A 71,567-nucleotide genomic window follows, 5' to 3' on the forward strand; every position below is an offset into this window, starting at 1 on the left:
TTACTTGGAGTGGGAGAACGTGAGTCTCCTTTGCATTTAGGATCTCCATCCAAATGTCTCAGTCCTGTTCTTAGCCCAGGGATCACTGGCGATTTTTCTAGGGTTGCTCAGGGAATATGAGTAGACCTGGGGCTGGCCTCCAGCCCCTGACTCCCAATCCAGTGCTCTGCGCTGCAGCGGCCTGTTGCGTAATACTTAATAACTGGATCGTCTTCCCAGTTTATGAAATTTCCATTTGGTCCTTTGCTACCGGCCAGTTGATGGGAGTGATGCCGGTCTTTTGGGACATCAAGTGGACAGATTTTCTCCAGGTTTCTGGATGCGGCTCCAACCAGCAAAGGCGCTACATTCCTATATAACACAGGGGTCACATAAATGCTAAAACAGGACGGGCAATAACTGTTGGCTTTCGGACTTAACTGGGGCCCTGGCTTCCCCTCCCCCATTCTTCACCCCGGTGGCGGGACCCAGGGCTCCGCCCCTTCTCCAGACCGGGGGAGGGGTCCTCCTAGGCAAAGAAGCAGCGGATGCTTGGCTGCTAGAAATTTTGGCAGAAGGAGGCGGGATGGAGGGGGTGCTGGCGGCTTGGTGTGGCCGGGATGGAGTGGGTGCTGGCGGCCTGGTCTAGCCACCTGGGTCAGCCACTCGCCCCCGCCCTCGGCTGGCCGGGCTTCGCAGCCCAGGTCCTGCCACGCGGTGAAGTTTGCGGAAAGTTTTGCAGTTGCTTCCCCGCCCGCGCCAGTTGGGGAGTTGTGACGCAGCGTCTGGGGCTCCAGGCCGGGACAGAAAAGAGAGGGAAGGCGCGGCGGGGAGAGATTAGGAAACCGGGAGAAAAAGAACGCACGCCTAGGGTCCTCCTTGACCGCGCGGATCCTCCTCCCCCTTCTCTGCCTCCTGACGCTTTCTCTGCAGCCTGGTCCCCAGCCCCAACGCCTCCTCCCCTTCCCCTCCCACGCTGCCCGCTTCCCTTCCCCTCTGCCCCTCCAACCCTCCTCCCGAGTTCTGCGCTCCTCCCTCCGCCCTCCCTCCGCCCGGCCTGCCTCTTCCCTCCTCCTCCCGGGGAGGCATCACTTCGTCCCAACCCGGAGGAGGACGCGAGCCCCTCAGCCACCTCAGCCATCGCCAGGGCTGCCACCGCGCACCGCCCCCTGCGCCCTCGGTCCCGCGTCCACTGAGCGCCGCGGGGATGGGGCCCATCGTTCAGCCCCCCGCACGCTGGCCTCGTCACCTGCTGCGATGCGTCCTGCTCCTGGGGGGCCTGCACCTCAACCCTCCCGGGGCCGCCGCCGTCGCCGCCGCCGCCCTCCCGGGTAAGGCGCTGCCAACTTGGCCAACTTTGGGGGCCGGGCGCGGGAAACGGGCCTCTCCAGACTTTTCCCTCCTTTCCCCCCTCTTTTCCCCAGAAGCGTGTGTGCGTGTGCCTGTGTGTGTGACTGGGTTTTTAAAAATCGTCTCGGCTCTTCTGCGAGCGGGGGAGGAGAGGGGAGGAGGAGCGCGCTTGGAGGTGGGGGAGGACCTGAGTGGAACCAGATGTGGCGGGCGGCGGGGGAGGGGAGCCGGGGCCGCCGCCTGGGAGAAGGCGGGCTGCGGGACCCCCGCCCGGCCTCCCGGACCACCCGGCCGGCCCTGCGCGCCCGGGGAACCAGGGGCTCGGCCCAGCGGTCCCCAGCGAGTCCCTCGCTCTGTCCCAGGACTGGTGCGCTACTGGGGTCCCGCACCATCCGGGCTCAAGGGTTCTTTTGCTCGTCTCGCGTCTCGGGCGGGGAGGGGGCTGTTTATATTTTCTTGTCCACACTTGGTCTTCAAGGACGGCTTGTGGCATGCGGCATCCCCACGCTCCGGTCGAGCTCTGTGGGGACAGTTTTATGCCATGAAGTTGAAACGACAGACTGGGTGCCTGTGTGTGAGTGTGTGTGTGTGTGTGTGTGTGAGAGAGAGAGAGAGAGAGGGAGGGAGAGGGAGAGAGAGAGAGAGAGAGAGATGCTGTTTGGGCGGCCCTGGCCAAGCGGGCGCCTCTCCAGAGTGGACAGATCTTGAACGGCAAAAGAGCTGCTAAAGATGCCAAAACTCGACCAACAGAAAGCCAACCAAACAAACCCTCAAATGGTACCCTTGCCTTCCTGCTGCTTTTTCAAGGGTGATAGCAGAATATGGGGATAGACAGATCCATTGCCAAGAATCTGGGAGTTAAAGGAAAAGATCCACATCTTGGGGGCTGACTGGAGTGAAAGGCGCTGGGTGCTGGGACCAACTCCTGCTTCCCATTTAATTCGGGGTTGGGTGAGTGAAAGGGGACAGTCAGAGCAGTGAATGCAGTTCTGTGCAAGGACCAGACAGCCCCTGGAAAGCCTGAAGCCTCTGGCCTGGCCTGGCGTGCCATGGGCATCCAAGACTCACATCTGCCCAGGAGAAGGAAAGGCGGGCCAGGGCGACCCACATTCTCACCAGGAAGAGTCCCTCCTGAATTCCAGACCAACCTGGAGTTGCAGGCTGGACAAACACAAAGCACACAGAGCACAGGCCTCCCTGCACTCCTTCCTGAGCCTCACTCCTCTGTGAAGGAGCAGTGGGAGGGAGGAAGAAGAGGATGGCCATTCCCAGAGCCCCAGTCCTTGGGTAAAGCCAAGCCCTGGGAGAGTGGTGGCCAGAGTGCTGACTCAGCCTTTTTCCCCAGGGAGCTTTGGGCAGAGGGAGCTGGAGGTGCCCGCTGAGGGGCCCAGTCAGGGAGAACAAGGAGGCCAGGAGTGGGTCCTCTTGCCTCCTGACTGGTTTCTGGTCCTCCATGCTGTCCCCACAACTGTGCCCCTGGACCACAGTACCCACAGCCTCAGAGGTTGGGCTGCATGGATCACTCCACCAGAGGAAGCCCAGGTCTGAGAGGACATGGGTGGGAGGGAGGGGATTCCCACTGGAGCAGTTGAGCAGGAAGTGAATGAAGTTGCGGCCTACCTTTCTTGTTGCCTCTGTACACATCTCCCCCCTCTGCCTGGGGTGCTTCTGACCCCACCCTGCCAACTGCCATTTGTCCCTCCTCTGGGAAGCCTGTGCAGAGCTTCCTGGCTGAATTCCTTCCCGAAGAGCTCTCATCTCTCTCACCTGATGAATCAGGTGAGCCCTGGGAGAAATCCACCAGCATTGGGAGCCCCAGGAAATGCTGTGGGAGGTGGTTTGCTTGGCAGTCCAGCGTGGTGGTGAAAACGCCCCAGGGAGGGGCTATGTGGGCGGTTTCCTGACCACCAACAGGGAGCCTTTTGGGGCCAAGGGGTTGCAGGGCCTTCTTGGTGTGCAATGACAGGGGCCATCTTTTCCACCCCTGTGAGTGCCCCACAGAGCTTGTTTCTGGAAGTGTCCTCTTAGTTAATTGATGTATTACTGCACTTTTGGAGCATTCAGTTTGCTCAGCACTGAGTCAGGGACTTCCGGAGGGAGGGAGAGAAGAGTGTAAGATGCATCCCTTGTGGGAGAATGAAACGGAAAACATTTAACAGGATGGGGAGGTGGGATTCCACTGGTGGGTGCCTGCTCATGGCTCACAGCCATGCTAAAAGGCTCAGGGTGCCATTTCTCATTTAATTCTGAAAACACCCAAGGAGATAGGTATTGTTAGACCCTTTTTGCAGAGGAGGAAATGGAGGCTAAGAGGGATCTGATAGTTTATTTGAGTCATGCAACTAGGAAGTGAAAGGCTGGGGCAAGAGTGCTTAATGGCTAGAGCCAGAGAGAGAAAGAGCTGTCTTCAAGGAGTGAGGATCTCTAGAGAGAAGTCGGGTGGGCCAGGCTTTGCAGAGCAGGGAGAGGAGCAGAGGGGAGACCAGAAAGGTGGCCCCGGCTGTCTTGGGGATAATGTGGAAGCTTGCTGGGCTCCTGAAAGAAACTGGCCAGGTTCCTGGGAGGCCAAAATGGGGAAGCAACTTGCAGGCTGGCTGTGGGAACTCTGGGGAAGCGCTGGCAGTTTTGGAGCAGAAGAACGAGGTAGGGATTGGAAAGGGGGATCTGCTCTCCTAGTTGTGAAATGAAAAGACCTTGAGGAATCCTCCCATGAGGAAGGACATTGGTCCAAAGGACAGTGAGGGCAAGTTACTTCTAAGAGTAATCGGGTAGCAAGCCTCTGGTACTTGCAGCTGCCGCCAGAGCCAGCCAGAAAAGCTCCCCGCACCTCCAGCTGGCTCCCCCCAGGAATCAGAGTTCAGAGCCTTCTTCTTTCCCCGAAAAACTCACTTTTACTTGCTGCAGCTGCTGTCCCTCGGTGAGCTGCCAGGGCCTGGGGTGCCCCATCCCACTGTGCTTGCAATGGATCCCTGCTCTCCCCTGGATACAGGTGTGGGAGGAGGAAGCCTGGGTTTGGGTGTCCATTTGCTCAGACCAGAGAAGTCTTGGCTCTCTGATCCCACATGATCCCGTGACTTGGTCAGATGAGATGAGAATGCTGTGAACTTCCCAGGAGAGTCTTCATTTGAATCCACCATTGATTTATGCATTAAAAAGGAGAGATGAGGCCGGGCACCATAGCACATGCCTGTAGTCCCAGTGACTCGGGAGGCAGAGGCAGGAGGATCACAAGTTCAAAGCCAGACTCAGCAACTTAGGCCCTAAGCAACTCAGTGAGACCCTCTCTTTAAATGAAATACAAAAAAGGGCTGGGGTTGGGCACAGTGGCGCACGCCTGTAATCCCAGCAGCTCAGGAGGCTGAGACAGGAGGATCTCAAGTTCAAAGCCAGCCTCAGCAATGGCAAGACACTAAGCAACTCAGTAAGACCCTGTCTCTAAATAAAATACACAATAGGGCTGGGATATGACTCAGTGGTCTAGTACCCCTGAGTTCAATCCCCAATACCAAAAAAAAAAAAAAAAAAAAAAAATGGAGGTATGACCACAGCAGTGGAGGCCCAGATGGGCCTAGTGCTTTCCAGCAGCTGCTCCTCACCTCTCACAGCCCCATGAGCGTCTCTTGCCCTTTATGCCCTGAGAGTCAAGAGTTGAGCAGTGACTTTGCTCATGACCACACCATTAGAAAGTGGGAAAAATGGGATTCCAATGCAGGTGAGGCCAGAGAGGCTGAACCCTTTAATACCAGGTCAGATGAAGCCCCGGGGCATATGTTAAGGAAGGCTGGAAATTTTCTCTGTAGCTCCAAGTCCTCTAGGACACCCTCTCCTGTGTCCTTCTGAGAGGGATCCTGAGGAGGAGGGTGGAGTGAGGAGCCCTGAGTTACAGGGCAACTGTTTGGGCATTTTGCTCCCCCATGTCTCAGTGGGCCAAGGACTCAGGGATCTTGCCCCCCTCAGTATGCTCAGGGTCACTGTAGTGCCCCTTCCAAGGAGATGTCAATAAACAAGTACAGAGTGAGGGACTCAAGGTTCCCTAGCCTGGCACCCCAGCTTCCCTGAAGTCAGAGGGTCACAAGCTCATTCATTCGTTCAGTGTGTTTACTGAGACTGCGCAGTGCTGACAGATGGTCAAGGCCTATGGGTGCCTCCTTTGAGCCTACCAACCCCTGCAGCTCCAGTGGGGGTCCCTGGACTTGGAGGGCCAGGCATTGCTGACAGGAAATGTGTCTTCCTGTTTAGTCCTGCATGGGATGGGAGGACCCCTTTCCCAGGATTAGGTCCTATAAGTCTGGTTGGGGTGGGCCACTGGAGTGGTGACACAGCTCTTGGAACCCAACCTGGGCACTGCAAATCCTAGGTGCTCATCAGCTAGGGGATGGGTCAGTAAACAGCAGGCCAGTAGAAGGCTGTAAGGTGGCATCTGCTGCCCAGGCCAATCCCGGGGTCAGCCTGCCACAGCCTCTTAGGAAACAGATGGAGTTGGTCCAGCTCTGGTTCATTCCTGCCCTTCCTCCTCTCCTGGGAACTCTGTCCCTTCTCCCAGGCCCTTGGCGCTGCACGCTTCTAGCACAGACCCTCCCACTCGTTCTGCTGGGTCCACACTTTCTGCCCACCCCAGCCCTGCCCCTTCCCCCCTGTAGCCCTCTGAGTGCGCATTCTGTTCTCCTGCATTGTTGCAGAAGAAGCTGAAACCTCAGCCCCTGTGCCTTTGCTCCCTTCGGCACCCTCTGCCCTGTCCTGCCTGGCCCTCCTCCCGCACCACCAGGCCTTTGCCCTCAGGCCTGCAGGCCCTCCTCTCCCTTCTCCCTGGCTACCACTGACCTTTCCTTCAGGATTCTAGGATCCTGAGGACACTCAGGGGTCCTGGTCATTACCTCTTGTGTTCCCCTGAATTGAAGGAAGACAAACACACAGACATCACCCACAGTGACAAATCCCAGAATGGGACTGAGGGCTCTTTTCTCGGGGCTCATCTCAAAAAGAAGTGGTGAAATGCATCTATGGGGGGCTGGGTCCTTCTACAGGGAAATGAAGGAAACAGAGTTCCCCAGGCTTCCCTGTTGTCCCCAAGGTGTTGGGAGGATAGTGTGAAGTGGCTATCACTGATGGGTCCTCTTTCCTGTAGATTGAGGCAGGAGTGGGGGTGTGGCTGGCGTGTTCCCCTCCATAAATGGGGGCAGGATTCAAGGGACCAAGATTAATGCCACTCATCAGCTGTGGGACCTCAGGTAGAGGCTCAAGTGTCTTCATTTAGGACACTTATGGGAATAATAATGTTCCCCTTATAGGGTTCCTGTGAGAATTACATACAAATGAGATAAGTATGTCTGAAAGATGTAGCCAGTACAATACTAGGCACAGAATCATTTCTTAGGAAATAATATTAAATTATTGCCATTTTTATTATTATGAAGAAGAGAGACTATAAATATAGAGGGACTCAAATACGACCAAACACAGTACTCAATGTACAAACTCCTAAGTAACTAATTTGGGGGGCAGTACTGGGTGTTGGACCCAGGGGTGCTCTTCCACTGATCTACATCCCCAGTCCTTTTTATTTTTATTTATTTTTATTTTTTGGTAGTGGGGAATGAATTCAGGGGTGCTTAACCACTGAGCCACATCCCCAGCCCTATTTTGTATTTTATTTAGAGACAGGGTCTCACTGAGTTACTTAGGGCCTCACTAAGTTGTGAAGGCTGGTCTCAAACTTGAGATCCTCCTGCCTCAGCCTCCCAAGTAGCTGGATAACAGGTGTGTGCCCCTGCACCCAGCTGATGGTTTTCTGTCCTCTAGTTCTTGTGATGCCGTTTGCATCCATGGTTTCTCCCTCCAGCTTCCTCTCCATCTTCAGTCCAGAGCTGCCATTGCTGCCTAGTTCATGATCCTAAAAGGCAGCTTTATAAGTTTTAAACTTGTTGAATGAATTCAAAGCCTTTCTCAGCCAGGCTTCTGCCCCCCAAACCCACTTTTTTTTTTTTTTTGTACCAAGTGCTTAACCACTGTGCCATATCCACAGCCCTTTTTTTCCTTTTTTTTGGGGGGGGGGGTTGTCATGGATTGAATTCAGGGGCACTTGACCACCAAGCCTCACCCCCAGCCCTATTTTGTATTTTATTTAGAGACAGGGTCTCACTGAGTTGCTTTGTGCCTCACCTTTGCTGAGGCTGGCTTTGAACTCACGATCCTCCTGCATCAGCCTCCTGAGCTGCTGGGATGACAGGTGTGCACCACCACGCCCGGCAGATCCTTCCTTTCTTTTCAACCCCTTGCATGAGTCTTAACTGAGCTACTTGCTGTTAGTTACCCACAGTGCCCCATGTGCTGTCCAGTGAAGCCTCTGTGCCTATTTTTTCCCCTTCCAGAAACACCAGCTTCCCACAGGTCTGTCTCTGCACCCTGGCCTTCCCTTACAGAGGCCTCACCTGGCTCACACCTGAGCAGTCACACTGGAGGATGCCCAGTTGCCCTCAGCTGGAAGGAGCCTTTCTCTCCTGAGCTCCTCAAGCTCCTCCCTGGTGAGGCCACTTCCTCCCTTTCTGAATTAAAAACACTGCCTGAGCAGGGGCTTTGGTTTGGGTTCTTTTTTTTTTTTTTTTTTTTTGGTGGGGAGTGCCTGGGATCAAACCCAGGGCCTCTGGCATACTATGCTCCACCCCTGAGCTACATCCCCAGACCCTGGGCAGGACAGGACCTTTTAATCCCTACACCACAGGTTCAGTACCCTTGGCATGAAATAAATAAATAAAGCAGACAAGAGTTCCAAATAAGTTTTTTTGTTTTGTTTTGTTTTTTTAGTTTTTTTTGTTGTTGTTGTTTTTAAATAGAAAGGCAATGAGGAGAGTTGACCTTTCAAGTTTTAGATGGTGTCCCAATCATGGAAAACATATGGCATTGAGTTAAAATAAACAGTAGAAAGTCCAATGGACTAGAAGAAATTCCAGAAGTAGATTTAAACTGATATAAAAACTCAATGTGCTATATACTAAAACAACAGTCTAATGGAAAAAGAAATATATTTTTTTTCTTTTTTTAAATTAATTTTTTATCTTTATATGACAGCAGAATGCATTACAATTCATATTACACATATAGGGAAAGAGAAATCTTTACTTTTAAATATTATTGAGACAACTGGTCTACAATTAGAAAACTTGAGGAGTGGTGTGGTTCAGTTTTGCAACTTGAACTTAATGTTTGTGTGAGGCTCTCGGTTCATCCCCAGCACCGAAAAAAGAAAATTTAATTTCAAGTTACAGCTGATCACACTTGAGGAAATTCAGCTGTCAAATTGTTGCATAGAAGGTGCAAAGATCCCAAGAAATTAAATACTTAAATACTTAAACTAGTAAGAACAGATGGGTGCGGTGGCGAATGCCTGTAATCCCAGCGGCTCGGGAGGCTGGGGCAGAGGATTGTGAGTTTAAAGCCAGCCTCAGCAAAAGCAAGGCTCTAAGCAACTCAGTAAGACTTTGTCTCTAAATAAAATACAAAATAGGGCTGAGGATGTGGCTCAGTGGTTGAGTACCCAAGTTCAATTCCCAGTAACCACCCCCGCCCCCCCCCCCCCCAAAAAAATAGTAAAAACAGAAAAACTAATCTTAGCAGAACTGTTTGGAAATCAGTAGATATAACTAGGGCACTGTAAATTAGTTCAGTTTTCAAGATTCAATCTCTTGGGCAATATATAACCGATTTGCGAGATTTTATATCCTTTGAATTCATAATTCCACTTTAGAGAATTTATAAGGCATTAATCTGAAAGAGGAAAAATATGTTCATAAAAGTGCTATTCATAGCAGCAAAACAAACTGGAAACTACACGATGGAGAATTTAAGTGATAGCCTAAGTGGCAAATAGATGACTAATGTCAGAGCATGAAATAAGTCCAAGAAAGGTCCCATGACGACAGGGCGATCTTATAAAATGAAATGCACACAGTTCAACCAAGGCACATGCCCAGCCCTGGCGCCACTGTGCTCGTCCGTTAGTGGACTCTTTTCCTTGGTCCTGTTTTCTCCCTGACCACTGACAACCTGCCAGGCATGGTGTTTGGTGCTGAGGGTGCCACGTGAATTAGCCAGGCCCGGTTCCTGCCCTCCTGCTGCACCTTGTCTTGTGAGAGCCAATCCTCCAAAATCTACAAGAAATGAGTCAAATGTTCACCGATTTCATTTTTAGGTGCGATTTTAAGTTCCCTCAAAGAGAAGCCATAGGTGGGCTCTAAATCTCAGAGCTGGAAACAGGAATCTGTCAGACAGCAAAGAGAACAAGTCAGACCAGCCTGGCCGGGAGGAACCGCCTGACAGGAAACGGCTCTGCTGTCACTCTGGTCCCTGAGTACCGAGTGTTGGTATGACCCGAGGTGCTCAACCTCATTTCTGAAGGACTCGAGGAGCATTGGTGGTTTGGGAATAGCTTTGAAGCCCTGTTTGTAATAGCAGAACAAAGCCAAAATGAAGAATGTACATCAAAAGAAATTCGGACACATAAATTATAGACACCTGATGAAATGCAATGCAGGAGTCGAAGAGTGAACCTCAGCTGCATGCACCAACTTGAGCGACTCTTAAAGATATGACATCAGGCCAGGAAAACAATCCCAGAGGATTATATATGAGACAATACTCTTTCGTTGAAAAAGGTTAAAAAAAAAAAATCCAAGCAACAGGATAGTCTTCACCCAGAAGCACAACTGTTAACATTTTGCCATATTACCCAATCCAGGGACGGAATGGTGCCCCGGGGAGTGGGCGACTTCGTCATCTTCCTCAGACCAACCCCTTTCTATCTGGGAGCTCCCAAGGGGAACGCCGGGAAGTGCAGAATTGGACCTCAGTTCCACCTCCCGAGCAGTACTGACTCCGCAGATGGGTCCCCAGACCCTGCCGACTGGGTCAACATTTTAAAAATGAAAAACCAATAAACCAATATTAATTTTCTACCAACTTTTAAAGGGTGGAGAATCCCCTACGAAGACAGGGTATATGTTTGCACATGATTTGAAGGCTTGGGAAGAAAAGCACAGCTTGGCCCCACAGTGCAGCAAGTTCAATGATTCAAATATTCTGGCAACCCCAATACCTGATGAGAGGGGCCAGAAGGTGGAAGATCTTCATGGGCATGAGGTCAACTAAGTTTCAAACGATTGGTTCTTGAACCAGAAAGAGCGCACCAGAACAACTGGTATTTTATTTAGAAATCCACACTCCTTGAAGATGATGTGTTTTCTGGCCCTCTGAAAGATGATTATTTACACTGGGGCATGAGGCCTAGAAGCTCTTTCCAACTCTGCACACACTGCCTCTTACAGAAGCATGGCTGCTATAGAGGATTCTAGCTCTAGACCAGCTCTACTTGCCTATGCCCTTGTTGTTTATATACACATATTTAACTATTTACATGTTACTTTTTACCACATGGCTAGGATTGGTTGTGAATTTTGTACCTTTTAATATGAGAAAAAAAAGTATTTTACAAGCACTGATGAGAAGCCAATATTAGAAAATAAAATTTGCCAGTCGCTTGAGGCAAGACAGATTTACTCTCCGCCCTCAGTAGGAGCAGAGGTCTGTGATGGGGCTTCATCCCTGGGAGAAGAACAAAGACAAGGTTGTTACTCTTGAAAGGAGCAATTAAGCTTTTCCTTACCTCTTCACTTGAGAATTTTATATCACCCCCAGTCACTTACCCAGCATCCTTATTGAAAATCTCATCCTCATCAGAGGAGTCCTTGTCATGTAGCTTCTGTGCCATGTTTTTCTTAAGTGTGGCATTGAGAGGTCTGTACGTATCTCTAAGCCAAAGTGGCCGCCTTAACCAGAAAAAGCCCTCCTAGAAAACAGAAAGTGGAACATTAATTCTGCTTCCTGCTGCCTTCCCTGGCCACAGCACTGGGTTCTCTTCAGATTTACCTGATTTTCACTTTCCGTTGAGCTTCTCCTACACAGAAACCCGCAACAGCTCCTGGGGGGAAACACATGCACAAGACAATTAGTGATGGATGCCATTTTTCATGTCTTTTTGTAATGTGCACCTTTGGTCTTTTTAGGACAAAGCCTATACCTTAGTTCATAAGCACAATGAGCAAAATCATGCTAGACCTGGGGTCCTAAAAACAATTCCCTGCATGCTGGGCTACCAGAACTCTCTATGTATGTTCCCAAAGAGCCACATGAGCATAGGCAGGATTAGCAACTCTGCTTACCCTCTTGGCTAAATACCTTGTACAGTACACAACCATACTGGGCTGAAGTGTTTTACTCTCTCCAGAGCCTTTCACATCAGTCCTCTTTGGACTTAAATCTCAACATGTATCATCATTTTGGGGTGGGGAGCAGGGTGGCTCTTGAGGGAGAAGGTGTTTCTATTTCCTAGCTGCTTTATCCTACAAGTTGAATTACATCAAGTAAATACCAAAGTCCAATTAGTAAAGTTGTCTAGCTCACTGATTTCCATATTGCAGGCTGTCACTTATGATTGAGTTGTAAAATCAGTTTAGACATATACATAACAAAAAACAATAGGAAAAAAAACCTGTGCATTGTTTCAAACATTGCTGATGTTTACATTGAAATGTGTCTACTAATTCACAATATCAAATGTTGCTCACAGCCCAAGTGTGGGTATAATTAATGGAGAAGTACCTAGCTGGAAAGGAACCATTTTCTGACACTAACTGTGACCACAGGGTAAGATATTTTCCCTTTCTTATTCTCCGTTTCTTATTATAAAAGGAAGAGACAAACTACTATTTCTAAGCTCCCTGTTAAAATTCTATGAAATCTAGGTAAAAGGAATAGAGAGTGGGGGTGAGAAGGTGACCAGTAAGGCAAGAAGGTAAAGTTTTCCTACCACCTGGAGGAAGGACTCATACATTCTACTTCTACTTCCGCCAGCCTGGAAGGGGAATAGCACAGCACGCTAATGACCCAAGGTCTTCCCTGTCCCTGAAAGCCTCAAAGAAGGGCTCCAGCTGAGTCTGATGCACGTGAACAGTGGGAGCAGGCACAGCCCAAACCTCTTGCCCTCCACTCTCTTTCTTTAAGGACTGGAGACAGCAGATGCATCCCTGCTAGTGCCTTTGACCTCAGCAGGCTGGGAAACTAGTTTTCCTGGAGCCAGGGGAGACATGAGAGGAAGTATTCTTCCTGCCTTTAGCAGTTTCCTCACTGTTAAGATTGAAATAGATGAGTTCTAAAATTCTCATTTAGGGGCTGGTGTTGTGGCTCAGCGGTAGAGCGCTCGCCTAGCATGTGCGATCCTGGGTTCGATCCTCAGCACCACGTAAAAATAAATAAAGATATTGTGTCCAACTAAAAAATAAATATTAAAAATAAAATAAAATTCTCATTTAAATACTGCCAGGCTCATAGTTACCTTAAGGACTTTTCTTCATCATCTTGTGGTACTGTTTTATGGGAATAAATCTGTTTTGGAAGAAAATACAGTCATAAGTATCACAATGACCACTAATCTCCAAGTCTCTATTCATTCCTTATATTTATTTTAAGTCTTATCTACCTTGTGAGATAATAACTTTTCTGAGGGCAGGAATTCTATCCTTTTAATGGTTCTCTGACTCTTCCATAGTACCTAGCTTAGGGTCTTGCATGCAGCTGGCACTTAATATATTTTATTGACTGTTTTAGATAAAATCCAACAGATAATTCCTAATAAAAACACTTAATAGTAGAAAAAGAAAGAACTACTTAACTTGATAAACATGTCTGCCAGAACTTTAAACAACAGTGTCGTTTTAAAATCAAGAATAAGAGTAGGATGCCTGTTATTGCTGCTGTTCAACCTCATTGAGGAGGTCTTAATCAATGCAGTATGAAAAATAAATGAGGGCATAAATGGGGAAAGGAACTGAAACTATATATCAAAATGGATTCTACTGTCATGTATAACTAAAAAGATCCAATTAAAAAAATCTATGTAGTGAAAATACTAAAATTCAGCTGGATGTGGTGGCACACACTTATATTCCCAGCAGTAGATATTAAGGCAAGAAGATCAAGTTTAAGGCCAGCCTGGGTAACTTTGAAATACCCTGTCTTAAAATAAAAAATATTTTTTAAATTTTTTTTAATTGTAGCTCAGTGGTAGAGCACTTGCCTACCATGCGTGAGGCACTTGGTTTACCGCATAAAACTAAAATATGGAAGGAAATGCTTCCTTCTAAAAAATAAAAATAAAAAAGACTGGGAGTGCAGCTCGGTGGTGGAGTGCCCCTGAGTTCAATCCCTAGCACCACAATAAATAAATAAATAAATGCACATTAAGAAGAAATGAATATATGGCATGAGATTACATGTTCCCAGAATGTTGTAAAGATGTTAATTCGCAAATTCATTTTCAAATTCAATCTAGTCCTATTCAAATTCAAAGACAGTTTTTTTGTTTGTTTGTTTGTTTTTGTTTTTATTTTGTTTTTCTTTTGGCAGAGAAAATATATAAGAATAGTGATGAAATGTACGAAATGATCAGGAGAGCAGGAGCTTGCCCTACCAAATATATAGCTTGAAATATGTTATAAAGCAACTGGAATTAAGTGGTGTGATGTTAGTACTGGTATAGAAAAAGACACCTGGATCAATGGGAAAAAAGAGTCCAGATAAAGATGGTATTTTACATCAGTGAAGAAAGAATCAACCATTAATTAAAATAGTTTTAAGGGCTGGGGTGGTGGCTCAGTGGTAGAGCACTTGCCTGGCATGTGTGAGGCACTGTGTTAGATTCTCAGCAACACATACAAACAAACAAACAAATAAATAAATAAAGGTCCATTGACAACCAAAAAAAATATTAAGAATAAAATAAAATAGTTTTGAAACAACTGGGTAATCATGTAGGGGGGGAAAAGATTCCCTACTCCAACCATACTAAAACAAAACACAAATTCCAGAAGGATTAAAAATATAAATAAAAATGCAATGTTAGAAAAGCAGTAGAAGAAAGTATCTGAAATCACCTTTATTCCATGAGGTAATAGAGACCACTGGTTATAACAATAGCTCATCCATGGCCACAAGGCAGTGCTGGTGACAGAGGTGGGTGGCTTGACTAGAAACACACCTACTCTTCACAGCCCTCCCCCTTGTCTTTTTTCTTATGGATTTATTTTCTTAAGGACTAACATATTTAGTATAAAAAAAGTTTTATAAATCCATGTTAGTCCTTACAATGGTTTGCAATGGTTTTCTTTGTATTTCAACATTTCAAATATTTCCCAGTATTTTTGTCTCTTAAGGAGATGAACAGGCTTTGTAATAGGAACTGGAATTTTGCTCTTGGTTAGCCACCCAGGTCAGTTGATCTCCTTCATTTGTAAAAGAGGGTTTATAATATTATCCTACAGGATTTTTGTGAGGATTAAATAAAATAACATGTGGAAACTGTTTGTTCTATATGCTTCACATCCATACATACTGTTTGCTAATGGGCATCAGAGATAGGATGGTCACATCTGCTAAAGACTGCTAAAGGTTTCTGCCTGTGATATCAGACTTAGAAAGCTCTTTTCCCTCAGGTTATAAAAAAAAATATTGCTTCTATTTTCTTCTACTACTATCATGATTTCTTTCTTTTTTTTTAACATTTACTGAAATATGTTTAAGGTGAAAAGTAGGCATCTTTTATTACTTGCTCCTTCATTAGGCTTCTATTACTATTAATTCATTTTTTCTCCAGTGATTTGAATATTTTTTTATATTTATTTTTAAGGTGTAGATGAACAAAACACAATGCCTTTATTTTTATGTGGTGCTGAGGATCAAACCGGTCCTGCCTGTGCTAGCCCGTGCTAGCACTCTACTGATGAGCCACAATCCCAGCCCCCCAGTGATTTAAATTTTAAAAGATTACATTTAAAAAACCATATGATCATCTCGATAGATGCGGAAAAAGCATTCGACAAAGTACAGCATCCCTTTATGTTCAAAACTCTAGAAAAACTAGGGATAACAGGAACATACCTCAAGATTGTAAAAGCAATCTATGCTAAGCCTCAGGCTAGCATCATTCTGAATGGAGAAAAACTGAAGACATTCCCTCTAAAATCTGGAACAAGACAGGGATGCCCTCTCTCACCACTTCTGTTCAACATATTTCTCGAAACACTGGCCAGAGCAATTAGACAGACGAAAGAAATTAAAGGCACAAAAATAGGAAAAGAAGAACTTAAATTATCACTATTTGCAGTGACATGATTCTATACCTAGCAGACCCAAAAGGGTCTACAAAGAAACTATTAGAGCTAATAAATGAATTCAGAAAAGTGGCAGGATATAAAATCAACACGCATAAATCAAAGGCATTCCTGTATATCAGTGACAAATCCTCTGAAATGGAAATGAGGACAACCACTCCATTCACAATATCCTCAAAAAAAAAAATAAATAAAATACTTGGGAATCAACCTAACAAAAGAGGTGAAAGACTTATACAATGAAAACTACAGAACCCTAAAGAGAGAAATAGAAGAAGATCTTAGAAGATGGAAAAATATACCCTGTTCATGGATAGGCAGAACTAACATCATCAAAATGGTGATATTACCAAAAATTCTCTATAGGTTTAATGCAATGCCAATCAAAATCCCAACGGCATTTCTTGTAGAAATAGAGAAAGCAATCATGAAATTCATATGGAAAAATAAAAGACCCAGAATAGCAAAAACAATGCTAAGCAGGAAGTGTGAATCAGGCGGTATAGCGATACCAGACTTCAAACTATACTACAGAGCAATAGTAACAAAAACAGCATGGTACTGGTACCAAAACAGGCGGGTGGACCAATGGTACAGAATAGAGGACACAGAAACCAATCCACAAAACTACAACTATCTTATATTTGATAAAGGGGCCAAAAGCATGCAATGGAGGAAGGATAGCATCTTCAACAAATGGTGCTGGGAAAACTGGAAATCCATACGCAACAAAATGAAACTGAATCCCTTTCTCTCGCCATGCACAAAAGTGAATTCAAAATGGATCAAGGAGCTTGATATCAAATCAGAGACACGGCGTCTGATAGAAGAATAAGTTGGCTACGATCTACATACTGTGGGGTCGGGCTCCAAATTCCTCAATAGGACACCCATAGCACAAAAGTTAATAACTAGAATCAACAAATGGGACTTACTCAAACTAAAAAGTTTTTTTCTCAGCAAAAGAAACAATAAGAGAGGTAAATAGGGAGCCTACATCCTGGGAACAAATCTTTACTCCTCACACTTCATATAGAGCCCTAATATCTAGAGTGTACAAAGAACTCAAAAAATTGGACAATAAGATAACAAATAACCCAATCAACAAATGGGCCAAGGACCTGAACAGACACTTCTCAGAGGAGGACATACAATCAATCAACAAGTACATGAAAAAATGCTCACCATCTCTAGTAGTCAGAGAAATGCAAATCAAAACCACCCTAAGATACCATCTCACTCCAGTAAGATTGGCAGCCATTATGAAGTCAAACAACAACAAGTGCTGGCGAGGATGTGGGGAAAAGGGTACACTTGTACATTGCTGGTGGGACTGCAAATTGGTGCAGCCAATTTGGAAAGCAGTATGGAGATTTCTTGGAAAGCTGGGAATGGAACCACCATTTGACCCAGCTATTCCCCTTCTCGGTCTATTCCCTAAAGACCTAAAAAGAGCATGCTACAGGGACACTGCTACATCGATGTTCATAGCAGCACAATTCACAATAGCAAGACTGTGGAACCAACCTAGATGCCCTTCAATAGACGAATGGATAAAAAAAAATGTGGCATTTATACACAATGGAGTATTACTCTGCATTAAAAAATGACAAAATCATAGAATTTGCAGGGAAATGGATGGCATTAGAGCAGATTATGCTAAGTGAAGCTAGCCAATCCCTAAAAAACAAATGCCAAATGTCTTCTTTGATATAAGGAGAGTAACTAAGAACAGAGTAGGGACGAAGAGCATGAGAAGAAGATTAACATTAAACTGGGATGAGAGGTGGGAGGGAAAGGGAGAGAGAAGGGAAATTGCATGGAAATGGAAGGAGACCCTCAGGGTTATACAAAATTTCATACAAGAGGAAGTGAGGGGAAAGGGGAAAATAATACAAGGGGGAGAAATGAATGACAGTAGAGGGGGTAGAGAGAGAAGAGGGGAGGGGAGGGGAGGGGATGGGGGATAGTAGAGGATAGGAAAGGCAGCAGAATACAACAGACACTAGTATGGCAATATGAAAATCAATGGATGTGTAACTGATGTGATTCTGCAATCTGTATACGGGGTAAAAATGGGAGTTCCTAACCCACTTGAATCAAAGTGTGAAATATGATATATCAAGAACTATGTAATGTTTTGAACAACCAACAATAAAAAAAAATTAAAAATAAATAAATAAATAAAAAGTCTCAGGGGTTGAGAGTGTAGCTTAGTGGCAAAGCATATCCAAGGCCCTGGGTTTGATTCTTAACACATAACATGCATGCATATAAATATATGCAAACGTCTTAGGATCACTTGAGTCTCTCTATTGCTAGACTCTGTATGCTACTTCAGATACTGGATTTACATGATTCCTCATTGTGGAATTGACATAATATCTCATCTCTTTTCTTTTGAACACCATATTGTCCACTATAGTAGTATCTACTACTACATCCTCCCTTGTCTTCCTAGAGCTCATCATCTAATTGGGGAGAGGAAATAATAAAAATATAAATAAACACGAATATAAGATTGAATTGTACATACAAATTTGTTTGGGGCCAGGGATAGAACCCAGGTGCATTTAATCACTGGCCATACTCCAAGCCCTTTTTATGTTTTATTTTGAGACACAGTCTCACTAAGTTGCTTAGGGCCTCACTAAATTAACCGAGGCAAGCTTTGAACTTGTGATCCTCCTGCCTTGGCCTCCTGAGTCACTGGATTATAGCCATGCACCATGATACCCAGCTGTATAAACAAATTTAAATCAGTATAAAATTTTACAGAAATTTCAAGAAAGGCCACATGCCACCCAGAGATGCAGATCATACCATCTGTGCAATGGCCAGTGATAATCTTCCCAGAGGCTTTTTGCAAACTGACCCCATGTGTAAGCACCCCCTTAGGCTCAAAATTTGACTCTGTCTTCACTAAGAGAGAACTTACTTCTTTTCTTCCGAGAAGTCTCACCTTATAGATGCTACAGGACTGACCCCAACACAGATTGCCAGAAAATGACCTGATAGTAAGAAATACTTCTGCTCCACAAACAGAACATCTGTCTACACCACAAGGGAATTGCTTCTCTGTAGAGAGGCCTCTGAGGCATACTTAAGCCCAACTGGAAAGCTACTTGGTGAGAATAGAATTAGAACAAAAGGGCTAAGGTAGATAGATCCATTCATCTCCTCTCCTGGCCAGGGGTTGTCCGGCCAGTGAAACTGACTCCACACCTGCCCAGAGATCCATTGCTACTCTCGCAAAATGTTAGGATGGGCACTATTCAAACCAGTTTCTTTTTTTTTTAATATTTTTTATTGTTGATGGACTTTATTGTCTTTATTTTTATGTGGTGCTGAGGTTCAAACCCAGTGCCTCATGCATGCTAGGCGAGGACGCTACCACTGAGCCACAACCCCAGCCCTCAAACCAGTTTCTTTCTTGTCTTTTCTGTGCTTTTACTACTGACCAGCTCTCCTGTAGATATATTTTTCTTTTCTTTTTTTGGTACTGGGGATTGAACCCAGCCTACTCTAGCTACTCAGCCCTTTCATTTTTTTTTATTTTGAGAAAGGGTCTTGCTAAGTTGCCCAAACTGGCCTCAAATTTGCCATCTCCCTGCTTCAGACTCCTAAGTCACTGGCAGTATAGGTGTGTGCCATCACTCCTGGCCTGGACCTATTTTTCTGTAGATATGTAATATACTCAGTCAGGTTTCTATTCAAGTCTGAGCCATCTGATCCTTATATATCTCTGTTCCACTCCATTAATGGAACAGAGATGTTGGTGTTTCTCTCTCCTATAGTCATCTTTTAAAAAATTGTTTACCAAAAATTTAAATTATGAGGGGAGGGACAAAGCTTCACAATCACCTCAAGAAATGGAAACAAATCTCATAGTTGGCATAGGTCCAGGAGAACTGGGGTATTCAGAGAAGGCTTTGTAAAGAAAGATGAACTTGAATTGGTTTTTGACAGATTCATAAAACTTCCACAGACATGGCAAAGTAAGGGAATTTTAGATAGGCAAGGAATGAGCATGGTGTGACGGGTATATGGAGAGGCTGCTCTGGCTGGAATGGAGGACTGCTATTACAGTAGAAAAGGCAAACTAGCTAAGTTGGATGGTTGAATTGGGAGGGTAGAATCAAGATTGTCAGCTCGTTAAATGACTCTTAATATTCTAAACCTGCCTATTGAGAAAAGTAATAAACCATCATGTAAGCAAACAGAAGGTAAACAGAAGCCAGAGCCAGGAATATACTATTATCACTAGGACCTGCTCTGGAGTAGCCTGATGAGAATTTAGCTGCAGTGCTTTACCTGAACACCTACTTAGACAATACCTCACACACTGGAGGAGGAGGAAGCTGTGTGGATCCACTGAGTCTACATATAGCACTTTTATCTTTTAGCCCTCTCCTTTTGCCCCAGGGTAATGACTGCTGCTTGAGAGTGAAGTCATCTCTTGTCATTTCAGTAACAAGGAAAGAAATCAGTGGTAGAATGAAAGTACATCAAAACTTTACAAAAATGAGAGTAACAAATTGTGAACATGGTTTTGGGTTGGACAAATTTTGCTACGATGACATCTCTGGCCATATTAGTCTTAATTTCTTAAGAAATTATAACTTGTTCTCTTGGTTTCAATTTCTCAAAGATTCCCTGGAAATGAAGTTCCTTTAAAAGTCTCTGGGGCTGGGCACTGTGAAGCACACTTATAATCCCAGCTGCTTGGGAGGCTGAGGCAAAAGGATTGTGAGTTCAAAGCCAGCCTCATCAATTTATCGAGGTACTAAGCAACTCAGTGAGACCCTGTCTCTAAGTAAAATACAAAAAAGGGCTGGAGATGTGGCTCAATGTTCAAATACCCCTGGGTTCAATCCCTGGTACCAAAAAGTAAAATAAAAATAAATAAATAAAATTCCCTAGAATATATTTTTTAATAAAAGAACAAAGCATAACTCAGTGTTAGTGACTGAAGAGAAATGTCAAGTAGTAGGTGGGGAAGGAACTTTGATTTTCAGGGTATATGTTCTAAATCTATTACAATGATAAGATGTATTCTGGAAACCTGAATTGATTGTTGTCCTTACCTCAATCACACAGAAAATTATAATCAAAATCATCACCACTACAGTCACAGATATTGCCAAGATGAGTTTGTTGTTATAACCATATCCCGGGACTCCTTTTGTGAGCTAAAAGAAAGAAAAAGAATGATTTTTATTAAGTAAAAAAGAGACTGGAAAGGATGAAAGTTAACTATTCAAAATTTCCATTCTTCCAGGTGAATAGCTTGCAGTTTCTTAAAGAACACACCAAATTTAATATGTTACATCTTATTATCACACATTTTTCTTCCTATTATTTGTTTATCTTGTGTGTTAAGTCCACTTTATTCTCTAATGGAACAAAATGGGGATCACTGTCTTGGGCAAAGTTATGTGGCCAAGACAAGATGTGGACTAGAAGCCCCTGGTCTTCCCACTTGAATGCTTCAATTGTATACCCTAAATGATGAAAAAGTCTGGGCTTCTTGCTCAATAGTTTCCCTCACCTCACTTGTCTCCTCATGCTCTTTGTTATCACCCTGGGCTTCTGTGATATAGTTCTCAGTTTTCCACTGGTCCGTGTCCCATTCAGCCTTGGACACCTTGATTTCTTGCTGCTCACTGAGAAGCTTCATCAGGAGGCCTGTTCTGGAGAGGAGCTTGGCACAGGCCAGTTGCACATAGGGTTCAGAGCAGTCCAATTTCAAAGTCCGAATAACATGAGAAATGAGCCTTCTCACGTCATTGTTGGGGATGAGGGACCGAAGTTGCTGGTTTAGCTGAATTTCAAACTGATCACCTGGGGATGCCGTCAATGGGTAGGATAAGTCTTCAGGCTTGGGTTGTGAGTCAGTGTTCGCGTTGAGGTATTCCCATTGTGTCTCATTGGTTTGTTGAACAGTTGGCATTATGTTGAAAGGAGTCACAGCAGAATCTACAGCCTCTGCACCAGCGTTTTCATAGGTTGCATTTTCAGAGGTGGGTTCATCCAACACAGTAATGTTTGCTTCAAAAATAGTTCCTTCAGAAGGAATTTTTGCAGTATTGTTTTCTGCAGGAACACTTTCTATAGGTTCTGAAAGAGCATATAATCCTGAGAAAGGATTCTCCTGAGAATTCAGGTCTCCTAAAGATGAAAAGGCCCCTCGTGGGGGGGAATTTATGAGGCTCCTTATTGCAGAGAATGGGGGCCTCTTTGCAAGCATCAGTCTATTGTGCAAATTATCTTTTCTGAACTTTCGACTCACTTTGGCCTTGGGTATTCTGTGAGCTGCAAGAGGGTAAGTTTTATGAAAGCTGTGAGTCTTTTTGGAACGTATGACTGGTTTATCAGCCTTCAGGCTTTTAACTCGAGCATTTGCATCTTCTAAAACAAAAAGGGTGTAGGTTAAGTCTTTTGCTTTGTTTCTAATCTCAGGCTGTAATTTTGAAATGGAGGAGGTGGGAGATTTGCCCAAGGAGTATTGTTTCAAAAAAGAAGAGACTGCTGCCTTATGTTCATTTGTAAATGAAGCGTCCAGGAGGGAGTTTCCCACTAACTTCCTGGGCCTCCTCCACACCTTGTGAAGCTGCTCTAGTTCCCTTGGGATTGGTCTCCTGAGCCTGCCTTCTTGGGCAACATTCTCCGCAAGTGCCCAGGCACTCTGTTTCCTTCCCATACTCTGTTTTCTCATTTCATTGAGGTGTCTTTTCCGTATGCCCTTCGGCCCCTTGATGACTCTGTTTACTCTCCTCAGCCTTTTCTTTGTACTCTCAATCTCTGCTAGGCTGTTTTCCTGTGGTTGGGCAGTTTCCAATTTCTTTTGAAAGATTTGGCGTTTAAATTTGGGACCTAAAAGCCTAGATTGCATAAGCATGGCAGTTTTTTCTTTTTTTTTCACCTCATCAATTTTTTCCTGAATTTCTGCATCTAACAAATTTTCCGGAAAATGAAGCTTCTTTAATTTGTTTTTATAAGTTGAATTGTTGGATGCAGTTGAAAGAGAGGAGTTCTTTGTATTGTTCTTCAAATATTCCATGGCATTACCTCCATCTTGTACGTTTGAAAAAAGCAGTTTAATGAATGGTAATAATGTTGACTCTACGTCTTCTAGATTTCCCTCTGAGAAATATGGCAATATGTAATTTAATGCACTTATAACATCACTTTCATCATTGAAATCTAGCTGTTCATTTAAGAATCCCGAAAAGGTGACACCATTTTTATCTGAAGCTGGTTTTTCAGGCTCAATAGAAAGCTCAGTGCTAGTGTTCTTCTTCCGGGCCTGTAACACCTTCATGAATGATCCTTCTGCATTCCCTACAGATGCATCTTGAACTGTCAAAAAAGAAGAGACTACTTTTGATAACAGAAGACTGATGGACAGCTTTTTGTCAGTCCACAGCCATACATTCCAGCCAAACATTTAAGTGTCATTTAGAAGAAAGAAAAATAATTTCATAATTAAACCTATGAAATGGCAACAACACAAAGAAAAAAAAGACATCTTTTTTGACAAAGTGCTACTTAACTCAGAATATTCCATACTGTGTATAAGAACTCTGTTTAGGACAGCCAATTGCCCAATACTCAATAAAAGCCCAAGACTAGAAGAGAAATATTCATGGGCTCTGAGAGATTCTCTACAGATCAGCTGTGTCTCCTTACATTTACATACCCCATGCTGTCCCCACTCAGATACAGAGGGGGCACAAGGCTTCCTCTATCCACCTCTTCAGTGTGTCATGTTCCTTCACATCACAGATGATCATGACAAAGGACATTCTTCCAAGGAGAATAAGAACCAAGATGCTAAAGCACAGGCTCCTCTCTTTCTGTTAACACATCCTCCCTCATCTGAACATGTCCTTTCCACCTACTCACCCAGTTCCTTCACCTGGCCCCTGTTCCCCATACATCTTAGGCTCCATAACAGATGCCTCTACACACACAAAAAAAACACCCCACTATATCCATACTGGTTCTTTCCCTAAATTAAGGCAGGGATCTGGGATGTGAGTTAAAAGATTTTTTAATTTGCCTGGTTCTATGCCAATACTGAATGTGCAATAAATCGACAGAATAACAGCATTTTCTGGATAAACAATACTTGAGGTTCTGAAGTACAGTAATGGAAAAGCTATTTTTGTCAGAAGCCTTCCCTGTTTTCATATTAGATGTGAAAACTAGCAATTCTAGCTCTGGGAATCATCCAAAGCTTCTAGCTAAATGAGGTCAAGTGTACCATTGTGTAGCTGGATTTTTTTTTTCCTTTTTTTTTTTTTTTTTTGGTACCTGGGATTTGAACCCAGGGGCACTTAACCATTGAGCCACACCCCCAGGTCTTTTTTATTTTGAGACATGGTCTCACAAAATTGCTTAGGGCCTCACTAAGTTACTGAGGCTGGCTTTGAATTTACAATCCTCCTGCCTCAGCCTCCCAAGCCACTGGGATTACAGTCCATCATACCCAGCAATAGCTGGTTTCTTTCCCAGGAGAGCTAAAAGTATTTTTTTGTGTGGTGAGAGTCAAGGAGGAGGTAAGGTTGGAGACAAAAGAGGAATGTGGGTTAGAATTGGGTACAGAAGACCTGGGTTCAAGGCTATAGCACTTGACACCTCCCATCTTGTTTTCCTTATCTGTAAATGAAGATGAAAAATACTTGTTCTGCTCACCTCTGGGGAAAAAGGAAATAATGTAACTGGTGAAAAATCATTTTGAAAAATAAGTTATATGCATGTAAGTAGCAAAGTGCTATTAGTTATAATTTGCCCAAGATCACTGGTAGAGACCTATATTTGAGCTATTTGGATATGAAAGCAACCACATTTTGAAAGTCATGAAATTAGTGCTAATAAACCTAATACACAGAAAAACATTTGAAAGCACATGAATTACCTGAGGATAGAAAAGTTTGAGATTAAGAGAAGTTCAGAGTTGGATGGTCTAGGTGCAATTTCTTATTATAGAATCAGAAACTCCTAGACTTCAAATAAAATATTTATTCTCTTTTATAAAGTTGCACAAACAGAACAAAATAGATTGATGCCTGCCCTATAAGGCAGAGGACACTTGAGACCTAGTGTATAAAAAAAAACAGCTTACTAACTGCATTGTACTATATGAATAAGTTATCACTGGAAAACAAAGTACCAAGCAGAAAGCACAGGACACCATGTGTGGCCATTAATATTATTCCTTCTCCCTTCTATTCCTTTCTCTTCATCCTTAGGCATATGGAATAGCTATATTATTAAATTATAGCTGAAAACCTCACTTTGAGCAAGAGAGCAATCCAGAAATTTAGGGAGTTGAATTCTAGACAAATAAATAAAAATAAAGCAGTTTCATCATTAGTTTGAAAAATCTATGATCACCAGTTAAAAGTTGAATAACAAAACAAAAGTTAAAACATTTCTCATCAGGCAATTCAGACTCACGGCAACGTGTATTGTTTGTCCGACATGCACTGTCACATCGCAGCTTCACTGTCTTGCAGACAACTTCAATATTATTTTTAAACTGGCAGAGGCAGCAGGCCAAATGGCTAGGTAAGATCCTATAAATAGAAACACAGAGGATTAAGTTAATGGAAAAGGAGTTACTTGAGTAGTAGAAGAACAGTCCAAGGCTACCACAGGACAGTGTAGAAAGGAGTTCTTGATACATATAGCCTGGACAAGTTGGATAGAAACCAATGGTAAACTGCTTTTCTAATTATTATTTTTGTACCAGGGATTGGATCCAAAAGTGCTTAACCACTGAGCCATGTTCTCAGTCCTTTTTATTTTTTGAGACAGGGTCTTACTAAATTGCTTAGGGCCTTGCTAAGTTGCTGAGGCTGGCTTTGAACTCATGATCCTCTTGCCTCAGCCTCCTGAGCAGACAGGATTATAGGCATGTGCCATGGTGCCTGGCATGTGGCTCTTGAATACTGTAAATATATAGGAAGGAGGAGGGAGATGCCCACCAGAAAGGAAAGCATGGCAGTGGGTATGGAAGGCCTAAATAAAAAAGAAATTAGAATTGGGTGACAGTAAAAAGCATCTCCTTTCAACTTAAAATCTTGCTCTGGGTTAGGAGTGCACAGGAAGATAGAATTCTAAGAAGGATCTGAATAAGTCTCCAACTACTGGAGTCCATATCTCAATTCCGCTTGAGAGTGGTAAATGGTAGACATTATTCTGGGCATAAAAAATAGCTTAGTTTAACTCACATTGTGTGGTTAAACAACAATAGAGATCACATTGGCCAAATCTGGACACTTTGAACATGTAAAAGCATAAAGAGAAGAAATGTGCATAAAAATAGATATTAAATATCATCAGCTATTAAAGAAATGCGAATTAAAACCACAATGAGATACCACTACATTCCTACTAGTAGAAAGGCTAAAAAAATATTATTCCTTGAAACAAGGAATAACTTGAAACAAGGATTAGATGAAGACATGGAGAAACTGCAACTCTTCTATTCTGATAGTAGATATGCTAAGAATTATGCTAAGTGAAAGAAGCTAAAAATCTACTACTAGATGATTTTATTTATAAGACATTCTGGAAAATTTTAAACTATAGGGAAAGATAAAAGATTTGGTGGTTTGTAGGGGCTGGTGGTGGGAAGAGTGGATGAATACAAAGCGATGTAAGGGGCTATTTTGGGAATGACAAATGTTCTATATCATCAGGTGGTGGTAACTACATTATTATACATCAAACTGTATGCTTACACTGTGAATTTTATTACATGAAAATTATACCTCAATAAAGTTAAGAAAATAATGTATTAAAATAATTTTAAATTCAAGATATGAAAAGAGACCTAAAAAATATCAAGTAAAATAAATCTAAGAAAAAAAAAACTTACAGTTTTTCCAATTCAAGAGCCATCAGGAGGATATTCTCAATTGTCGAAAGTGATACTTGAGTTGTTCCCATGTCTCTGAAAGAGAAAGCCAAGATATTCATGATGAACCCCAATAAATATTCTATACTTGAAAAAATATTTCAAGGACATGTGATAACTTTTCTATTTTGGCTTCTCATAAAACAAGCTGCCTTAAGAGTTTATTTCGCATAGAAGATAATTCCATAAAGCTCTTATTGAAGATACATAAATTTACTATTTGCACCATCAAATAATGATCTTGGCATTGAAACATAGAACTTACATCTTTTTTAAACCATCATCTTACTTCTTATTTTCATATTGCATCATTTCTTTCTTTTTTTTAGATGTAGATGGACACAATATCTGAATTTATATATTTTTATGTTGTGTCGAGGATCGAACCCAGTGCCTCACGCATGCAAGGCAAGCGCTCTACCACTGAGCTACAACCCAAGCCCCTCTTTTTTTCTTTTTTAAAAATAATATACACGTATTCCTCTGTGCTTTCTGGGATAAATAATATATTCTTACATGTGTTTACATGTTCCATATCTGTAAGTGTTCTTTAATATGGCTGCCTTCTTCTGATGGCTGTCTTGCCCCATGATATATCCTTCCTTAACTCTTCTTTACCATAACATTTTTCTCCAGTAACTAATTAAAATTAAAATTATGACTTTTTAGTATTAATACAAAATACTTAACCCTTTGATGAAGTAAACAAGAAGAGCAGAAATCATATCTTGAGTTTAAAATTGTTGTAATACTTACAGATATTTTAATGCTGGCAATTTAAAAAGATATGAATCTTCAACAGTTGTCAGAGGATTACGACTGAGAATTCTGAAACATGCAATGGAATTAAAATTATATTTTCAACATGCATGAGACTACTTTTTTATAAAGAACTTATATGTTTAAAAAATATTTTGTCTTTATATAAAAATCACCCTTAGAATTTCATAAGGCACTTTTTTATTTGGGAATTATCCAGCTCTCTAGAAGATCAAGTGGAAAAGAGAAAGAAAAAGAAAAAAGGAGGGGAAAAAAGTGAACACAAAGAAAAAAATATGGCAAAGAATTTTCAGGTCAAAAACCCTAGAAGTAACTATACTAGTAGGAAGCCCTTGCCCTATAGGAAACAGTATTTTTAGTGCCTTCCATATTTCAAGGTGTTTGTCTTTCATTTTTAGAAATTTAAAACATTTCATGGTCTCATTCACTTAGTTAAGAAAAAATATAGAACCAATTCCTTGGCTTGGAAGTCAAAGGAAAGGGGATAAAACTAAGCAATGGAACTGGTAGAAGTCATGCTCCCAGCACCTACTGTCACTGGTATTTTTCTATCACTTCAGAGCCTTTGCCCATAGCACCTGCTGACTTGTCAGTCTCCTGGCAGGGAGAGGGCAGGGATCTCATTTTACTATCATTGTCATTCCCGTGCCGGGTATAGTGCAGCAAATTTTCTAGGTATTAGTAAATGTTTGTTGAATAAATAAATAACATTATGTTTACATGTAAATAAAATGAATAAATTCTCTCTTTTTGAGATGGGATCTCACTATGTTGCTCAGGGTGGCCTTGAACTCCTGGGCTCAAGTGATTCTCCTGCCATAGCCTCTGGAGTAGCTGGGACTATAGGAATGTGCCAAACACCAGAAATAAACTTTTTTTTTTTTTGTATGCAGGATTGAACTAGGGGTACTCTACTAGTGAGCTATATACCCTGCTCTTCTTATTTTTTATTTTGAGACAGGGTCTTGATAAGTTGCCCAGGCTGGCCTTGAAACTGCTGAAGCTTGCCTCAAACTTGCAGTCCTCTTGCCTCAGCCTCCCAGTGTAAATTTATTTTTATGCAAATGTTTACTTTAAAATACTGAAAGATATTTCTTCAATTCATTAAAGCAAGCAAACAGAAAACAAAAAGACAAAAGAAATAGGAAAAAAGAAAAAGAAAATCTGACTTTAGCTTAACTCTACTCAAGAATCATTAGTGTATTCCTACAGAACACTTTTTGGGGGGTCACCAGAAATAGTACCCAGGGGAACTTAACCACTGAGCCATATCTCTAGCCCTTTTTATGTTTTGAGATACAGCCTCACTAAGTTGCTAAGGCTGGCTTTGAACTTGTGATCCTCCTGCCTCAGACTCCGGAGCTACTGGAGTTTATAGGAATGTCTTACTGAACCTGGCTAGAACATTTTCTTAGTTGTTTCTTTATAATTATTCATAACATTTTAGGATTCATTTTAACATAATTATAAAAGCATGTAATATAATTTGCTCTAATTCGGTCCCTAGTACTCCCTGTTCCCCCTCTTCTCCTTCCCCCTGTTCTCTCCCTTCTACTCTACTGATCTTTCTGCTATTTACTTATAGTTTTTAATAATTATTGCAGCTAACATCTATTAGGCTGCCAGGCATCTATGATCAGCATTTCATATTTAATCCTCATAATAAGCTTATGTGGTAAATGTTATCATGACCCCATTTTACAAATGAAGAAACTGAGGCACAGAGAGGTTATATAACTTGTCCTAGGGCCACCAAACTAGTAAGAAGCAAAGCTGGAATTTGAACTCATTTCTGACCCCAAAGCCCATATAAAGAAAAAAAAAGGGGGGGGGTTAAGACAGAAGACAGATGTTACTTTAACCTCAGCTTTGAGAGAACTAAATTCAGAAATGCCTTGGTAAACTTCATCTGCTCATCTGGAAAAGTCTATGAGAATTATACTTTTACTTCTTTTCCCTAATTATTTTCCATGATTAAATAATTAGCCCACAGAACTGAGACTGTAGAGATTTAAAACCTTTTTATAGGTGACATCAGTGAAAATTGGTGGAGTAAGGATATCTGAAAATACATCCCTCCACAAAGGCAACAACAACAACAAAATGGCAAAATGGTCAAAATCACTTTTTCCAGTGTTCTGGAAATTTAATCAAAGGCTTACGGCAAACTAAGAAGCATTTATTCCAGAAAAACAGCTGAATTTCTATACGAACAGTGAGATTTGTGTTGTTCTTCCATTCCTCACTCTCTAGCTCAGTGATAGCTTTGAAAAATAGCCCAGCTGGGTGCGGTGGTGCACCCTGTAATCCCAATGGCTCAGGAGGCTGAAGCAGGAGAATCATGAGTTCAAAGCCAGCCTCAGCAACAGCGAGGTGCTAAGCAATTCAGTGAGACCCTGTCTCTAAAAAAAAATTGAAAATAGGGCTGGGGGGTGGTTTAGTGGTTGAGTGCCCCTGAGCTCAATCCCCAGTTCCCCAAAACAACAACAACAACAACAAAAAAAAACTCTTAGGATAAAATATAGGAGTAAATGCTCACGACCTTGTTTTAGGTTAAAAGTTTCTCAGATATGACACCAAAAGTATAAAAACCAATGGAAAAATTAGGTAAATTAGATTGTATCAAAATTTAAAACTTTTATGCTTTGAAGGACACTATTAAGAAGGTGAAATGACAACTTATAGAAGGGGATAACATATTTATAGATCATATAGCTGATAATACACAGAATACCCAAAATGTATAAAGAACTCCTATAACTCAGAAAAAAAAAGACAACTCAATTTTAAAATGGGGAAAGTCATGAATAAACATTTCTTCAAATAAGATATGTAAAGGCCAACATGCTCATGAAGAGAATGCTCAGTTTCTCAAGTCATTAGGAAAATGCAAATTAAAACCACAAGATACTACTTTATACTCATAATGTTATGAAGAGAAAGACTGGTTAAGCATTGTTCCTTAATATAAGGCTTTAAATAAAAATAAGACAGATAATAACAAGTGTTGACAAAAATACAGAGAAACCTGAACCCTCATACTTTGTAGCTGGGAATGTAAAATGGTGAAGCCACTGTGGAAAACGGTCTGGGAATTCCTCAAAAAAGTTAACTGTAGTTACCACATGACCCACCAATTCCCTTCCTAGGTATGCACCCTAGAATTCCCTTCCTAAGTATGTACCCTAGAATTAAAAACATGTGTCTACACAAAAACTGGCATTATTCATAATAGCCTCAAAGTAGAAACATCCCAAATATTCATTAATTAATGTTTAGATGAATTGATATAATGGTACATCTATACAATGGGATATTATTCAGCTGTAGAAAGTACTGATAACTGTTACAAGGGTGAACCTAGGAAACAATAAACCATGTGAAAGCCAGATATAAAAGGCCATTACAATATAACTTGTCTATGTGAAATGTCCAGTATAGGCAAATCCAGAAGAACAGAAAGTAGTGAATACCAGGGACTGTGGGGAGAAAGAAAGAGAAAGTGATAGCTAACTGGAACCATGTTTCCTTTTGGAGTGATGGAAACGTTCGGGTAGATAACGGCGATTGTTGCACAACCTTATGAATGCAATGAATATCCTGAATTGTGCTTTGTAATGTTGCTTTTTTGTGGTGTGTTATATCAATTTTCTTATTTCCATGTTTCCCCATTCACAAGACAGAGCAGGCACAGGGCCTGGGTTGAAATGTACATGGGGTCGGCTTATTCTGCTCCCTCTTTCTGTACGGTTAATGTAAGAACACAGCCTGTAGTAAGCAAGAGGAGGGAAAAGAACCATATTTTAATGTATAGAACACCAACTGCTATAAGCCTAATCATGTCAGTAGATGGAATAAAGAGGAGTGACATTTCATACTCTTCCATGACTAAGGTCAAAATGACTAACTGGTGAAGCCAGCAGCCACATAGCTTGTTCTTGCCTAGTGCATTTTTCCAGATATTTTTCAGTCTCATTAACTTGCCCAATTTATAACACTAGTTGTGATGTTATGAAGACAAAAAAATTTGAATGACACAGGTTTGTTCCCAAACTTGGGCTTTAAACATTCTCTGCCATGAGTAGGGGCATTAAAACCTGTAAGATGGCTGGTGTGTTCTGTAAAAGTAAGCTCCTACACCTCTATCTCCTCCTGTTCCCTTTCCACTAGCCTTTAAGAATGACTGTAAAGCAATCTGTAGCCAGAAGAATGTAGCAAAGTTTGTTATTATCTTTCCTTTAAAATGATCTCAGTTCTTCAGTGCTTCTCTCTTTTTTAGCAGTTCGCACATGGCTTTGTGCCCTTCATCTCAGCATTTCCTCTCAACAGACAGCCCTTCTACAACTGACACTGGGGTCTTTGTCCCTAGTGAAATGAAAACATGAAGCCACAATCTAGATTATCCTATTTTTTTCCTCCTGTATTAGAGCATCATTTTCTTCATTAAGGTTGTGCCTGTGCAATGTAGAGAGTGAGGGAGAAGCTGGAACACGCTATAGTGACTCTTTTTCATGAACCAAACATATGAACATTTGTAGATTCAGAGTGGACACTTCACTAGAGATCATTTCCATTTATCCCTCAATTCCCTGATTTTATAGATAAACTAAGGTGCACTGACTCCTCATCCATTGCTTTTTTGATACCTTTGTGGGAGTACCAGTGGCTAATTTTTTTTTTCCTTTTTTTTTGCCTTAAAGACTGTCTCAGAAGCAAAGTTTGAGATGCATTGCCTGTTTGTATGTTTGTTTTGTGTTACCGGGGATTGAACCCAGGAGTGTTCTACCACTAAAGCCACATCTCCAGCCTGTCGCCTGTCCCTGCCACCACTTTTTTTTTGAACCAGGAATTGAACCCAGGGGTGCTTAACCATTAAACTACACATCCAGCCCTTTTAATTTTTGAGACAGGATTTTGCTCAGTTGCTTACAGCCTCACTAAATTGTTGAGGCTGGCTTTGAACTTGCAATCCTCCTGCCTCAACCTCCTGGGCTGTTGGGATTACAGGCATGAACCCCTGCACTCAGCTTCTAGCCCTTTTTATTTTATTTTGAGATAGGGTCTCACTAAGTTGCTAAGGCTGGCCTTGAACTTGCGATTTTCTTGCTGTAGGCTCTTCCCAAGTAACTGGGATTACAGATGTGCATCTCTATGCCCAGCTTGAGAAGTACAGTTTTAAGTGATTTTAAAAACATACCTTATTGGAAAAGGAAAACTCAAATATGTTTGCTCAAGCCTTTTGCTGTAGGAACAATGGGACAGAATAAAGGTAAGCTCACAAAATAAGGGAACATTTCTTACCTATTATTTTTTTTTCCCCAAATTCTTCTATACAGGTCCAGACAGATGGGCTATGTTTCCTTTCTATTAACTGAGGAGACAGAGAAGAATTGAGGACTGAAGCGTCATCACTGTCCTGAATGTACTGAAATCCTAACAGCTTTAGCTGAAAACACGTCCAAAGCAGGCAGTCAAAACAAACTTAAAATAGGACAAACTCCAACACTATCTATCTATGCTAGAATCACAAGGCAGGCAGGGAAACTGGTTCCTTTGAGGAAGGTAGTCAAAGAAATAAGCAGAGTAGCCCTCACCCTGTTCCAGCATGTTTGAAGTACTTGGGGATGGAGTAACCCCTTTCCTTTGTTCATCTACATAGGTCCATGAGCCATAAGAAAATGACTGCCCACATGAAGCTCCTCAATACAAGACCTCCGACTGCACCACGTCAGTCCTTTCTAAAGGCAAAGTCTAAAGGAATCTGAAATGGCAAGCCTGTATCTGAAAGTGCTGAGAAGAGCCTTGAAGAAGACTCCCTGGCAGTGAGGAACAGAAGAAGCAGCAAGGACCCTGGAATCAGGCAGACCTGGGTTTGAATTCTGACTCTGTCACTTTCTACTGAAGTGACTTGAGTCACAAACATCTGTGAGCCTTATTAGTAGCATTTTCCTCACACCAGGCAGTCTGAAGATTAAATGAAAGAACATGTTAAGGCATCTAGAATGGGCTGGGCCCAGAGAAGGCTGTGATGATGTCAAATATGCACTGGCCAATGAACAGGAACCCTGGGGATGCCCAGAGGTGGTATGGCCATAGCTCTAGAAGTGCAGAATTCTCAAAGGGAAACAGAGCTCTCTGCTCCAAAAGTCCTATGCAAGTCAGAAGCCAACTTCAAGATACAATGCACAAAGAGCCAAATTGTTATCAGCCAGCTCCTATTACAAGGAAACAAATGCTGCATGGAAAATTATTTGTAAAGTTTGTGATTTTGCCACTTACTAACAGTGTGAACCTAGGCAAGATTTCTGAATTTCAACTTTTTCATCAGAAAAATGGGAAATAATAATATCAACATTGCAAGAGTTCTTGGGAAAATAAGATAACATGTTTTGAATATTTATCATGTGTCAAGCACTATTCTAAGGCTTTTCGGTATGTCATCTCATTTGTATAAATACTTAATATAGTGCCTGGAACATAATAAACAACTAGTAAATTAGGCATTAAATAAATGTAATGGGCAGAGGAAGAATTACTAAGGTTCCAAGAGGAGAGAAGAGAAGATGCCTGTGTCCACAGGTGGGAAGAATAAGATGCAACTGGGAGAAGAAAGGTATAATAGTTACTGGATATGAGACTCTCAAAACTTTTGAACCATTACAAATTAAACCAACCTAACTCACCCCAAAGGACAGAACTGAGCTCTTTTTTTCATCTTTAATGTTTATGCCTCTCTGAATCTGAAAGAAGCTGCCAGGATTCCAGTACAAACCAAAAAGTGATGACCGTACCCTGAAGCATGCAAACTTTTGTGTCTCTACAGCTGTCTGTAGGAAACTGGTGCTAGTGGACTATGGAGGAGCAATAGGGCATTTCTGGGACCGTAGCTCAATTTGCTTTTATAGTGTGGACACACCTACCGCATGGATATTCTCAGTAGTGGAATAAAAAACAGGGATAAATCTTGGATTTCCCTCTTATTCATTCTTTGTGTTTATGTTCTTGGCACAATATTGATGTGTCATAGACAAGTCAGCATGTGAATGTGCTCTATCCGAATAGAGCCTGCCTTTCTACCTTGTGGAGTCCTTCAATTTCTAAACTCATGGAGCTTGTATTGTTAGAACCAATGAAGTAACTCAAAGAATTTTTAAAAAATAAGCCATCAGTCTGGACCTGTGTAGGTGAATGAAGGAGAAGCACTTTAAAGTCAGGGGGAAAAAAGTATACTTAACATTTAGGATTATCAACCAGTACTAGTTTTCCATAATATGTTTCATTTCTGATTTCATCTGGAAGAGATATGATTATTACTACCATTTAAACAGTGGTACTTTACTAATAAGCTCTTGGCACATCTTTTTTCAGGTTCAAAATAGTCTAACATACTGCTAAGTTGTTGCATCAGTGTTTGTCAATAATAGAAAGGCCTTATTCGAGAGATTTACCAGGTTGTATTACATGGAACCCAGACGTGAATCCAGACTTTGTGGGGCCTGAAACTTATCTAATTTGGGAAATGACCTCTGATAAAAACATGCAAAATTTATGTATATAGAAATTGGGAGGGCCGGGTGTGGTGTCACACGCCTGTAATCTCAGTGGCTTGAGAGGCTGAAGGAGGAAGATCGCGAGTTCAAAGCCAGCCTTGGCAATGGAGAGGCGCTACACAACTCAGTGAGACCCTGTCTCTAAATAAAATACAAAATAGGGCTGGGGATGTGGCTCAGTGGTTGGGGGCCCCTGAGTTCAATCCCCAGTACCAACAAAAAAAAAAAAAAAAAGGAAAGGAAAGGAAAAAGAAAAAGAAATTGCGAGGGCCCCAATCAGAACCTTACAAGAGACCTGAGCAAGGGAGGAGACCCAGAACTTAGGTTCCATTCAATTCATGATATATCTACACCAGCTGAGACCTCTGTACAAACTTTTATAGTTCAGAGAAAATTGGTATTTTAACTTATAAACACCCCAGTACATTCATATTGATCATAAAATTACTGGCATCTTCCCTTGGCAAATTGCCTTTGGAAAGAAATTTAAGAGGCTTATCTCTCACTATGGCAAGTGTTTCCTGAAGCAAAATGGCTTTATCTATTAGAAAAATTTTACCCAAAACAAAAGTGCTCAGCTCCCAATACACACTTGGTGGATCGTGACCATTGCGCCAATCTTTTTTTTTTTTTTTTCTCTCTCTCTCTCTTTGGTACTGGGGATTGAACTCAGGGGCACTTAACCACTGAGCCATACCCCCAGCTCTTTTTTGTATTTTATTTAGAGACAAGGTCTCACTGAGTTACTTAGGGACTTTGCTAACTTGCTGAGGCTGGCTTTAAATGCATAATCCACCTGCCTCAGCCTCCTAGCTGCTGGGATTATAGGCATGTGTCACTGTGCCCAGCTCTTTTCTTCTTTTTTAAGAGACAGGTCTTACTATGTTGCCCAGATTGGCCTTGAACTCCTGTCTTAGCCTCTCAAATGGCTGGGACCACAGCTGTGCACCTTGTCTGGCTCATTGTGCCAATCTATGAAAGCAACTATGAATTGGTCTGAGAGGCAGAGCTCCATTCGCACTGCATGAGTGTTAATGTCCATTGCCAGTTGGCTCTGATTTCTCATCATGAAGCAAATGCTTTTTTCTGTTCAGATGAACACAGAAACTAGAGATAAGTTGGTGCCTCCTCCATTTTGAGTCTTTTCTGACCCACCACTCATCCCTGCTTTGTTTGAAAAGTAGACCCTCCATATTCTTTCCCCAAGTTAGGCTTCAGCAAATTGATGAAGGGGAGGAGGTGGCTGCAATAAATGAGCATCTGAAGGAAAAGTTAATCCAGCTCCAGGCATACCATAACCATCCCTTCATGGAACCCAAAATGAACCATGTGAACCTGGATTTCTGATCCACGAGACAGGTGAACAATTTTTTCCAAAATTGAGTTGAGGGGAGAACTTTCACCTTGAGTCTTAAATCCCTTTCAGGGTTAGGGGTATATGTTGCTCAGTGCCAGAGTGCTTGGCTAGAATGCCCAAGGCCCCTGGGTTCCATCCCCAGCACCGAAAAACAAAACAAATCAAATAAATAAGTAAAAACAAAATTCCCTTTTGAGCTGAAAGGAAATAAAACCCATACTTCTTGTTGAGGGTAGTCAGGAAAGAAAGTATATGTAATTAGGTCAGAGCAATGTATTTTCTTTACAAATATTTTTTACACTATATCATAAACATCATCTTTCTCACACCTCAAAGATTCCTACTGCCTACATACAATTCATGACTTCAGAGGCAGGTATTTTTAGAAAAATAATGCTCTGGGTGATTGGGGAGAGAGGTCCCCTGAATGAGGTTTAAAAGAATTCGTTTCTGCTTTCCATTGAGAAAGCACCTGCATCTGTGCTCCCTGGAGGGCTTTATGCTAAACTTCATTCTTTGTAGCCCTGTTGCATATATTTAAGCAGTTAGGGACTCTAAATGTGAGATGGAATCAGAGTTAAACTCAAAAATGAAATTCAAGGACAATTCACATGTCAGAGCATCATCACTGAGACGACCATGGCAATGCTAATTTGGGTGTTGCTTGCATGATGCTTTCTATTATCTATGCCAGAGATCAGTGCTAGGGAAAGCAGAGCATGTCCTATATAAATTACAAGTCTCTTGGCCTCTCTGTACCTTAGTTTCCTCATTTGAAAAGAATGAATGGATCTTAAGACATACTTCTTAAGACAGCTAACCAATAACTGTATAATGTTTTTAACACATAGTTTTGGGGGGTATTTTGTACATGCGTGTATCTTCTATTTCACTTACAACTTGTGTAAAAACTGCAGTCCATGCCATGCCTGAAATGTTCCAAAGCCCAGTTCTGTCAGTAAATTGCAACCAAGGTTTCTACAAAAAAGATAAGCCAAAGAAGAAGGAGAAGAAAAAAGATATTCTTTCAGAACATTTATCATTTGGCAATGATTCTAACTTATATATGATAAAATGTAACCTCAATACTTTTTCCACACACTAAAGAAATCTTGCTGTGGAAGATCCTGACTTATGACTTATATTTCTGCGTTTATACATGCAGAGCCTTAGCTATAAAACAGTGAATGCTCAAAACATACTTGTGATATTTACTTCTCTAAAACAGGGCTTCACAACTTCAATGCTATTGACATTTTGGGCTGGAAAATTCTTGTTGTGGAGTTTTGTCCTGTATATTGTAGATGTTTAACAGCATCCCTGGTGTCTGGCCACTAGATGCCAAAATGTCACCTGTGTGTAAAATCACACTAATTGAACCACTGCTCTGTAATGACTCATTTCAATCCATGTATAATAATTCTCATACTTATCTTTGCTAGATACGTAAATTTTTAATCATAATTTCAAATGAGTAGCAAGGGGGTTTATAAAATTTCAAATATCAAGTTATACTTGTAACTTACATAAACTGCAAAAAAGGTAGTGGTTCAAATGTACGTCTTTCGATAGATTGTATTTTATTGCAGGATAAATCTCTAGGAAAAGTAAAAGGAAAATATTGCCTTGATTAGATATTAGCTATCTAATTAGTATGAATAAATAGAATCCAGAATTGATAATATTGAATACCTAGTTTTTGTTTAAATTCTAAACCTTTGGACTTATATTTGAACTTTTTAGAGTTTTTAACCCTGCCCACTCTTCTCTTGAGTCTCACTTTCATAAATAAAATATACAACTTTATATCTTGACAGGTTTTGAGATAGTCTTTCCTGACAGTAGGATAATTATTATGTGACCTTTTACAGTTTTATCAAGTTCAAGATTATGAGCTACAAGTATTAATTTCTGCATGTAATTTTTTAAATTAAAGGGAATATTCTCATGTTCCTGGCTTAATTTGGTTTTTCTTTCACACGTGCATGTGTATGTGTGTGTGTGTGCGTGTGTGTGTGTGTGTGTGTGTGTGTGTGTGTGTGTGGTACAGGGGATTGAACCCAGGGCCTTGTGCATGCTAAGCAAGCACTTTAACACTGAGCTATACCCCTAGTCTTTTATTCTATTTTTCTAACCCAGTTTAATACTAGAATAAAAAGATACCTTTCAAATCATTTGAAAGACAGTTACTCCTCTAATTAATACATGACTTTGAACTAATTCAGAGTTGTACTTTCTATCATACTAATGGAAACTCATTTTGGTTTCATATTACCTTAATACTCCATGAAGTCACTGCTTCAGTTGTGTAGTGCTGGGACAATGAAAAACAACATGGAACTGCATTTTTATTTGAAAACACCCATTCTGATTAGAGTTGACTCTCTTACTTCCACAGATTTCAGCTTGTTCCTCACTTTTCACCTGGATGGGTAGAACTGTCATGACTGGTGTCTCCAACTCTAGGCTCTCCCTTTCTAATCAATCCCGAACACAGTCACCAGTTAGGCTGTCTAGAATTTAAAGACCAGGATTACCTGGGAACTTTTGAAGAATGCAAAATTCTCAGCCCTACTCCAGAATGACTGAATCAGTAACTATGAGGGTGGTATCCAGAACCAAGTTCTACAAAGTCCTCCAGGTGAATCTGAGAGGAGACTCAAGGTTGTTTTAGAGCACTGCAGATGGTTCCCCACCACAGCTCCTTTGCTTGGCACTCAAAGTCCTAGAAGGTTGGCTTCCATTCTCTCTCTTGTGCCCTACAGGTGCCCATGGCACTCCCCAAACACATTTCTGTGTTTTGCCTTTCTCCCACTCTCCCTTTGTAAGCTTTGTATATTTTCCCTAAGATGCCTATCTGATGATTCCCAGTGAGGCCCTTCGAGGTCCTGTTGAAACAGCACTGCTGTAGGAACATTTTCCTTAAACAGTTGGAAATCTTTTCTCCTCTTTTGTGCTGTAGACACAATTTATACCTCTTAGTGCCCATATTCATTTGTTTTCAATTCAATTGTTTTTGTATCCCATTTCTTCTGATACAAACTCTGTGAAAGCCTGGACTGGGTCTTGCTCATCTGTGTTGCCCTCCAGGTTTAAAACTGACACAAGTATTTGAGAAACTAAAATATTTATAAAACAAATGAATATCTAGGGAGTGAGGAGGGGGACAAAAATGACTAGTTAAAAAGGAATGCAGTTTGTGACTTCACAGCTGGCCCTTCTGCTGCACCTCTTTAGCACTTTGTCATCCACTGGGTACTTGCTGCATTATAGTTTGAGCTTAGCCTTGTCTCCTCTGTGAGCCCCTAAGTTCCTAAAGAAGAGGAACCTGTCTTACTCATCTTTGTCCTTCCAATACTAGGGAACAGTGTTTGGCATATTCTTTTGAGCTCTTTTTTATTGGTTAGTGTTTTTTTTTAAATAAATGCAAAATATATATATGCTAACATGAAATAATTAGCTAACAAAGTATTACATAGTAGAAATAATGAAAAGTCTACTCCATTAAGCAGTTATCTCATTTGTTTTCTCCAAACCTGGTTTGTAAGGTTTGAGGCAGAAGTGACTAAAACCAGCAATACAAAAGCAGTTGTCCCTGAGGGCCTAGGAGGTTTGATAATTCAAAGGACTACTTTTAGTATCATGTGAAGCTCTTTATAGTCACTTCTTTTAAGCCTTCTACATCTGAAAAAAGAATATATTTACTAAAAACATCATTAGTTAGCTTAATAGGGTTAATGACCCACACATATCTAGATACCACAGACAAAGGATAAAAATCAAGCTTTCACAGCAAAGAACCTAAATTATCTTTAACCAGATAAAAATACTATGTAAGTGTTCCCTCCTTGACAATAATAATAGAGAGATTTTAATTTTGTGATTAATGAAAAGTTATAGGCAGTTCTGATCTGCTTACTTAGTGTAAACGTTGCAAGCTACACTATTTAACCATCATTTCAAATATCTATTTTCTGGAGGGGGATACTGAGATTGAACCCAGGGACAATTTAAAACTGAGCCATATCCCCAGCCCTTTTGATTTTTTATTTTGAGATTGGGTCTCACTAAGTTGATTAGAGCCTTGCTAAATTGCTGAGGCTGGCCTTGAACTTGCAATCCTCCTGCCTCGGGCTCCTGAACTGCTGGAATTACAGGCATGTACCACCATGCCCAACTTTTTCACATTTTTTATTGGTGTATTATAGTTGTACATAATGCTGGGATTTGTTGCTACATATTCATACATGCACACAATGTAACAATAAACTTTGGCCAATATCATTCCCCAGCACTTCCCCCTTCTCTCCCTTCTTCTCACCCCTTGGTTCCTTTCCTCTTTTCTACTGATCTCCTTTTGATTTTCATGAGCCTCACTCCCATCTTTCTTTTCTTTTTTCCTCTCTAGTGTCCACACATGAGAGAAAACACATGACCCTTGACCTTCTTTATACTTCTGTGTTTGGCAAATATCTATTTTTAATGAAGGTATGCCAATTCCTGCATTGAAATCCTTAATACTGCTTAGTAGTATTAGCTACTACTACTAGCTTAGTAGTCTTGAAAATATTATTATGTAATTTACTTACTTAGTTATTTACTCTTTTTTTTTTTTTTTTTTTTTTGTTCCAGGGATTGAACTCAGGGGCACTCAACCACTGAGCCTCATCCCCAGCCTTATTTTGTATTTTATTTAGAGCCAGGGTCTCACTGAGTTGCTTAGCACCTTGCCCTTGCTGACATTGGCTTTGAACTTGCAATCCTCCTGTCTCATCCTCCTGAGCCACTGGGATTACAGGTGTGCGCCATCATGCTGGCCACCATGCTGGCTAGTTATTTAGTCTTTAAGCATTAATTTAATTCAGTTTAATTGTTAAAACATTCTGAATTAATGGCATTCAAATGAATATAGGTGGCCTATTTTTTTTCTCTCCTCCAGGCACCAAACTGAGGTTAACTTTAATTCCCTCTGTTCTACTAATCCAACTTTTTAAAACCTTATTTGCAAAGGCCAGATAGTAAATATTTTAGATTTTGCAGGCCACATACGATCTCTGCTACATATTCTTTCCTATTTATTTTACAGCATTTTAAAAATGTAAAAATAATTCTTAGTTAATGAGCTGTATAAAAATTGACTGTGGTTTGGTTTTGATCCGTGGGCTCTAAATTAGATATAAATACATGTAAACACTTATAAAACAAGGTTCATATGAGTGTTAGTAATTGCTCTGATCTTATTACCACTTTTCCACTGTAAGTGGAGTTTTTTTTTTCCCATCCGTATCTTGTCTATATAATTTTTAAAACTAAAAATGCTTAGGAGGTATTTAATGCTGGAGATGGGTTAAAATCTATACAAACTTACACAATCACAGAATTTAATTGCTGGAAGAGATTTTACAGATTATCTAATATGAATCCCTTATTCATTAGATAACTCATAACTCACAGATAAATATGATTAAGTAACTTACAAATACTGGAGGGATAGCAGGCCTTCAAAGGAATCTTTGTGTAATTCAGTCAGGGAATTTTCACTGAGAATTCTGAAAGATGAAAAGGTTATTTCTGGACCAAAATTCAGCACAAAGATGGAGAATATCCAGTGGTAAAAAAGTATGAGAAAATGAATGCTGTCATATTCTCTTGCCAGGAGTATAAAGTGGCATAACCTTTTTGCGGGTAGCTAAAATTTCATATCTACAATAGTCTTCACCCCCCAAAATCTCATTTCTATTCTATAGAATTATATGCCCATGTTCACAAAGAAGTATGTTTATTGACATTATGCATGTAAACAGGAAAACCATATACACTCTAAACATCAATCAGTAGGGGAATTATTTTTAAATAAACCATGATATGTTCATACGATGGAATATTATGCATGAGTTCAAATGAATAGGGTAGGCTCTGTGTACTAAAAAGAAACCTGACATATGATGAAGTGAAAGAGTCAAGTTGCATGAATGTTACCATTTATGTAAAAAAAGATAATAAAACCATGCAACAAACCTATTTTGCTATATGTAAATATGTGTGTAGGCAAATGCATGGGGAAAGATCCAGAAGGTTATATATACCAAACTCAGAGTAGTGGTTTCCTCAGGGGTGGAGGGTTAGAGCACAGGGATGGTGTCTCACTATACCTGTTATTTCATATTTACTCATTAAGAATGTAATTATGTATTACTTACAAAATGGAAAATAAATTTAAATTGTTTTTTACTTACTTCAAAGGGGGTCCACGAAATTGAATTTTTATTTATTTATTTATTTTTTGCTGTGGTCCTGGGGATGGAATCCAGGTCCTTGCTCATGCTAGGCAATTACTCTACTTACTACTAAGCTACAAACCCAGTCCCCATGAAATTTAATTTTTAAAATAACCACCAAATGTCACTCAATACAGGCTGAATTAATTTATGGAGGGGAAAACCTTTTTCTAACAGTATTGACCTCAACATTCTAGACTAAGAAGGATCTTACAATGCATTTTTTTTTTTTTTTTTTTTTTTGTATTCATGTTTGGAGAGAATATACTCACAGTTTCTCAGCCCAACGGTAAGATTTCCATATGTTTTCTTCAATGTAAGAAATAACGTTTCCTTGGAAATTCCTGTGAAGAAACAGTTTATACCTTTGAATAAGTAGGGAAAAAAATGAACAGAAAAAGTAAAACAATCATGGAGAACATTCAAATATAGAAAAAACAAACGAAACAAAAACCCAGCTTTCTAATTTTCGGAACTATCAGCTTCCCGGTTTCACAATAAGATAATAATGTGAGCCACTGGCACAAATGATAAAGCAGAAGTTTAACTTCCTATCTGTCGAATTTCAACAGAAAAATGGCAAGAATTTACCATATTAACAAATATGAATTAAGAAACACATTGCAAGTGACACCAAAGCTTTGCCTAAGTGCCCTCTGTTGAAATATCTCCAGGTATTAGGAGGATAAGGACAATTAGAAATCACGGGAACTAATGTGCTGATGTGGAAAGATCTCTTGAACATGTTGCATAGAAAACAAGTATGAATCAGTGTTTTTTTCTTTTTTAAACTTCATCAGGGAAAATTATGCATAGAAGAGAAAGCAGAAAGAAAGACACACACCAATATGTAACAGGGGTCATCTTATGGGTGGTAGGGCATGGACAACGGGTGAAAAAGGATAGAGGTATAGATTTTCACTTTGATCCAATATACTTCTGTTGACTTTTTTTTTTTAATGTGAGAATGTATCTATGAATGACATGTTTAAAGAAGCTGTTAAATTATGTTCAGTTTCAACTCTGCAGATACCTTCAACTTTTTTTTTTTTAACTCTGTCCTTATCCCTTAGCAATAACTTTTCTGTTTATACATCTTTACATAGACTTTTTCTTGGCATTTGGGGTTGGAGGATAAGCCTGCTCATCTAGTGGACAAATGCCTAGTGGACGTTTCCACTCAACCAGAAGCCTTTGGAGGGCTTTATGTTCCCCACTAAGAAATGGCTAAGACTGAACTCATTTCTCTCCAACTGGCTTTCCTTCCTGGTGTTGTTTTCCACCTGCTACATCACCAGCATTCTCATTTTTTATCCAGGACAAAACTCGTGGAGCCATATTTTATTTTTCTCTTTTCTATACACCTCATCCCCTAACTCTTTTAGTCAATCATTAAAGCATTTGTTATTCTTCTAAAGCTCCCAGGATTTTTTTCCTTTTAACAGACTAAAGTCAAACCTTAAAATGTTTTTAATATCTTACTTTTAAAACCTGGCATTTTTATTTGTTATCAAACAGAATAAATAATTTGATTTTTCTTGTTCTAACTTTTATTTGTCCTTTTTAGTTATGGCAGTAGAATGTATTTTGACATATCATATACACATGGAGTATAACTTCCCATTCTTGTGGTTGTACATGACGTGGAGTTACACTAGTTGTATATTCATATATGAACATAGGAATGTTATATCTGATTCATTCTATTGTTTTTCCCATTCCCATCCCCTCCTCCTTCCCCCACTCCCCCTTGCGCTCCCAGGATTTTCTTTCTACTCCCATCACAACCACTCTGATTAAGCTCCTTCTTGCTTTACTCATAGATTTTGCTAAAGTTTTCTAGGTGGCCCCATTGAATTAAGCTTTCTCTTCTAGATCACTCTAAAAATGGATTATAAAATTATCTTCCTGTTTTAATTATTTTTATCTCTTGCTTGAAAACTTTCAGTGGCTCTTCATTTCTCACTGTGTAACTTTCAAACACCTATAGTTGATATTTAAGATTTTTCATATTACCTTTCATTGATTCTAACCCAATACTTTGTAGGCCTACTAGTCTACCAAATCCTGGTCATTCTTGCAGCCATTCCTTTGTGTAGATATACTTCCCGTTTTTTTCTTTAACAATTATAGCCACTTTCAAGCACCAGGTAACATTTGAGCCTATCTGTACAGCTTTCCCAACATCCATACCTCAGTAATGAAAGATTCTGAAGAATTACAGCACCTGTGGTCTGCATCCTCTTTTAGTACTTAATTATATATCATCTCCATTTTTAGTCTTCTTCCCACCTATCATTTTCGTGTTCTGTAAACAATGTCATATTTCTGTGGCTCCCATAGTACTTAGCCCTCAGTTGGGCACAAAATGGATGTTATATGAAAGCCAAGGCTAAGATGAATTCTGGACATAACTGAGGGACTGAATAATTATATTAACAGCTAGTATTCATATATGATAGGCACCGACATGAGTATTACATGTACTCTCTCATCTAAATTTCACAACAATCCTATGAACTGGTAACTATCATAATCCCCATTTTCCAAATAAGGAAACTGAGACATAGAGCTTTTTTGCCCAAGGTCACAATGCTAATAAATGAAAGATCTGGGTTCAAAGTCAGGCAGTCTTATTCTAGAATGTACTCTTAACCACTTGGTTGTATCATCATTAATGAGTTGTAAAGCAGATGGAGCAAAATGGTAAAGCTTAAGCAATGATATGATAGGGCTAAATAAAAATGGGTAAGAAAATAAAGGATGATCACAAGTGAAAGATTGGAGAAAGGACACAAGAGTAAGAAGGAAAAAGAGGATATGGAGAAGTTGACAAGCAAAAACTAAAAGCAAAAAGTCAGTCAGTGTGGGTTGGGGAGATGAGAAAGGTCCCGGAGACCCTTGAGGAAAAGGGTAGGCAGAATTCAGAGCACAAATGAGGAAAGGTGATTCTTACAAGACTGTGAAGGTGCCATTGTAGCTGTAGGGCTCTAGCACAGGCACTCGGTGGAGTTTCTGCATTGGGGCGAGACCAACACACAACAGTGTCTCATCTTGGCAGGTACAGAGCTCACATATACTAGTGTTCTTGGTGACATTTTCTTCCTTTTCTGTGGCATAAATTTCGGGGAAATGAGTTGTGGTTTGGTCTGGCTCCACTTGTGCAACTGTGAATTCAGTCATATTTGTTTGCTGTGAAGTTGTTTCAGTTGTTGAAAGAGTTGTAGGAGTTGTAGAACTTTCAGTTGCCACACTGGGGAGTTCCACTTCCACAGGTTTAAATGCGAAGCTGGGTACTGTTGAATAATGAACTTGATTCTCAGTTAGGACCTGTGGCTGAGTTGAAGTTTCTTGTGTTGGAATTATTCCTTCTTGATACTTTGGAAGCAAAGTTGAGGTTTTCTGCATGGTTGGAAAAACAAATACGGGGACCGTTGGAAGAGATATAGAGAACGTTCCAATAGCTATAGGGAACGATGAAAGAGCTACAGGCTTCTTCTTCGCTCTAGAACATTTAGTGGGTTTTGGAGTTGAGGTGAGTTCAAGGTCCAAAGGTTGAAATGTAACACTGGGTGATGTTAAATCCTGAGCTTGATTCTGACTTAGGACCTCAGTTGAAGTTTCCATCTGAGTTGTGGTTGCTTGTTGGGCTGAAGAAAATCCAAAGTTTTCAGGGAATCCTCGAGACTGGGAAGGGGCATTAGACTGGGTTGGATAAAATGTAACTTGCTGGGAGGAAACTGGCTCAACTTCTTTAGTGGCTTCTGAAGGTACAGTAACTATCAGAGCCACATGTTGAACTGTGGTTTTAGGCAAATTTGAAGACCCACTTCTGAACATTACTTCTAGATCTTGAGGTGAAAATGACATGGAATCACTGAAGGAAGCAATAGTCGGGACAAATGTGGATTCTGGAGGTTTAGTTGGGAGTGTTTCCTGGACAGGTGGAAGTTCAACACTCACGGGGGGCGTTGAGGGCAGAGATGAGCTCTCCTGCTGACTTGATAAAGATTCCTCAGGCAGCTCTTCAAGCTGACTGGGGACCTCTTGATCAATTGGAGGCTGTTCCTCCTCTAGAGGGGGGCTTGGCTGAGGTTCCAACTGCTCAGGGGACACCGAGGACTCATCTAGGGTCTCCTGTTGCGCTGAAGTTTCAACCTCATTATTCAATTCTGGAGTAGGAGACTCAGCTTGATCAGAACCTAGAGAAGAACCTGTCACATCCTCACCTTCTGGAGATTGACCTACATCGTTAGGGAGCTCTGGAGGCACAGTTGGGGCTTCAGGCTGGGATGCAGAAGGTCCTGACTCATTAGTTGGAATTGAGGGAGGAACTATAGCCTCACCATTAATCATAGAAGTTCCCAGCTCTGTAGTGGGTTCAGGTGTTATAGTCATTAGTACATCTGCAGGTTCACCGGTCACACTGGGCAAGTCTAGAGATTGCACCGGTACTTCCAGCTGGCTTTCAGAAGACTGGACCTCCCCAGGAGACTCAGAAGGCTGAGTTGGGGTCTCTTGCTCACTGAGAGAAGGTTCAGTCTCCACAGGAGGGCCCGGAGGCTGAGCTGGGGTCTCTTGCTGGGTTAGAGAAGGTTCTACCTCCTCCGCATACTCTGGAGGCTGAACTGGGGCCTCCTGAACTGGAGCCTCCTGAACTGGGGCCTCCTGAATTGGGGCCTCCTGAACTGGGGCCTCCTGAACTGGAGCCTCCTGAACTGGAGCCTCTTGAACTGGGGCCTCCTGAACTGGGGCCTCCTGAACTGGGGCCTCCTGAACTGGAGCCTCTGGCTGAACTGGGGCCTCCTGAACTGGGGCCTCCTGAACTGGAGCCTCCTGAACTAGGGCCTCCTGAACTGGGGCCTCCTGAACTGGAGCCTCCTGAACTGGGGCCTCCTGAACTGGGACCTCTGGCTGAACTGGGGCCTCTGGCTGAACTGGGGCCTCCTGCCGGGCTAGAGAAGATTCGGCCTCCTTGGTAGGTTCCGAAGTTATGATAATTTCCATGTCTGCAGGCCTACCTGTAACACTGGGCAAGTTATAATAATGAACTTGATCCTGACCAGCTAAAGAGGGTTCAGAGAGCTCTGAAGTCTGAGCTGGAGCCTCTTGTTGGGTTGATGAAGGTTCTACTACTTCAAGACCCTCTGAAGGCTGGGTTGCGGCCTGCTCCTGGCCTGAAGGAAGGTGAATCTCTTTATCTGCCTGCGGAGTTACGGTAACCAGATCTGCAGGTTTACTTGTGACAACCGGCTGAGTGTCACTTCTTAGAGATGAAAGCTTATGATGCATTGATGCTTCACCTCGAGCCTCCTGGTCCTCAGGAACTTCTTGCTGGGACGAAGAGGACTGGAGCTCCTCAGGAGTCTCTTGGGCCTCCACAGAAGGTTCAACCTGGTCAGGAGTTTCTGGAGACTCCTCTGAGTTCTCCTGGGATTCCGGAGGTAGGTTGCCAGAAGAAGCTACATCTGTACTTGGATACACATAATCATCCTGCAAGTTGTTCTGAAGCTGAAGTTTTGCAAATTGCTTTGGAGTTCCACCAACAACTTTAGCAAATCTCGGATGCTGAGCTACATCCTTCTTCAGATTCAGTGGTGAAACAATAAACTTTGCTGCTTTTGCACTCTGACTATCTAGAGGTGGAACAAGTACTTCAAATGACTGGTGATCTGTAGACTGATCCAGATTGACAGTATGAATCTTACTTTTGAGTCGAGCATTGGAACCAATTCTGGGAGCCTCTCTTTCGGAATTAGTTTGTCTTGATGCAGCAAACTGATCTTGAACAGCAAACTGATCCATCTCTGGGGGCGGCTCTCCAGGTGAAACCCTGCCCAAGAATGGAAGCAAACTGTCAGTTAACTTCCGTGGTGAGTCCAACATCTGGGAGCGAGCAGAGGACCCCAGGTCATCAAAGACTCCCGGGTCTGCCGGGGGTGTAAGCGCATGGGGCGATAAGGGTGGGAGTTCAGAGGAGAGCAGAGACCAGGGCTTGATAGGCCCTGGGTGCTCAGCGGTCAGCTGGAGAGGGTCCTGGGGCGACTCCAGAGGCTGAGCTGCCTGGACCAGCAGCCACAATGGTTGCCACGTGAGGAGAAGCCCTGGTGCCCAGAGGCGCAGCAGGGACATGACGTGCGGAGGCTTCGGGGCACAGCGATCTAGGCCAATGGGGCGCGGGGCGCGCCTGTGGGAGCCTAACCGCCTGTGGGAGCCTAACCCTTATGGCAGCCCCTTGAGGCGTGCGCCTGGGAAACCTCAGTGGCCCTGCCCCACCCTTTATTTATGACACCTTGATTATGACAGCTTTATTAGGCTCGCTCAGACGGGGAGCCTTTTCCCACAATCAACCAACCCAAGCTTCCCTTCCCCAAGCAGGGGCCACAATCGACCCCCACAGGCCCCCTCCCCTACATCGAAGCAGGATCTGGGCCCTAGATGTGGGTGGCACCAGGACTCTAGCAGCCCATTGGGTGGGGGGCGGCAGAGATTCCCAAGGAAGTCACAGGACTGAGCCTCTGGGGATATTCAGTAGTGCTAGTCCAGTTCTGGCGGCCTGAATTCTTCCTCTTCCAGGCTGAAATCCCAGAGATATTCTTCCTCCCCTTGGCTATACTGCTTCCAAGAGAAGCAAGTGATCTGTAAAACGAGGGCCAGTTAGGTTAGCAGGCAGACTACACATTAAGGTTATTTATTCCAAAATGTTGCCATTTGCTCTAAACTCTCTATCCTATTTCATGTTTAATAATTAATTCATCACTCTGTTAGGCTGGGGCTACCATTGAAATCAGTGATGACTCCGAAATTTCTGTAGGAGGGGTTTTAGGCAGTGGGCAATTCAGTCTGAGAAAGGGGTGTGAATCCGTGTGGACAGCCCTTTACACTGGCATGGGAAAACATCTCCTTCCCACCTTGGCTCAGGTAGGCGTGACAACACCACTTTTTTAAAGGTGACTCTTTTTTTTAAAATTTTTTTTTTAAGAGAGAGGAGAGAGGAGAGAGAGAGAGAGAGAGAGGAGAGAATTTTTTATTTAATATTTATTTTTTAGTTTTTGGCGGACACAACATCTTTGTTTGTATGTGGTGCTGAGGATCGAACCCGGGCCGCACGCATACCAGGCGAGCGCGCTACCGCTTGAGCCACATCCCCAGCCCCTAAAGGTGACTCTTGTGCACATATCTAGAGAAGGCAGGATGTTAAAGCCTGCAACTTAAATAGTTTTCTTGAAACACTACTAAGACTAGAACCCAAATGACTTTTTTTTCAGAGCCCTTATAGTAATCTGTTTTATTACTTATTACCTGACACAACCCTAGTGCATAAAGATGTGTCATCTTCTTATTCCCAGTGCCTTGCATATGGCTGAGCACATAGTAATGGTTTTCAAAGTCACCTCCTTAAGGGGTGGATCTGCTCTTATAATGGGATTTCTACAGTCAGTGTGGACTTACTTCCTTTCACATTTCACAGGAAGTGAGACTTCTTAAACTTAAGTTTCCTTAACTGGTTTTATTTAAATTGAACTAAAACTTTTACATGGAAATAACTTAAAATACTGTTTCAGAATGCAACCCACTTCCTCTGCCTTTTCAAAATAAAACACCCCACATTTTTGAAGAGAGTCATATAATTGAAAATCTCCAAATTAATCCCCCCGCCCCCCGCATAAAACATATTTTTGTGCCTCCCCCAAATATCTTATACATAGTAAATAATGCCTAATCTAGAAATTACTTTGGCAACTTACTCCCTAGTTAAGGGCTTTCATATAATTGATTTACAGAAAGGTTCTTCAGCAAAATATTCTACTTGAGTATAGGGAGATGTTGAGATTTAGGTAACACACCACATTTTGGAGGCATAATAGTTCTCAAAGCTACAACACAATCAAACCTAAGGCTGTAGTTACTCTGTTGCCAAATCTCTGTGATCCTACTTGAGGGAAAATCTAAAAAGACAAGCAGCCCACTTTCTCTAACTCTGGAAAGGGAGCCTAGCTCCTCTTTTGAGTCTGTAACTACAGTAGTCCCTTGAGAGGTCTCAATTCTACTCTCTAAACTTCAAACAATGGGTCAGGAAGTCCATAAATCCCCTATAATCAAAAGCAGTTTTAGAGTTTCATTTTTCTAAGAATGATACATGATGAAATGCTGAAGTCTTTCAATAACACTGGTTTCTTTTCTTTTCTTTATGGTACCAGGGCGCTCAACCACTGAGACATATTCCCAGCCGTTTTTTGTTTTTTTTTTTAATATTTTTAGCTGTCAGTGAATCTTTATTTTATTTACTTATATGTGGTGCTGAGAAACAAACCCAGTGCCTCACACATGCTAGGAAAGTGGTCTACCACTGAGCTATAACACCAGGCCACCTAGCCCTTTTTTTTTTTTAAATTCTTTTCTTTTGAGACAGCGTCTTGCTGAGTTGCTTAAGGCCTTGCTAAGTTGCTGAGGCTGGTTTTGAAATCGTGATCCTCCTGCCTCAGCCTCCCAAGCTGCTGGGATTACAGGCATGAACCCCGCACCCAGCCCACTGGTTGTTTTCAATCATGGCTACACTGACTATGGAACCCCTGAGCTTTCATCTTCACAAGGAAATAGCTAACACTTAGGAGGTATTTACATTCTCGGAGAAGGTTGTTAATGCAGCTGAACCATTATTAATCATTTTAGTGGCCTGTAACATTCATAGAGGTATGTGTAGTCTCACCTCTAATATGGGTTTGTAACTTGGTGAGTGCAGTTCATCTAAACTGCTTTTTAAGTCATATTCTCAAGCAGGAGCTACATGATGGGTAGACAAATAATTTATTTTTCCATATTTTTATTGGTGCAAAATAAAATTTCTTTGCTCTCAGGCTGGGGATGTGGCTCAAGCGGTAGCGCGCTCGCCTGGCATGCGTGCGGCCCGGGTTCGATCCTCAGCACCACATACAAACAAAGATGTTGTGCCCGCCGATAACTAAAAAATAAATATTAAAAAAAAAATTCTCTCCTTACTCTCTGTCTCTCACTCTCTCTTTAAAAAAAAAAAATTTCTTTGCTCTCTCACAATTCTATAATTTTTCTGCAGGACTCCCTTAGTTGATTTCATTATCACTTATCACCACCAGAGGTCAGAGGAACCTTCCAATTAATCAGGGGTCCTGAAAATGATGAAGCAAAGTACTGTGGCTTAGAAATAATAAAATAACATTTGTTTAGGGCTTATTAGGAATGCAATACTTAAAATGTTTCTTCTACCCCATTTAATCTTTTTTAACTCTTTTTTTTCATATTTATTTTTTGAGGTATAGATGGACACAACACAATGCCTTTATTTTTATGTGGTGCTGAGAATCAAACCCGGGTCCCGCCCATGCTAGGCGAGCACTCTATTGCTGAGCCACAATCCCAGACCTTTTTTTAAACTCTTTTTTCAGTTGTAGATGGACACTTTATTTATTTGTTTTTGTTTGTTTGTTTGTTTGTTTATATGTAGTGCTGAGGATCAAACCCAGTGCCTCACACATGCTATGCAAGTGCTCTATCACTGAGTCACAGTTCCAACCCCTCTTTCTATCCCATTTAATTTTAACAGTCACTCTATGAATTCAGTATCAATGAATGTCAGGTGTATCCAAGATAAAATCTCTGGCAGGTTATGATATTTGTGCATCTCTTTTATGACTTTAGGTTCGTCTTGGCACCAGATATAAGGTAGTTCAACATCAAGCCTTTGCCCTAAACAGTTCACAATGCCAAAAACTGGCAAATTACTACTTTGGTTTCAATGGATGGTCAAAAAGGATCATTAAGGTAAACTCTATATAGACTTTCTTTGAGTACACTCTTCTTTCAACATTATAATCCTAGACTCTAAAAGGAGGATTGAACTGTATTGTAGAGGGAGATGTGAGAGGCTACCTACCACTGAAGGTGCGTGGATATATTTGAATCGGCCCACAACCTAGAATTAATAATAATTTCCAGGCATGGTGGTACACACCTGTAATCCCAGCAGCTCAGGAAGCTGAGGCAGAAGGATTGCAAGTTCAAAGCTAGTCTCAGACACTAAGCAATTCGGCAAGACCCTGTCTCAAAATAAAAAATCAAATGGATTGGGGATGTAGCTTAGTAGCTAAGTGCCCCGGTTCAATCCCTAGTACCAGATAAATAAATAATAATGATAATCACCTTAATCATCTGAATGGTGTTGTCTGTAGTTTTCTCCAGTGTCTGTGTATTGTGTAATAAAAAATGCTTTCCTATATCTAGTAATTTAGATCCAAATCTTACCTGATTTTTGAAGCTGTGGGATATCTCAGTCTGTGATTATTGGAGTTTAGTTTTATTTCTGTATGTTAAAATGGGGAGGGAGCGAGGCTTAGCGTGTACCTCAGTGGTAGAGCACTTGCCTAGCAAGTGGAAAAAAAGAAAAGTAAAAAATCCTAGAAAGGCATTTTAATTCAAATCCTAATAGCTTCAGGAGCTTTCTGACCTACATCCCCAGTCCTATTTTGTATTTTATTTAGAGACAGGGTCTTACTGAATTGCTTAGCGCCTTGCTTTTGCTGAGGCTGGCTTTGAATTTACAATCCTCCTGCCTCAGCCTCCTGAGCCACTGGGATTACAAGCGTGTGCCACCATGCTTGGCTCCTAAAGCACTTTTTAATCCTACAATGTCAGAGCTGGATAGTAAAAGAAAAGTGGCACAGGACTAATCTCACACACACCTGGGATAAGAAGTGAGTTTGTTGTCAGGAGCCTAGAGAGAGGGACAGCAGCAGCAAGCAAGGGAGAGCAGCAAGCACCCTTTGAATCTCACCTTTTATAGGCTAGAATCATGGCTGCACATTACGGGAGGGTTTAGTTTTGACTGACATACTAAGCATCCCCTTATCTTATGGAAGGCAAATTTATTTCTTGGGAACAGAGACAGGCAGTTTTCCTATCAGAGGGGTGACAGGAAAACCAGCATGTCCCTTTATCTTCTCAAGGAGAGAACAGGGAAACCAGTATGTCCCCATCTCAAGGGCCAGTAAGTTGTCTCCTATCTCTCAATGAGAGAACAGGGAGAGACCACCATGTCTCCAGGCTGGTAGGTTTTATCTTGGGTGAAGTTTCTATTTCTTGGGAATAAGAACAGTATTCATAAAGTGGAGATAGGGAAAGGGAAGATATCTTGGCTGCAGTTATGCTACCAGATAAGACTCTATATAAAACAGGTCTCCTTTGGTTTCTAAATAACACTTCTCAGATCTGTGCTGGTCTATGATGTTTTCACCTATCCTCAGTAAAATCAGAAAAGGAAAACATGTCATTCTGAAATTTTGTAATAAAGTATATTTCATTTTCCTACATGTATGACCTCCCTACAATTTTGATGTTAAAAATATTTAAGGAAGAGATGCTGAAATAGAGAAGATAGTTATTTTAATACTTAAGCATTAACATTAAAAGTTGAAAACCTTTATTTTAGGGTTTTTTTTAAACATTTTTCTGGTCTGGAAACCATTGAATAATCAACTCTTTTGTCTTATATCTGATGCAGTTAGGGATCAGAGGTAGAGGCTTTAGGACCCCATATAACACTCCAGTTTGGTCCGACACTACTGATGGTGCCTATGTGCAGGACATTCTTCTGTGTCTTTGCCTTGTCCCTAAATAGGCTCTACTCCATGTCAGCCCCCTCCAAGCAAATTGGATCCTATCCAGAAAAACTTTTTTCTTTAATCATCTAGATTCTAACTCATTCTACCAAAGCAACCAAAAATCATTGGTAGCTGGCACTATTTCTGTGTTCCACCACTACTTTTTCCACCTCAAATACCACAGCCTTAGCCCACCCATTACCTACCTCTAAGCTTCCTCTTTTACTTCAAAAATAGTTGTCTTGGGGGAATTACACAAATCTTGGTACTCTTTTAAACCAATAATTGTAGATTTTATTACCCACTTCATTGTCCATTGTAAGTTAGTGGATATTTCTGCTTCTCTGCCTCAATTATGAACACCCGAAGGACAATAGTTATGTCTTCCTTCTTCCAGAATCTGGTACACTCCTACTGTAGTAAGAACCCAAATGTGTGTGTGTGAATATAAATAAACTAACATATTTCTTGCCCAGGGAAAACCTTAGTACATTTTAAAAACCCTAGAAGTCATCCTTTTGGTTTGCAAATCAAAGTCAGGAGCAAGGATACTGGGCCTGGGTGGATGCACGGAGGAAGTCTAAGAAAATCATTTATCCCTGGGTTTCTTCATTTTATTTGTGAGTGGGAAGGGAAGAAAATAAAGTGGAGAAAAGAGGAAGAAGTGAAGAATCCCAGAATAAGGACAGGAATTTTGGAATGACTCCACAGAGTACCTGCACCCTGTCTCATCTCAGGTGGCATCCTGTCATCCAGTGGGAGAGAGGCCGGCCTGCACAGTGCAACCTCCATTCTAACCTGTGGAGAAAAAAAAATACATAGGTCCTGCTTCCCACTTAGCAGCAGCTTCTCCATTCACCTGTCCCAGTTCCTGGTGAGTCTCCCTGCAGAGCAACAGCAAGAATTCCCTTCATTACTTGCTCTCTAGCTTGTTTTCCAGGCTTCTTTAATTCTTCCTTTGAATTTCCCTCCTCTCTTGTCCTTTCCCTCTTTCCTCATTCAGAATGCTTCTATATTTTCAAATCCTCATCTCCCTCCAAAAATGGACAGTACTGTTTTACAAGACTAAGAATTACTTGAAAAGGAAGGAAAAAAGAAAAGAAAATCCCACGTGCAACCTTTGACTCTTTCAGAAAGGATCAGCCTGGATACTCATCAATGTCTCATTTTTTAAGGTGTTTGTCTGTAAGGAACTCAGAAACCTTGCAGGGGCAACCATTTGCATGCCCAGTGTGAAGCACAGAAAAGGTTAGTGAATGTCTACCATTGAGGAGCTGGAAGCTTTGAGGATGTCTACCCAACTGAGCAGCTCCTACCTATTGGCAGCTATGTTTGTATTGCTTAAATCTTCCTATGCCTATAGCTGATTGGACCAAGGAAGAACATCCATGGTCCAAACTGAACCAATCAGATTCTCTGTCGTAGAACTTGGACTAGGACTGAGTCTAGCCACTCCTTCTAATTGCTTATGACTTCAGCTCATAAACTTGGAACTTTGATAGGCTTGTGGATGGGGGCAGAGGAAGCAGGTCTACATAGAGATTAGTGAAGTGAACGCACCAACAGACACAGAAACCTGCCATGGAAAGCTTCTGGCAGTTTCCAGTCCTAATTGCATTCTCTTTCTGAGGTCTAGCTTGCACCCTTTCAGTGGGCTCAGTGAGACACCTTCTCCTGTCAGAATAAATTTCCCTCAGCTAGCTCAAGTTGTTTTCTGTTACTGCAATCAAAATAGTTTTGTTTAGTATAATATCAGAGAATGGACCAAACCCAAGTCTTCTCAGATTTCCAAGCCAGATCACTATCCCACATTTTTCTAGACTTCTACAAGAAAGTGCCCCCAGGAGCCTCTCCCATGGCCTCTTTCTCTGCCACTCCTCCTCCTTGGGGTCCTGCCCATTATTCTCTCCTCACCAGTTCCTCATCCCCCTTTGTCCAGATATAATCTTTTTTGCACAGTTGATGCTCGAGATAAGGTCCGGTTCCAGCAGATCTATCAGGGGGAAAGAGAACATTTGTTAAGAGTACAGAGGACAATCATAAAGACGGAGGCAGATTCTGGCCTTCCTTGCACAGGATCTGCCACCTGGGCTTGAACTCATCCACATTAGAACTCCCTCCCAGGGTTCTTTTAGACGCTCTTATAATGACTACTAGAGATTGGGCGTAGCTGGTGCTGTGGGCAGGAGAAGCAGGAGGGACACTATTTGGGCCTGTCCACTACCATTCTTCCTAGTCAGGGTAGACGGTGCTTCCCCCAAAGTTTTCAGGGTTTCCAGGGAAAAGAAATACCAAAAGAGGCAGCCCAGAATCAAGGTAAAATCCTGCCTAATGAGGGAAACTCTTATTTCTTAGAACCTAATATTTCTTTAGGTGAAGATTCCAGAAATATTAGAGTAACGAGGAGGTAAGGGGCAGAGTCCTGGGCCTTGTCACGTCTCCTGGATCACCTCTGAGGTGAGGAGTTTACACTTGGCCTTTGGTCAGACTGGTATCCCTGCATACTACTGAAGGGTTAGACTTGAGCCTTCAAGCCACAAGTTGCATTCAATGCCATTCTTCTTTCAGAGATGATGTCTCACTATGTCACCCCAGGCTGGCCTCAAACTCCTGAGCTCAAGCCATCCTCCTGCCTCAGCTTCACAAGTCGATGGGATAATAAGCATCCCATCACCTCAGGTTCAGTTCTCCCTTTGGTCCTCAGCTTCCTCATTTGTAAAGTGGGAATCACAAACAGTTTTGAATGGAAAACTGGCATGGAAATTTGGATAGAATGAGGTAAGCATGTAAAGTACAACCAACTTTGGTGCTTCAGGATCTGTAGAATCCTTTGACTGGATGGGTAACAGGGCCAGTAAACCAAGCCTCTGCTCAGTAAAGGGATTCCCTGACTCTTAGAACTCTCTAAGGACGTGCCCAGGCTGTGGGTAGGAAGAGAAGTCCTGTGAGTACAGCCTGGTCTCCTCTCTCGTCCCTCCCACCCTGGGACCCAGGCCAAACCTTCACAGTCCACGTGGCAATAGTTTTCTGAGTGACTCTGATAATTGTTGCACCAGTAGTGGCTGTTGATCTGGAAGATGCCATAGTCAGTGCTGCCATCTGCATTTTCATTTATCTTTGAGACGTTGAACTTGCTTTCCACAAAAGCCAGGCAAATCCCTTAGGATGGGGAGAAGAGAATCAGGATTTAGGGAGGACCTAGCTGAGTGGGAGAGAGATGGCATAGAAAGGAGGACAAGGATTCAGAGGAAAGGAACAAGATCTGGGAGGCTAGATGGAACTGGAGGGCTGGAAATGATCATGGGCATCTCATCTTATTCTTTGGTCCCTCCAGCCACCAATCAATATAACCAGCCATTCATTACCCTACCATCCACCCATGCTTTCTGATTTCTTGAGTATCTACTGTGTGTCAGGAAATATGCAAAGCCTAACAAGGGAAATTAACTGGGTCAACTATAGATGTTGCTTTCAAGAAAATTTTAGTATAAGAATGATAATATGTACCTTAAAAACCACAAAGCAATGTAAAAAAGAGAAAGTGTTGCAAGACAGTTGCACAAATTCCAGACCAAAAGGGAGATGTCCCTGCCACACAGAGACATGAAACCTTTGCACCAGCCATTTCCTGTGTCTGGAATTTTCTTCCTCTGGCATTTGATTGATCAGATTTTCCATTTCATTAAGCACTGCTCAATGTCACTTCCTCAGAGAGTCTTTCCTTAAGTTCTCCATCCAGAACAGTCAGTGTCACCTGTCACACACCCTACTACTTTATTCTTCTTCATGCATTTATCGCTACCAGATGTAATACTGTGTGGTGTGTGTGTGTGTGTGTGTGTGTGTAGGGAAGCGGATTTGTTTGTATCCCTAGACTCTGAAACAGTTCTTGATATATAATAAGTGTTCAATTAATAATTTTTGCAGGAATGTGAAATGCTGGGAAAAGCTTCCTGGCTTTGAAAAGAAGAACAGGAGAGAAAGAAAGATGGCTAAAAAGCATAGCACTTACAGTCATTCAAGGAGTAACCCTCATATCCATCCAATTCATTCTTGTACAGCACCCTGGCCAACTCACAGCGATGCATGCGAGTGGCCTGATTTATGACAAGGAGGCAGCAGGCCACAGTGATGTGCAGCACCCTGGTCATCCTCAGAGGGGAAAGGGTGTCCAGTAGGGCCTACAGGTCTTGTCTCACAGACTTCTTGCCGGTTTTCACTTTAGAACCTGGAGAATCTGGAGAGAATAAATTTCCTTGCTCACTCTCTATTCCCAGTCTCTTTCCTTTCATCTATTGTTTTATAAATATATTTTAATTTAAAGATTTACAAAAAGAGACTCTAATAATCCTCCATGTACCCTTTTCTCAGCTTTGATAGTTAAAAACCAAGGCCAATCTGATTTCCTTTGTAGGTCATTCTGTACTAGACACTCAGGTACCAACCACATTTGGGTCCTGCAGCTAGGAGGGAGAGATGATGAAAACTATGCTTCACTGGCATTTGTGCATGTCTATTTGAGCATGTCCTTTCAGAATAAGAGTTAGGTAGGACACTGGGGCTGGGGTGGTGGCTCAGTGATAGAGCGCTTGCCTTGCATGTGTGAGGCACTGGGTTCAATTCTCAGCAGCACATTAAAAAATAAAGATATTAGGTCCATAAAAAGAAAAGAGTTAGGACACTGGATGGTGAGTTCCTCCCCCACCCCTCACCCTTAGACACATACTCTGCCTTATGTGGGGTGGGCTGGTTGAAGGTTCGACCCTTTTGTTTCCACTCCAATGTGGTAACTTAAAGCAAGTCAGAGTGACATGGTTGTTCAAATAACCAGGCTCACACTGGAGAAAGGGCTTTGGATTCACACCACCTGCTTTCAAAGGCTGGGTTGCTGCGTGACTTTGGCAATACACTTAATTTCACTTATAAAATGAAGATATGTTAATACTTACTTAATAGGGAAGACATGATGATTAAATAAAATAATAAATGCCCAGGTCTTGGTTTCACATTTCCCACAAAATGAGCCCAGGATTCCTAGGAGTACGGCAATTCCTAAGCTAGAGCAGGAAAGGGTATGAGATAATTCTGAAATGTCTTGAACTGAACAAGTAAGGAAGTGCTCAAAATATGGATTGAGGCATGTCAGATAGACTTAAGGGCTAGCTCAAAGGGCCATCGGTTGGCCAAACCTTGAAGAGTGTTTTTATATCAGCTTCATTGAGCTATAAGGCACAATGGATAATTAATTTATTGAAAGTATACAATTCAATAGATAATTTATCAAAAGTATACAATTCAATTCCAGACATATGAAACTATTATCAGAATCAATTTCAGGACATCTTTATCAACCCCAAATGAAGCCCTGTACCCATTAACATTTTGTAGCCATCATAGATTGGTTTGAGCAAGAATTATCAGCAGGTGCTGAGTTTGAGAGGCAGGAAGCTTGATGACAAACTGGATTAGCCCGAGCCTGGAGACAATTCTTTTACTTCTCTCACAGCCCTCACCCCAGAGTTGCCGATTTAGTCAATAAAATTACACGATGTCCAGTTAAATTAGAATTTCAGGCAAATAACAAATCGTCGCTTAGTTTAAGAATGTCCCTCGCAACCCTCCCCACCCTAACTCAGAGGCTTTCCTCAGAGACCCCCCTCTTTGAGCCTGGGAAGAAGGGAGCTCCAGGTCTACCCACGAAGTCCCCTCTGGGTTCTCTCAGAGAAGACAGTGGCCCTAGAACGCGGGTTCCCACCCACCCCTTCTGAAGCTTACCTCTTTCCCGCCCCTCTCTGACCTCAGGTCCCAGTCTCTGCCCAGGGCTTTCTGTGAAATCTAGAGAACAAGGCGGTTTGGAGCAGGAACCTCTTCCTCACCAAGCACACTCAAGCCCCACCTGGCTAATGCCCCTCCTTGTTCTAAAGAAGTCAGGAGCGCTGGCAACTCCAGCGTTCTGGAACTCAGGTTCTGTGACATAATTCCCCTGGAAATACGCTGGTTCGAGACATGCAAACTGACCAAGCTTCAGGCGGAAATGGCAGATGGGCCTGGGAGGAGAGGTGACAAGTGTGTGGGAGCCTGCTGGGCCACACAGGGCTCCATCCTTCTGCCTCCCATCCTTTCTGGGAATAGGACCACACCGGGGGAAACCCCTTTCCCCACAGGTGTTTTTGGTGGGAGCTGCCAGTCATAGGATCCTGCCTCCTTGGGGTGAAAAAAATGGTCTGTGAATCCACATATTTTGAATTGAAACTACGTGCAGCTCAGCTTCTCAAAGGAAGCCTTAGGGTGCAGTGATAGAGGCTGGTAGTTTTAATTCCTGTGGATACGGCCTACATCAGAGGCTAAGCCTCCATGAAGAGACAGTAGCATCTGGGCCAGACTTGGAGTCCATCCTTTCTAGAATTCAAACACACCCTTCCTTTTCTGCAGCTCTGAGATTCAATAAATATCTCTAATATTCAATAAATATCTCTTTTTTTCATAAACAAGTTTGAATTGGGTTTCTGTCACATGCCACCAAAGGAGACCTGCCTATTATAGCCAGTTATCAGGTTAACCATCTATGAGATGGTGAACTAACAATATATCACCTCTCCATGAAGGTCACAACATCTCTCAGTGTCATTAGTTACCAAGGAAGTCTGAGAATTTTCCTCCAACTGTAGCGAAAAAAAAGAAAGAAAGAAAGAAAAGCTGAGAGTTTTGTCACTAATCGCCACTCAACCTCAGAGACAGAATGTTAGGATTTATGTAGAGTAATGTGGGCTTCTTAGTGGCCATCTTCATAGTGCCCCCCATAGGGGGAAGGGCAAAGGCAGCCAGGGCAAGATGGTGAGTGAGGAAGTCAGGGTCAGGGCCAAAACAAAAGAGCATGGAGAGGATCTTCTAATGAGGTCAACTTCCCGCATGCCTGTGATCCCAGCAACTCGGGAGGCTCAGGTAGGAGGATGGCGATTTCAAAGCCAAAAAGATCACTTCTATTGTGCAGCTCAGCAGATTAGTGAGGCACTTAGCAACTCGGGGAGACACTGTCTTTAAATAAAACATAAAAAAGGGCTGGGGATGTGGCTCAGTGGTTAAGCATCCTGGTTCAATCCCCAGTACCAAAAATAAATAAATAACACAAAAACTTCCTGGTCGACTAACTGCTTGTGGACACAAGCTGGGGACCCAAGCAGACAGATATTTCTGTACTTGTGTCCCTAAGTGGGGGGATCTAACAAAAACAAAAAAACAAACAAACAAACAAAAAACAAAAATAGATGCGTGGACAGAGACGGCACCAATCAGTAATAGTGAGGAGAGTATGAACATGGAAGGGATATGGAAAGGAGAAAATTCCAGAGACCATAAAAAGAATAGGCCAAAACTTCCCCACCAGACTCCTAGTTCCAGGGCCCCTTCTCTGGAGAAGTCCCTTATGGTCACTTTTGCAATAAACCTGCTGCTTGCTTGCTATCTCTGTGTCCTGATCTTCAGTTCTTTGCTGACTGGAGATAATGAACTCAGCACCCCTAGACTGTAACACTCACTTCCCTTCTCAGCAGGGCAGCAGCCCCTGCATCCTGGGGTAGGAAGTCAGGGGAAGCAAGGTGGAGGCAGAACCCTGGGGAAGATGGGTATCATTTTATGAGGTACTGTTTATGGTCAGAATTCTGCAGGTGCCTCAGATGACCCAGATAAATTTATCCTTGTAAAATTAGATCCCCTATCAAGAGGGACAACTCATAGGGCCTAGGCTACCTGCTGTCAGGCCTCTCTGCAGCTTAAAATCTTGGGGGTGATGATGTCAGCACTTGAAGAGGGACCAGAGGGCCCCACCCCACCCCAAGGCCCAGGATCTGTGACATACATGAGCCCTGGGTGGAGTCCTATACCTTCAGAGAAGTGGAAAATCCAAGCTGGGACACAAAGATCAATTCTGGATGTGCAGCCTGGGGTAAAAGGACAAATGCAGACTCCAGGCCATCTGTCTAAATATTTACAAGTTATACATCAAACTAAGGGACCAATAAATAAAATATATTCGGTGTTCATACCCTGATGGATTCTGAAGGGATCTTTAAAAGGATACAAATTGTAATTGTGTATCAAGCTGTGTTTGCAAATGACATAGTTAGCAAAATGTCAGATGACTGGATTTAGGTTTTTTTAATAACTTCATTTTATTTATTTTTATGCAGTGCTGAGGATCGAACCTAGTGCCTCACATATGCTGGGAAAGTGCTCTGCCACTGAGCTATACCCCCCAGGATGGATTTAGTTTTTATTGCACATGTCTGAGTGCTCTTTTATGAGCTGACTGTGTTGGGATAAGCAATAAAATGAAGATATACATAATTCACCAATATTAAAACTATTCCGTAGGCTGGGCACAGTGGGCCTGCCTGTAATCCCAGCAACTTGGAAGGCTGAGGCAGGAGGATCACGAGTTCGAAACCAGCCTCAGCAACTTAGTGAGACCCTATCTCAAAAAATGAAAAAAAGCTGGTGATGTAGCTCAGTGGGAAAGCACCTCTGGGTTCAATCCTCAGTACCAAAAAGGGAAAGGGAAAAAGAAGAATAATGTGTACTTTATTTAATGTTGCAAAGTTTTCCTCAGCTTACGTTTACAACTGAGGCAAAACTATACTAATTTTTTTTAGTACCTCCAGAATCATGAATAGGAGCACAAAAACATGCAGAAATGATAATCTCAGCACTATTAGAAAATGATACTTCATTCATGTCTCAGGTACTTGTTCTTGTCAGAAAAAGCTAACACAATCTATATGATTCCATTTGAACAAAACTAGAATGTGTAAACTGATCTATAATGACAGAGAGCAGAGCTGTAGGTACTTGGGAATTGGGGAAGTAGGAAGGGAAAGGAGGGGGTCATCAAGGAGCAAAAGGAAACTTGGGAAGAAATGGATATGTTCACTATCTTGATTTTGATAATAATTCCAGGCATGTCTATATGTCCAAAGTTATCAAATTGTACTCTGTAAGTTATGCAGTTTACTGTATATCAACACCTCAGAAAAAGTACTTAAAATATTTAAAAATTAGTATTGTTACACAAAATGAATCTTGTGAAAAGGAAGTTAAGGGTTGGGCAGGGTTGAGAACCCAGCATCAGGTAGATTGAGAAGTGGGAACAAGCTCCTCCCCCTGCCCTATCTGCTGTGCAATTCACTGAGAGACTACTAGAGGGCAGAAGTGGTCCTTGTACAGGAAGCGGGGGGCTGCAGGGCTCCCTAACTTCGGAGGTGGATGTTAAATACCCCCTTTACTCTTAGTAGAGCTGGAATTTGAACCATCGTCTCTTTGGTCCTGATTCCACCATATTGATGCCTCAGCACCAGGAGACCTCCCTGTGCTCCAGTGGGGTAGCCGTCATAGCCCAGGGTCTGTTACCCACTGGGCCGGCAGGGAGCAGTTGGAGATGGCACCAGGGGGTTGTGATTCTCCAGGTGCCTTTGGCAAGACTCCTCAGTTGACCTGAAACCCACGATTGTGAAGCAGGGCAATTTCCAGGGTCAGATGCTGCAACCTAAAATTCATTTTTAGAAGGGAAGGAGAAAGGAGAGAAAATTTAGTGGGGGCAGGGGATATGATGGCAGATCCGCAATGGAAGCCTTCCAATGAAAGCACTTGCTAACACTGAACACCAGTGCTGGACACAGGGAGTCCTTTTACCTTCACAGTGCTCTTGTCAAATAAGCTGCACGGAGGTTAAGTAACTCACTCAAACAGAGCTAGTAGGAGGCTTCAGGAGAATTTGAATCCAGGTTTAACACTGATTTGTCAGCTTAGCTACTACAATATAGTACACACTTAAATGGAATGGTCCTTCTCAGTTCTTTGGTTCATGTGTTAAACTGGTTGGTGTTGGTCTCAGATGGTGGATGTTCTAGTTTAGCCTTCTGAAGATAAAGTCTATAATGCTTCAAGAGAAGGTTAAGAGCCTGTGATGGTCCAGGAAGGAGGTTCCCCTTTCCACCCCCTTGCCCCTGTTTGTGTTGAACATTTACAATGTGTGAGGTTCCGTGCTAAGGTTGATACTTTAACAGTGATAATAAGGGCAGGTGGGCCAAGGCCAGCAACAAGGAGTTAAGGGACAGGTAACATGCAGCTATGTAGTGATATTGTTCAATTGTGCTCACAGGAATTTGTGAAAAGCAGCTTAACCTAATAAGACCAGACCAGGCTAGGATGCAGGCCCAGGGAATGCACCAGAAGCCCTTGGGTATCAGAACAAATTTGAGCATCCTGGTGAGCTGGTAACTGGCCCATAGTCCATGGGTGGGTGAGTCCTCCAGCCAATTCTCTCCCTTCCTTCCTCAACTTTGGAATAGTTCCCCTGAGATCATGCAGTTTGATGCTCCAGGCCAAGTGCCCCAGGAAAGTGTCCCTCCTAGTTTGGATTCTGCCAAAGCCAAGGGCCCTGGGCTGGTGCCTACCATGCCCTCTCTGGGCCATTTTATTCCCAGGAGACACTGATTGGGTTGTTACAGCCACCAAATTAAAGCTCCTGGGCTCAAGTGGGAAGACAAAGTAAAAAGGAGGCCAGTGAAAAGACATCCTCACAGACCCTTTCTTCCTTTCATAGATGGGAAGACCAAGGCCTGGGCAGGGAAGGGAGTTGGCAAAGGCCCCCACTGTGGGCAACTTTATCACATATTCAGTCAGTGTTTTTTTTTTTTTTGCCAAAGAACATTTTTTTTTACAGATTGATTAAATGAAGATCCAAATAAGAAGCACACATTATGATTGGTTGATGTACCTTAAAACTCTTTTAATCCACAAATTTCTCTTTCATCTTTCTCTTTTTCCTTACAATGTGTTATTTATTTAGTTATTTTGGGGTACTGGGGATTCAATTCAGGAGCACTCAATCACTGAGCCACATCCCCAGCCCTATTTTGCATTTTATTTAAAGACAGGGTCTCACTAAGCTGCTAAGTACCTTGCCATTGCTGAGGATCCTCCTGCCTTAGCCTCTGGAGATGCTGGGATTACAGGTAAGCGCCACCTACAATGTATTATTGAAGTAGCCACTTCACGTATCCTGTTGATTATCTGCCATCTGGATTTTGAGGATTGCAAACATGTGGCTTCACATATTTCTCTCTTTTGCATTTCTTGGCAATTGTTAGTTGCATCTAGAGGCCTGATCAGATGAAGATTTTAATTTTGGCAACACTCGTTCAGGGTAGGTTTGTTCTCCAGAAGGCACTGGCTAGTGGCTTCCTTTGGTGACATCACAAAAGGATCATGGGCACATCCTTAAAGGAAACTCCCCCCAATTCCCCGTGAACAGCTCCCATATTTGGTGGCTGTGCCTGACACTCTTGTCCTATAGCTTGTGCTGGAAGTTCTGCACCAGGCCTGCCATTCATCCCGCTCTTATTTCCCCTGTGTCCCCAATGACTACAATAGACACTTGATGAATACATGTTGGAAAGAGTAATTAATGATGATGTCAATGTTTCTGGACGTCAGGAACAGGCTGCTCCCACACCACGAGCTAGGGAAGACACCACAGGCATGAACCCTGCCCTGGATGTCCAAAGATCAGCCAACCTGCCAGAGCCAGGACAGGAGCCAAGGGTATAGGGATGAGTCAGAAGGGCAGGGACTCCAGGAACCAGAGCCAGGCCTGCGCTCCACCCTGGCAAGGGGCAAGCCCGATAACACAAAGTCCTGCAAGGTGACAGGCAGCGGGGTGAAGGACACCAGAAGGTGGCAAGGTCTACACTGAGCTGGGGCAGGCTCAGACCCTAGTGTCGGAATGGAGGAAGCCAGGCCCCTCAGCCTCACACTGGGCAGCTGACCACTGCAGGACTGAGGTCCAAGGATCAAGTCAGAAGCCCTGTGTGTCAGTTAGAATTGAGCTGGGTTGAAAGGAATGGAAAATCCCAGTTATCACTGACTTAAACAGGCTAATGCTCATTTTTTTCTTCATCCCAAGAGTCAATCTCAAGCCAACAGGCTACCAAAGGAAACAACAGAGAGAACATTAGCCACCCTATCTTGTTGCTCCGACATGCACAGACATGATTCTACCCCACGGTATAATGTGGCTGCTGGAACTCAGCCTTGCTGTGACATATTCCAGGTCGAAGGAAGGAGTTGCAGAAGGAGAAAAACACTCTTCTTGCTCTAGGGCAATTTCCAGAATTATACAAACTACTCTACTTACATTTTATTGGCTGGAACTGAGTCACATGGCCACACTTGACTGCAAGTTGGGAGGATGGGAAATGTTTTCATTTCACACAACCATGAACCTACCCCCAAATCAAGAGTCTGACACTGAAGCACAAGAAAACATACCTCCAGGGACTCCAAGTATGATTCAAGGCAGAGGTCAACAGGGGAAGCTGCCGCTCTCTCCATCCCTGCTGTCCTAGGTCCTGGGGCTTGGACTTGGGCAGGATGAGGCCATGGGATTCCCAACAAATGCAGCAAGGGAGGAACTGCCGCCTAGCCAGGGGCACAGCTGTTCACAGAACCCACTCCTGCAGCCCCAGCGCGCATTCTGTAGCTAACTAAGCACAGCATCAGCTCAGGAAGAAGTGTCAGCAGGATTGGTCTGCTTCACTGTCAAGGACAGGCACAGACTCAGAGGCCAATAGCTACTGGACACTGTGGAAATCATCCCTAGGATGATGAGTCAGGGACAAGACCGTCTTTTCCCAGGAGGCAGTGAAGTGGCTGGTGACAGCTGCCTTTTTTCCTTTGCTATAAAATAATTTAAGATGAGCACAGTGGCACCCACCTGGAATCTCAGCTACTCGGCAGTCTGAAACAGGAGGATCACTTGAGGCCGGACCAGCTGGAGCAATACCGTGAGACCCCATCTCAAAATTACAAAAATATAAATAATAGGATAGCACTGCAAGGGACGCATGCCTGTAACCCCAGTGGCTTCGGAGGCTAAGACAGGAGGATCACAAGTTGGAGGCCAGCTTCAGCAACTTAGAGAGGCCCTAAGTAACTTAGAGCCTGTCTCAAAACATAAAATAGGGCTGGAGATGTGGCTCAGTGGTTAAGCATCACTACATTCAACTCCCAGTACCCAAAAAAAAAAATAAAAAATAAAAAAAAAAACCAAAGAATAGAATATACAGATAAGCAAAAAGAAATAAATTCCAAATTTCTCATAGTCTCAGCTGACAAAACTGACCACTGTCATTGCTTCTGCATTTATTGTTCGTATGTGTGAGTCTGTGTATGACATGCATGAGAAATTTACCACAAGAAGTGATATAGTACACACTTAGATAATTGCTTTTCTTCATTTTATAGTAGTATATAGCAGACATCTTTCTATGTCATTGAATATTTATGTACCACAGTGACTCTACATTAGATCCTCCCAGGGAAACTTTAAAAATATTGTTCCCAGAGTCAAGTTTAATTAATCAAGGGTGGGGCTGGGTTTTGGGATTTTAAAACTCCCCAGGTAGTTTCAGTGTGCAAGCTACTGTGCTACATCCTCAAAAGTTCATATAACATAAAATTAACTATTTTAAAGTGAATAAGTTAATGGCAACTAGTATATTCACAGTGTTGTACAACCACTACTTTCAGCTAGTTCCAAAACACCTCATCCCTCCAAAAAGAAATGTCCTATGAAGAGGTACGCTGCATATACCTCTCTCCCCAACCCCTGGCATCTACCAATCTGCAGTCTGTCTCTTTGAATATAATTTACCTATTCTAGATATTTTATATAAATAGCATCACACAATATGTGAGCTGTACTGTCTTGCTTCTCACATAACACAGTGTTCGATTTCACCTTTTCCAATTTAGTTCTCCCTGGCACTGCTCCCCAATCTGTCACACGTACTTGAAAGTGGCCAGGATCATTGTGTCCAGGACAGGTTCTATTGTTTGACCATTGTATCAGGCAGCTTTGTGTTACTATAATGAAATACGTGAGGCAGGTTAACTTATAAGTAAATAAATTTATTTAGCTCCTAGTGTTGGAGGTTTAAAATTCAAGATCAGGTGGACTGCCACCATCTCACGGAACTGTTAATACCTTCTGAGGGTAAGCCCTCACTAGCCCAAGGACCCCCACTAGGCCCCACCTCTTAAAGGTTCAAACACCTCCCAGCACCACCACACTGAGATCAAACCTTTAAAACGTGGACCTTTAGGGACACTCAGACCATATCCAAATCACAGTAACCATAAAGCAGTACTGACTTGACCTCTCACCCCTCCACAGTCTCAAATACTCCCCGCAGTGTCTGAACCCTGCTGGGACGCACCTGCTGGCCTGAGCCCTGCTGTCAGGGGCTGCATCTTGCTGCATCCCCCTGGCGTGACGGCTGGCAATGAGGTTGATGCACAAATGGGCAACCCAGAAGGATCTTTCTCTTCCTTTTTCATTCCTCCAAGCTTGTTCTTTCAACTTGGGAAGCCAGATGCTCTGGAGTTTAATTACACACTGCAGTTGGAAGCCCAGAATGTCAGAGCTGGAAAGGAAAGGATCGTGTTATAAATAAGCGCTACCAGCATTTATTGAGCACTTACTCTGTGCCAGGCGCTGCTCCAGGCCTGTTTCCAGACTTTACCTGATTTAACCTTTCCACCACGTCTAGGAGGCAGGTACCTGTTCTACAGGGAAGGAAACTGAGGCTTAAGGGAAACTATAGGGGATTTCCCAAATTGTGCTGAGTGGTGAATAGTGGCACAAAATATCAGTTGGTGTTAGGGAAAGAAAAAGTTCCATCATCAAAGCCCGAGTATCTCCTGTATCATCCTGTATCTCCCATAGGGACTTCATGAGACATACCCACATACTAAACACCCTGAGGGGTCCTGCAGTAAAGAAACCTATCTAGGCCAGTGTCTCCTCTATTGTGGGCCTCACAGAACTTCTGATCCAAGAAGCATAGCTTGGGGAGCGCAGAGAGTGGCCAACCTCCTCATTTGGGGTAATGAGACCCACGTAGAACTTTAGGGACAGACCAGGAGAGAACTCTGCCTCATGGTTTCCTGTGCATGGAGTTGGGGAAGGCAGACTATGGCCCATTTGGCCCATTGATCTGTTTGGGGAAATTATGTCTTACTGAAGATTTTCTGATCAAGTTCCCTTGGTTAACGGACGGTTGACCTGTCCAAGATCACACAGCCAACTAGGGGTAGAGTAAGAAATAGATCCCAGCTCACTGAAATCCAAATATCCTCTAAAACACACATCAGACAGGTGGCAGGAAGTTGGGGTATGAAGTCCCACTATACCTGTGATACTTGTCTCTGTTCCCCACTCTGTGGTACTTAACCTGCATTGTCCTCTTTCCACTCCTGAAGAGATCCCCTCACATGCATTTCTCCTGCCAATTTGGATACTCACTCCCCATACACAAAGCCTGGCCGAGCCTGCAGTGGCAATCTCACTGGGGGCAAAGGCTGAACAGGGCAACTTGTGTTTATTTTAATTCTGTAACCAGATGCAGTAAAATGTCATTAACTCCCCCTCTGCCAATGTGAAACGTGAGACCATTTGGACAGGAACTGGGCAGAAGGCAACCTTTGCTTGTTCCAGGAAGAGCTTGCCAAAAAATGAGCAGCGTAAACAGGAACAGAGGGGGGTTGTTGGAAACCACTTCACAAAATAAATTCTGTTCAAGGGCTCTGGGGCATCCCTGCCGCACACTGTCATAAGATGAATGTCCATTTACATTTTTCTAATGAGTGGAGGGAGTTACTGTGGAATACGCAAGTAAAATCATTCTTACCTCTTCATTAAAAGAGCTCATGAAAACAGCACTTTATTAACCTTGTTTAAAATATGAACAAAATTTTAAATATCTGTGAATGAGCCAGGTGCAGTGGCACACACCGGTAACCCCAACTATTCAGGGGCCGAGGCAGGAGGATCACAAGTTCAAGGTCAGCCTTGGTAACTTTGCAAGACTCTGTTTCAAATTTTTAAAAAGTAAGGTGGGTTGGGGATGTATGTAGTTCAGAGGTAGAGCATTTACCTAGCATATGTGAAGTCCTGAGTTCAATCTCCAATATCACACACACAAAGAGTATTTCTTTTTAAAGCTGTGGATGTAGACATTTTAGTTTCCATAGGTCCATCCAGCCATTGGTACTAATTAGGGAGGTTTTACCAACCTCTGGTTCTGGGACAGGGAGATGTCATGTTGACCCTGATGGCCCAGCCATGCCACAGAGCTAAAGGTTCATTTAGAAACAGCTGCAGAGACAGCAGGGCGTACAAGCCTCTGGGTGGCAGGCCCTCCCGGGGAGTCAGACTGCCCAGATGGCCCTTCCAGAGCCTGGGGAGGCTGACTGTCACTAAGGTAAAGGGTAAAAATAGTCCCGTGTGGGCGGCAGCTGAGCCCAGAGGCACCTGCTTTCTTGTCTCTAGAGAAGGAGAGGCAACCCAGTTATCAGACGTTTCATTGGGTTCCTGAGACCCCCCACCCCTGGCCTCAGGGGCTTCTAGTATTTCCCTAACCATGAAGTACTCCCCCCACACATATACCCACCCCCACACACCAAGCACTGAAGAGTTTGGGCTTGGTTGTAAGATATCTGATGGTTTAAATCCTGGCTGTGCCCTTTACTGGCTCTCTGTGACTTCGGGCAAGATTTTTTCCTTTCTGAATCTCCATTTTTCTTGACTGTCAAATGGGACTGAGGATTTTTTTTTTTTTTACAAGGCTTTCTATAAAGATTAAATAACAACTACAGCTAACAAATTTCATTCTGCAGCCTTACTGTTCCATCCCTCTCTTTTCCTCACATTCTAGCACATTCTTCAAGAGTGACATGGGGTTGGGGAGGGCAGGGGTTGTAGCTCAGCAGTAGAGCCCTTGCCTAGCACGTGTGAGGCCCTGGGTTCGATTCTCAGCACCACATTAAAATAAATAAATAAAATAAAGTTAAAAAAAAAGTGATACGGGAGTGGGGGATGTTGTTGAGGAAAAAGGATAGCAAGTTCAAGGCCAGTCTTGGCAACTTAGTGAGACCCTATATTAAAATACAAAGTAAAGGAAGGGCTGGGGATGTCGGTCAGTGGTAGAGTGCCCCTGAGTTCAATCCTCAGTACTGGAGAAGAAGAAGAAGGAGAAGGAGAAAGAAGGAGGGGGAGGGGAGAGGGAGGGGGAGGGGAGGAAGGAGAAGAAGGAGGAGGAGAAGGAAGAGAAGGAAAGTGAAAAGAGTGTTTCTGAGGCAAAGCAGCTGCCATGTGATGGGGACACTGAAGTAGCACCATGGAGAAGTACAATGACAAGGACCTAGGTTTTCCTCTGCCAATGGCCAACTAGTCACTGAGGCCTACTGCCAACACCCAGCAAGGGAGTGATCTCAAAAACCCATCTTCATCACCAGTCAAGGCTTCAGATGACTATGGACCTGGTCAACACCTTGACCACAGCCCCATGAGGGATCCTGAGCCAGAGCCCCCAACTAAACTGCTTTCAGCTTCCTGGCCCCAGAAACTATGAGCGAGGGTAAACGTTTGCTTGGTTTG

At 42.4% G+C, this 71,567-nt stretch overlaps 2 protein-coding genes, 1 long non-coding RNA gene and 1 other non-coding gene across 4 annotated transcripts; 1 reads left to right on the forward strand and 3 right to left on the reverse strand.

Annotated features, from left to right (window-relative positions):
• The first annotated feature begins 1,090 nt into the window (after positions 1–1,090).
• On the forward strand, positions 1,091–34,224 carry LOC139702480 (uncharacterized). The gene is made up of 2 exons (XR_011705125.1): positions 1,091–1,310; positions 32,915–34,224. It is a non-coding gene; the product is annotated as an uncharacterized lncRNA (long non-coding RNA).
• On the reverse strand, positions 10,758–46,485 carry LOC114082462 (leucine-rich repeat-containing protein 37A-like). Its single transcript, XM_071603812.1, has 12 exons — positions 45,397–46,485; positions 42,713–42,784; positions 41,640–41,711; positions 27,232–27,303; positions 26,437–26,511; positions 25,011–25,129; positions 21,097–22,907; positions 20,633–20,737; positions 12,713–12,762; positions 11,248–11,299; positions 11,025–11,167; positions 10,758–10,923 (listed from the first exon to the last, which is right to left on the reverse strand). Exons 1-12 carry the CDS (start codon positions 46,308–46,310, stop codon positions 10,875–10,877), a joined length of 3,534 nt encoding a protein of 1,177 aa, XP_071459913.1. The 5' UTR covers positions 46,311–46,485; the 3' UTR covers positions 10,758–10,874.
• LOC139702572 (small nucleolar RNA SNORA51) lies at positions 30,914–31,045 on the reverse strand. The gene has a single exon (XR_011705189.1). It is a non-coding gene; the product is annotated as a small nucleolar RNA SNORA51 (small nucleolar RNA).
• An 8,215-nt stretch (positions 46,486–54,700) lies between the features above and the next one.
• Positions 54,701–58,301, reverse strand: LOC139702395 (lysozyme-like protein 6). Its single transcript, XM_071603473.1, has 4 exons — positions 58,086–58,301; positions 57,074–57,232; positions 55,988–56,066; positions 54,701–54,871 (listed from the first exon to the last, which is right to left on the reverse strand). Exons 1-4 carry the CDS (start codon positions 58,222–58,224, stop codon positions 54,802–54,804), a joined length of 447 nt encoding a protein of 148 aa, XP_071459574.1. The 5' UTR covers positions 58,225–58,301; the 3' UTR covers positions 54,701–54,801.
• Positions 58,302–71,567: the final 13,266 nt, after the last annotated feature.

Source organism: Marmota flaviventris, chromosome 17 (assembly GCF_047511675.1).
Source record: "Marmota flaviventris isolate mMarFla1 chromosome 17, mMarFla1.hap1, whole genome shotgun sequence".
Taxonomy (NCBI): domain Eukaryota; kingdom Metazoa; phylum Chordata; class Mammalia; order Rodentia; family Sciuridae; genus Marmota; species Marmota flaviventris.

Coding starts and splice junctions, on each gene's coding strand:
- LOC114082462 (XM_071603812.1), bottom strand. CDS start 46,310: ATGTCATTTTCACCTCAAGATCTAGAAGTAATGTTCAGAAGTGGGTCT. Junction 20,738..21,096: donor AGCATGAGGAGACAAGTGAG/GTGAGGGAAACT, acceptor TCTTTCTTTTAG/CTCACAAAAGGAGTCCCGGG. Junction 11,168..11,247: donor CAACGGAAAGTGAAAATCAG/GTAAATCTGAAG, acceptor TCTGTTTTCTAG/GAGGGCTTTTTCTGGTTAAG.
- LOC139702395 (XM_071603473.1), bottom strand. CDS start 58,224: ATGACCAGGGTGCTGCACATCACTGTGGCCTGCTGCCTCCTTGTCATA. Junction 57,233..58,085: donor GGGTTACTCCTTGAATGACT/GTAAGTGCTATG, acceptor CCCCATCCTAAG/GGATTTGCCTGGCTTTTGTG. Junction 56,067..57,073: donor TTGCCACGTGGACTGTGAAG/GTTTGGCCTGGG, acceptor TCCCCCTGATAG/ATCTGCTGGAACCGGACCTT.